Source organism: Salmo trutta, chromosome 26 (assembly GCF_901001165.1).
Source record: "Salmo trutta chromosome 26, fSalTru1.1, whole genome shotgun sequence".
Taxonomy (NCBI): Eukaryota; Metazoa; Chordata; class Actinopteri; order Salmoniformes; family Salmonidae; genus Salmo; species Salmo trutta.
Genome location: NC_042982.1, coordinates 26,349,237 through 26,402,172, shown reverse-complemented (window position 1 = coordinate 26,402,172; position 52,936 = coordinate 26,349,237). Strand labels below are relative to the sequence as shown.

At 44.1% G+C, this 52,936-nt stretch overlaps 1 protein-coding gene across 8 annotated transcripts; it reads right to left on the bottom strand.

Annotated features, from left to right (window-relative positions):
• Positions 1-2,080: 2,080 nt before the first annotated feature.
• LOC115163538 (Friend leukemia integration 1 transcription factor) lies at positions 2,081-34,123 on the bottom strand. 8 transcript variants are annotated; one of them, XM_029715524.1, is made up of 10 exons: positions 33,907-34,123; positions 31,271-31,359; positions 23,167-23,378; positions 22,672-22,829; positions 21,725-21,928; positions 14,561-14,629; positions 5,926-5,985; positions 5,164-5,223; positions 4,971-5,018; positions 2,081-4,698 (listed from the first exon to the last, which is right to left on the bottom strand). In XM_029715524.1, the coding sequence occupies exons 2-10, from the start codon at positions 31,307-31,309 to the stop codon at positions 4,172-4,174; spliced, it is 1,377 nt and encodes a 458-aa protein (XP_029571384.1). In that variant the 5' UTR covers positions 31,310-31,359; positions 33,907-34,123; the 3' UTR covers positions 2,081-4,171. The 8 variants fall into 8 exon arrangements, with proteins under 8 accessions (XP_029571384.1, XP_029571385.1, XP_029571382.1 ...); XM_029715525.1 differs by lacking the exon at positions 33,907-34,123 and having other exon boundaries at positions 22,672-22,826; positions 31,271-31,309; XM_029715522.1 differs by lacking the exons at positions 31,271-31,359; positions 33,907-34,123 and adding an exon at positions 27,003-27,162 and having other exon boundaries at positions 23,167-23,417.
• Between the last annotated feature and the right edge of the window lie 18,813 nt (positions 34,124-52,936).

Below are 52,936 nucleotides of genomic sequence, written 5' to 3'. Positions count from 1 at the left end.
TCAGTACAAGGTAAGCGTTTCCTTAAAAAAAATGGTTAGTATTGAGCTTGGGCGAGTTCCACAAAACCTGGTTTCTGCTCCATTCCGTTGGTGTTCATCAGAAACTTCCTTCACCATGGAATAAAGTTTAGTCAGCTAGCATTAGCATTGTCTTTACATTATGATGGAAACTAAGTGAAAAACATCTCTTTCTAAACAATACCTCGCTGTTGTATAGGCTACGGAGTAGCAACCTGTGACTTCATTTAAAAACAACAAAATTATTGTTATTTTTCAACCAACCTGAAATGTCAACACAGTGACAGCATTTTGAGACACAAGACTCGAATGCTTTCCCGCCAAATTGTCTACTGAACTTGAATACAATGCTGCCCATTGCTAAATGGTCCTTGCTATCTGGGATCCTTGAGACGTGCCTACCTCATTGAAGTTGAAATGTAAAATTGTAAGGGTTAAGGTTAGGTTCAGGTAAGGGTTATGGTTAAGGTTAGGGTTAGGGTAATAGTTAAGGTTAGAGTTAGGGTTTAGGATAGGGTCATCCCAAGGATCCACACTAGCACTGACAAAACAAAAAAATATTTTTTGTATGTTTATATGAATATTGCTAGCAACAAAAGAATAAGCTAATTTGAAATTACCTACAGCAGAAAATAAAATATATTTTTTCTAATGATGTCAACTTTATTTCTCAACTCCTAATATTGAGCAAATTACACTCATTGGCGCTCATTACACTCACTGGAGTGTCTGACATAGCTTTTGAAAAAGCTGCTGGCTGCTGCTAAGCTTTCTTGGCTTGGACATACATTTTTGCCAACACATGGCTCACCTTTGTTTAACCAGCTAAACAGCTGCTTTTAGCTAAATGTGTTTGGAGTTTCTTTTTTTTCTACCAAATATATACATTTTAAAATGTTGGTTACTTCTAACTGCCAATATAATTCACCTGATGATCAGACAGGACATGTGGAAAAAATAACATTTGCTAACATATGATGGAGGTCCCTGTGTCACCGGTTTGTCACGGCGCAGGTCCCTGGGCAAGAAAAGGTTGAAGACCTCTGATCTAAGGCTGTTTACACGGTGAAGTCATCCCCCGCATTGGCCAATACTAGCCACACGGTGGCGACAGTGAAGCGCTTTTTTCCCTGGTGATGTGCATGACTGCCATTGTTGATTTTAAAGGTGGTATGGGATGGATGTGATGGGTGTGACCTTCTCTGTTTAATGGCATACAATCCCTTTTTTATCACGCCCAGGCTATTTCACAACCTTTTAAATCCATGCAGAAAATCAAAGCTTTCAATGGACATCATGTTAAACATTTCATATGAAACGTACTGCCTGATGAGACCTGCGTTGCTTAACTGACCCTACATGATACATCGATAGATTAAATTGATAGTATAGGATAGGAAAGTGTTTTCTCCCCTCTCTCTCTCTCACACACGCAGGCGCACACACACCGACAACACATGCTATTATTTTGTACGACTCCATTGTGCATAGGCTAATGGCAGTAAACTGAATACATTACTGTAAATAACGCAGTTATCATAAACATAGACCTGACATCATCTATGATAACAAGAGGACAAAGGCCCCACCTCCCATCCTTGTACCTCTCAAGTTGGGAAGGAATCTCAATATACCCTTCTGATGCTCTTACATAACACTTCTAACAACCCCCCCCAAAAAAACTGTAGTCATTTCAAATTGTTAGCACAGGTACTGTAGGAAAATGGGTTGATGGTTGGTGTCATTATTCTAAACATCAGAGAAACCTATAAAGTATTTCCTGTTACAATCTCTTCTCCAGAGGAAATGTTTTTTCTCCTCAAATAATTTTGTTTAACACAGAAATTCTAAAAATGAATGAAATTGGGTTACAGTCCGGTTGAAATGGCTAGTAATGATGATTAAGTATTGATTGAAACAGGGCTACACATCAACTAGATTTCTTATAGTGATGCAGATAAAAGGAATAATATGAAAATTATGGATTTCATGTTGTAACTTTGCCTAGTAGCTAAAGAGCACTATTCTACTTTCTGGCAGAAAATGGACCAAGAGAAGTAAATATGTTCAGAAGTAAAAACTTTTATTTTGTCCAAATAAAATTCCTATTTCAAAAGGTATTACTTAATACATGGCAGGAATTACAACAATAATAAAATGGTTAATTGCAAAATTACATAATATTTATATATTTAATATCCAAAATACATTGCATATATGAAGTAACAGTTCCCTTTCATTGGACATTACTATTTATGAGAGGTGGACGTAAAGGGTACTTTTTGATTATTACCTTCATGTTAAATTTAACAAATTCCCTTTAGTTCAAACCTCTAAACCAATGGAGCTTCAAGAGATGCTTCCTGTGAATATCAGGGGTGTCTGCGCTCATTTGCATAATATACCTGGCCAATTTAAAGGCACAGACAAAAGCTGCCAATTTCTGGGCGGTTGGCTTAATGGTATGAGATATGGAAAGTGTTGTTGGCCTATTTTAGAATTAAAAGCAACCATAATCATGGTATATACAGAATAACAGATTGACTATAGGTATAGGATTATGATTCAAGCAGGCATTTGTGGTTTTGATAATAACTAGAACAAATCTTGTGTTCACAAATAAAATAAAAAAATAATAAAAAAATGTAAAAATGTATTGCCCAAATGTACAGATATAAAACGTTTAAAAATGTTGAACATACTACATATCAGTAACGGACTTTTAAAAAATTGCATTTTTGACCGAGGTCAACTCGTATTAATTCTCTGACTTTTTAAAACTGTGTCACATATGAAAATAACTCTGCATAATTTATACAGTAAGTTGCTTTAATGCCTAGTTGACCGATGTTCACAAAATAATAAAAAATATGTCTGACGAACGCACAGCGTTCGCGAATCTGAGGATTTCTCTGTTTTCATCCTTTCTTACTTTACTGGTTTTGTTCTTTATTTAGTAAACCATTTATTTTCAAGAAGTACTGAGACAAAAGTCCAGATTCAGCTGTTTAAATACACTTGTTTCTATCATAAAACAAACTTTAACCATCTGAAAATGCACGTTTTAAAATGGCAGTGCTGTATGAATGCACAGACACAGATAGGTGAGGGTTGACATGACATGACATAGTGCTATGGTAAGTCACTCTGTGTCGACACTTGACTGGCCTGGACAGAAGAGGGAGAGACCACCGTGAGACACGGAGCTCTTCTAGAAACAACTGTGATTGTCCAATTGATGATGTGTTCCATGGACCAGAGGGCATTCACATTAATAATGACTTGGTCCAACAAAATATCCGGGAATGGAAAGAACCAATGGCTGAAGAGGACAAACATAGTTACTGTAACAACAGCCAACTGGTGTGTGGCCCCCTGAAAACATAGCTACAGCGCTTCACATCCAACTCTGGTCTCCAACTCGCCTACTTCCAGTTTGGAGGATAAGTTAAGTGTGAATCAATGGCATATTCCAGTTGCCAACATTTCATTTTCATTCAGTGCTGAGAAGTCCTTTTCTTTGGAGCTCTACCTCCACAGTTCCAGATGATGCTCCGCATACATAAAGGGTTGCAGATGGATTGACAAACTGATAACAGAACTTCAGACAGACAGACATGATGTGGATCTGAGACCCCAGAGACTGAAACGAGGAACAAGGCAGGAGCTTCACTGTATGAGGAAAATGTAGATTGAGGCCCATAGAGAATGGGTCCATGTCTGTGATCAGGCACACAGTAGGTATGAGAGCCTCTATGGTCTCTTGATAAGGTTGCGTCTGTGTGGGTAACCGTGTCCAGATTTTGGGGGCACTCTGATCTGGCCCATGGGTGCAGCTTTCAGGGGACAGAAAGGCAGAAAAAACATAGACGCACTGTTACGCACATCAACAAAAGAAAACAAACATGGAAACAGTATTGTCTTGTAAATAAGTAGTACTCCATTTGGATCACAGCATCCAGTTTTTTTTATCCTTCAGTTAGCATCCTTCATTTTGCCAGTTAAGAGCAGACTTTGGGTGGAGGCGGAGAATCCCCCTTTCTCTCGGTCTTAGTTGATTTAATTTCATTGCGAGACTGCAGGTCAGCACTGGTGGGTTTGGTTTTGGGGAGAGGAGGGGAGGTTGGGGGAAGACGTCACGGTGCAGTGGGGCTTAGTAGTAACTGCCCAGGTGGGAGGGCACGTGGGAGTTGGGGTGGCGGGGGACGCTGTGGTTGGGGTAGATGCCCCCTGGAGAGCTCCAGTATGGAGCGGTGGGTCCAAAGAAGTTAGAAGAGGTGACGGGCATGGGGGGAGGGTGTGGGGACACGAAGTTGACCTTCTGCTGGTGGGCATGGTAGGAGGGCACGTATGCCAGGTCCGAGGGGTATTTGTACATGGAGGACTCGGTGGGGTGGGGCTGCAGAGCCTGGGCGATGCCGTGGAAGTCAAACTTGTAGGCGTAGCGCTTGCCGTGCACCTTGGTCATGATGTTCTTGTCGTAGTAGTAGCGCAGGGCGCGGCTCAGCTTGTCGTAGTTCATGTTGGGCTTGCTCTTCCTCTCGCCCCAGCGCCTCGCCACCTCGTCAGGGTCAGTCATCTTGAACTCCCCGTTGGTGCCCTCCCAGGTGATGCAGCCGGCATTGGCGCTGTCTGACAGGAGCTCCAGCAGGAACTGCCACAGCTGGATCTGTCCAGAACCTGACCAGGACACACACAGGTCAAATCAACAGCTGTTCTATAACTGAACACCTAAAAGCCAGTTGATCAAAGACCCATAACTCATTATGTACTTCCTGAATACTGCAATAAAGTAGAATGCCAATTCTAAAGTAGAATTCCAACAATTCTCAGCAGATAAAAATGTCAATTTTTAAAGAGCAATACACCGGGGCCATAATGAAGCAATGTATGTTGGGAAATGTAGTTTACATCTAATATATGATTGGTCTCATACATTCTCTCGTACCTACCTGGGTTGGCCAGTCGACTGCTGGTGGGCCCCAGGATCTGGTAAGGATCTGTGGAGAGAGAAAGAGGTCTGTTAGTCTGTATCTATCACTATACATTAGGTTGATACTCATCCCAGTGAGATGGGTGTAATCCACTGTCTTAGGTGGAGTGCACACACATGATGGAAGGAATGAGCAGGGTGAAATGCATTACCTGGCTGAGGTCTGGGCTGTTCAGTGGACTTGGACACACTCTGTGTGACCACCGGCGAGCCTGAAGTGGGAGGGGTTGGGAGGGGAAAGAAACAGGAGGAAAGAAAGCCAGTTGGGCAGTCATGGATAAACCACGGTACACATCTTAACGGCACGTCAGCCCCGTTCCAAAGAAAACAGGGCAGTAACTGGTGGCTAGGGTAAGTGCTTAAAGTTCCCAGATTTCAGGGTTTGACGACTGAGGATTTACTCATTGGTGGTCTGCCTTGCGTGCTTGGGTTGAGAGTCGGCTCTCACAAATCGCTCTATGATGCTTTGAGCTTTGGGGTGGCAGGTAGCCTAGTGGGGCGGCGGGTAGCCTAGTGGGGCGGCGGGTAGCCTAGTGGGGCGGCGGGTAGCCTAGTGGGGCGGCGGGTAGCCTAGTGGGACGGCGGGTAGCCTAGTGGGGCGGCGGGTAGCCTAGTGGGGCAGCGGGTATCCTAGTGGGGCAGCGGGTATCCTAGTGGTTAGAGTATTGGGCCAGTAACCGAGAGGTTGGTGGATCGAATCCCCAAGCTGCCAAGGTCAAAATCTGTCATTCTGCCCCTGAACAAGGCAGTTCACCCAGGCTGTTAACCCAGGCTGTCATTGTTAATAAAAATGTGTTCTTAACTGACTTGCCTAGTTAAAAAAAAAGAATATAATGCATGATGGGTAGGACTATATAGTAATTCCTTGTGTGGTTAGTCTTTCTGCGACTCAGTAAAGTAAAGAGTATGTTTACCTTTTCCACTGTGCATGTTGTTCGACCATCCAGTCCGCCGTACAGCATCATATGATGGGTCTGAGAAGCAGAGAGAGAGAGAGATTTGTCAACATTAAATACTATACTGCCCTTCCTAACATTTAATATTGGAGTATTTAATTTACTTCTCCTATAGACGGGTTGGCTGACATCGTCATGAAAATGATGCACACGCATCGATGAGGCAGAAGGCCGTGTGGTGTTATGATTCTGAACCTTCAGATAGCTAGCAACAATTACAAGAAGCTGCCATGTATTTATGTTTCCAATAAACATTGGAGGTGAAAATAGTTTACATGTTGTCAAAAATCTAAACCAACCCCGACTGTTTTGCACCATAGTTGCGCACACGTCGGTTTTGTTGCTAAACAACCAAGCAGCCTAAACACGAGTGGGAAATAAACTGATTCTAACTCGACAACATGAACCCTCCACCTCATCTCATAATATACGCTATTCCTGAATTAAAAGGGGTAGTGGCTCTTTTTGATATGTGGCTGTGTATGTTCTTGACTGTGCTCTCTACCTCCCCATCTGCAAGCAAACCCATCTCAGGGACACAACTTGGCTTTATACGAGCAACGAGATTGTCACAGAAATAAGGCAGGGAAATGATGCCAAGAGCCAGCTATAAAAAGGTTTTCCTGCCTATCCAAGCCTGTCCAAGAAACCATGTGCGGCAGGATATCTGGCCCAGGTAATGTGGGTTCATCTGGCATACAACTATGTCTCAAAAATAGAGGAACCAACAAGATGTCTTCGATAAAATGACAGTTTCATGAGCAGGTTGCACCATGGTGACCACAAACTGGAGGGGAAAATACACACATACAGACACAAAACAGACAGATAGACATCCTAGAAATGGATGATTGTAAAATGCTGCAACAGTAACTGAGTTGGAAAGAATTGCCCCACGTTTGCGAGGTTCACAACTGACTGAATGTGGTCTGGGAAGCTGGATTGCTACCAGTTGTAATCAGTCTCCTTGACATGTGCAGATAAAAAAGAGGATGTATATTTTCTCCATGCAGTACTGCACATTCTAAATTGAAAGTAGAAACAATTTCATCTTCATTTGGCTGGCAATGACTGTAGCACCCCTGACAGTTAGCTTTGTTACCGGCTAAGACTGTACCACATGCAGAGTCACTAGATAGGAGGACATATAACAGCCAGTGAAGCAAGACACACATGTAACCGACGTAATGTCCTACTAATATGACATAGCTGATATAATGTCTTACTAATATAACATATAGCTGATATAATGTCCTACTAATATTACATGTAGCTGATATAATGTCCTACTAATATAACATATAGCTGATATAATGTCCTACTAATATAACATATAGCTGATATAATATCTTACTAATATTACATATAGCTGATATAATGTCCTACTAATATAACATATAGCTGATATAATATCTTACTAATATAACATATAGCTGATATAATGTCCTACTAATATTACATGTAGCTGATATAATGTCCTACTAATATTACATGTAGCTGATATAATGTCCTACTAATATTACATATAGCTGATATAATATCCTACTAATATTACATATAGCTGATATAATGTCCTACTAATATTACATGTAGCTGATATAATATCTTACTAATATTACATATAGCTGATATAATGTCCTACTAATATAACATATAGCTGATATAATATCTTACTAATATAACATATAGCTGATATAATGTCCTACTAATATTACATGTAGCTGATATAATGTCCTACTAATATTACATGTAGCTGATATAATGTCTTACTAATATTACATATAGCTGATATAATGTCCTACTAATATAACATATAGCTGATATAATGTCCTACTAATATTACATATAGCTGATATAATGTCCTACTAATATTACATGTAGCTGATATAATGTCCTACAAATATTACATATAGCTGATATAATGTCCTACTAATATTACATATAGCTGATATAATGTCCTACTAATATTACATATAGCTGATATAATGTCCTACTAATATTACATATAGCTGATATAATGTCCTACTAATATTACATATAACCAATGTAATGTCCTACTAATATTACATATAGCTGATATAATATCCTACTAATATTACATATAGCTGATATAATGTCCTACTAATATAACATATAGCTGATATAATATCCTACTAATATTACATATAGCTGATATAATATCCTTCTAATATTACATATAGCTGATATAATGTCCTACTAATATTACATATAGCTGATATAATGTCCTACTAATATTACATATAGCTGATATAATGTCCTACTAATATTACATATAGCTGATATAATGTCCTACTAATATTACATATAGCTGATATAATGTCCTACTAATATTACATGTAGCTGATATAATGTCCTACTAATATTACATGTAGCTGATATAATGTCCTACTAATATTACATGTAGCTGATATAATGTCCTACTAATATTACATATAGCTGATATAATGTCCTACTAATATTACATATAGCTGATATAATGTCCTACTAATATTACATGTAGCTGATATAATGTCCTACTAATATTACATATAGCTGATGTAATGTCCTACTAATATTACATATAGCTGATATAATATCCTACTAATATTACATATAGCTGATATAATGTCCTACTAATATTACATATAGCTGATATAATGTCCTACAAATATTACATATAGCTGATATAATGTCCTACTAATATTACATGTAGCTGATATAATGTCCTACTAATATTACATATAACCAATGTAATGTCATGTCACCAGTGTTTTTACACTTGGTTACATAAGTGGTGATCATATAAGCCCCTGCTGAAGTCAACATCAGCAATTAAGAGACACAGCAGGTGTCTAACGTGAGGACGTAAGATTCTAAATCGTAGTGTATGGGTGTGTGTGTGTGTGTGTCACGTTACATATACAGCCAATGTGACAGCTAGAACATAACATGCTTCACAGTGGTGATGCAGACACCCGTCTTTTAATCAACCCCAGCTTCCAATTGGCTCATTCATCCCCCTCCTATCCCCTGAAACTATTCCCCAGGTCGTTGCTGTAAATGAGAATGTGTTCTCAGTCAACTTACCTGGTAAAATAACGGTAAAATAAAAATAAAATAAAAAACAGGAGGTCTTGACACAACTAACCTTCCAACACCCCATATTGTGTCTCCCTCTGACTCATCAGTGACCTCAGTGACCTCAGCGTCTAGAACTGGTTGAGATCCATGTCATGGCTTCTCTAAACATTATCCAACACTGCCCTCTTGTGGTCAGAAGCATGCTAATCTTATATAACAAACATTTGGAGATGCAGACCTTCCACTGGTTTACTTCAACCAACATTGAATAAATCAAAATGCACATCCACTTTAGTGTTGAGTACTTCTCAACCACAAACCTGATTCAAAGCTGTTTTAGAAAAAAACACTGGCTTTCTAGAAGGCAATATCGCTAGAAAGTGTTTTATTGTCTCTCATAAATTATAAATCTACAATGAAAATTGGAAAACATTTCGCATTCAATCACATCTCGGAACACTTTCACAGGATGTTATTTAAATTTCCTTTTACTCATGTTTTTGTGCTTTATAAAAGTATTGGATGAAATACCACAGTGTGCCATCACAGCAGCAAGATGTGTGACCTGTTGCCACAAGAAAAGGGCAACCAGTGAAGAACAAACACCATTGTAAAAACAACCCATATTTATGTTTATTTATTTTCCCTTTTGTAATTGAATTATTTGCACATAATATGACATTTGTGGAACTTTTGTGAGTGAAATGTTTACTGTTAATTTTTATTGTTTATTTAACTTTTGTTTATTATCTAGTTCACTTGCTTTGGCAATGTTACCATATGCTTCCCATGCCAATAAAGCCCTTAATTGAATTGAGAGAGAGAGAGAATAACAGTCGGGGTCTCAGCAGAGGCGGTCAGGTTCATGCTGCAGTGGGCTGGTGGGATAGTCTAGGAGCAACGACTGGAGGAGAGTCCTAAGAGAGTTGTGTTTCCTGCCTGCCTCGCCTGCAGACAACCTCTCTTTGTTTTACTGCCCCCCCCCCCCTCCTCTGTGAAAAAAAACCATACAGGGGCTACCTCCTTCCAAAATAAGTGTCACAAACAGAAGGGGGAGAGAGAGAGAGAGAGAGAGAGAGAGAGAGAGAGAGAGAGAGAGAGAGAGAGAGAGAGAGAGCGAGAGAGAGAGTGAGAGAGAGAGAGAACCAAGAGACCCAGGCAGACGAAACACAACATTGGAATGTGAAAAGAAAACAATGGCGTTGTATCCCGCCACTGTCTGATAGAGTGGAGGAGGTGGTTGGATAGACTACGCTCGGCTCCACTACGTAGCCTTTTGACATGAGAGAGGGTCACATCCCTGCAATATCCTCATATTAAGGGTTCACCACTATAGACAGTGGGGAAGTTCCTATACCTGATTCGATTAGGGTCTGAGTCAGACCAGAGGGGCAGGGGTGGACATGAGACGTAAGTGGGGCATCATTCAGCAGAGGAGACGAGAGGTCAGGAGAGATGAGGAGCCAAGAGGAGACGAGAGGAGAGGTGGGGAGAGGAGAGGGGGCAGCCAAGCAGACAGACTGGGAAGGACGACCAGAGTCCAGATGAGCACAGCAGGTCAGGAACACAGTCAGCCATGTAAACTCAACAGACACCCCAAAAGTATGGCACGTCGGAGTCCCTCTCCCTCTTTTTCCAGGTTCTCTCTGAGTCGAGCCAGTTTCCACTCTGGGCTGGGGTGTGGTGCAACGCTCACTCGTCCTGGGAGACTTGACTGCAGACCAGCTATTCAAAACAAGGGCTGAGAACCAGCGAGAGAGAAGTCTAGTCATGGACCGCTTTTAACCCACAGTCTCAGCCAAAGACACAGACTCAGACAGAGCATCGCTTTATATACTGAATACAGGTGCTTTAAAAGCCATCTGTGTGTGAAAAGAAAATAGGTATTTGAGGAAGAGGCAGATGCCAATCTTTAGCATACACAATGGACATACAATGGCTAGAGTACTGTATGTATGCCTGGCTATACAACAAATGTAAATCAGCAGTCCTCCACTTGGGAGGCCATAGAGGGAAAGATAAAAGACAAAGAATAGCCCATCAATCTTTAAAACGTCCCTCTCTGTGAACACTGAGGAGCCATGTGGTAAATCACTGAATCTCCAAACTATCTCCCTGTACCCTTTAGCTCAACACACATGCAAGCAAGCACATGAACACACACACACACACTTCATGGCTGCTGCATTCCATGTTTTATTTGCTAACTTTTATTCATAACCTAGCTTTTTACATCAGACAGTCTGGAAAAGATTTGGAGGTCTCCTGCTGAATAATGGTGCTTACTATACCCTGAGAGAGCTGAGATGGTATGTGACCCTTTTCTACAGGCAATATGACTGTGAACATCTGGCGATAGAAAGTTGATAAAAGTCTCAATGCTGGCATTTCTTGAAGCAAAAGGAGCACTGTTATTATGGAGCCTATAATAGAAATCAATTCTGTGTGTTGGGGAAATGGTGTTGAGGGGAGTTCACCTGCTGGGTCTGCCATTCAGAATACCTGCCACTGAGAACCAGGAAGAATCGGGCAGAGGTGACACTGCAGAATCTTATTGAGCATGTCTATTGTTTTTTGTCTATGTCTATTGTCTAAAACTCCCAAAATAAAATCATTAAAAAAAATGATTCTTATCGAGCATGCCCATTGGCCTGATGGTATGAATCAGGGTGAGAACAGTGTAGCTCAGCAGTGGAATAGAACAGTGTAGCTCAGCGATTTAACAGAACAATTTAGCTTAGCGGTGGAATAGAACAGTGAAGCTCAGCGGTGGAATAGAACAGTGAAGCTCAGTGGTGGAATAGAACAGCGTAGCTCAGTGGTGGAATAGAACAGTGTAGCTCAGCGGTAGAATAGATCAGTGAAGCTCAGTGGTGGAATAGAACAGCGTAGCTCAGTGGTGGAATAGAACAGTGTAGCTCAGTGGTGGAATAGAACAGTGAAGCTCAGTGGTGGAATAGAACAGTGAAGCTCAGTGGTGGAATAGATCAGTGAAGCTCAGTGGTGGAATAGAACAGCGTAGCTCAGTGGTGGAATAGAACAGTGTAGCTCAGCGGTAGAATATAGGGAACAGAACATTGTAGCTCAGCGGTGGACTAGAGGGAATAGAAGAGTGTAGCTCTGCGGTGGACTAGAGGGAATAGAAGAGTGTAGCTCTGCGGTGGACTAGAGGGAATAGAAGAGTGTAGCTCTGCGGTGGACTAGAGGGAATAGAAGAGTGTAGCTCTGCGGTGGACTAGAGGGAATAGAAGAGTGTAGCTCAGCGGTGGACTAGAGGGAATAGAGGAGTGTAGCTCTGCGGTGGACTAGAGGGAATAGAAGAGTGTAGCTCAGCGGTGGACTAGAGGGAATAGAAGAGTGTAGCTCTGCGGTGGACTAGAGGGAATAGAAGAGTGTAGCTCAGCGGTGGACTAGAGGGAATAGAAGAGTGTAGCTCTGCGGTGGACTAGAGGGAATAGAAGAGTGTAGCTCTGCGGTGGACTAGAGGGAACAGAACAGTGCAGCTCAGGGGTGTACTAGAGGGAACAGAACTGTGTAGCTCAGCGGTGGACTAGAGGGAACAGAACAGTGTAGCTCAGCAGTGGACTGGAGGGAAAAGAACAGTGTAGCTCAGCGGTGGACTGGAGGGAAAAGAACAGTGTAGCTCAGGGGGGGACTAGAGGGAACAGAACAGTGTAGCTCAGCGGTGGACTGGAGGGAAAAGAACAGTGTAGCTCAGGGGGGGACTAGAGGGAACAGAACAGTGTAGCTCAGCGGTGGACTGGAGGGAAAAGAACAGTGTAGCTCAGCGGTGGACTAGAGGGGTGTGTTAAACATTTATTAGTCTCTTCCTCTCTCCCTACCTAGATACACCCTTTTCCTGTGAGCCAGGATATCACTGTTATTGCAGCCTGTTCTCATGTACTGTATGTGGTGGTGACTTCACAGTCCACATGTAAAGGATATGTACCTCATTTCACAGACACTAATATAGGCTTAGGCGGGTCTGACTCACCGAGTCTGGAACCAACAGGACCCTGAACAGCTTCTACCCCCAAACCATAAGACAGCTAAATTGTTCATTAAATAGTTCACCAAATAGCTACCTGGACTACCTGCATTGACCCTTTTTGCACTAACTTTTTTGACTCATTACATAGTCTGCTGCTACTGTTGACTATCTGTCACTTTATTCCTAGTTATACAGTATGTACATATCTGCTTCAATTACCTCACACCCCTGCACATCGACTCGGTACTGGTTCCCTGTGTATATAGCCAAGTTATCCTTACCCATTATGACTCTCACGAACACCTACAGTACATGTCGATTGTTTTGCTCTAGTACGTCCACAGGCCTCACAAAACTCATCTGAAGGTCCCCCGGTGCCAGTTGAAAAAATGTATGGAAGTCTATATGGAGACTGTTTAGTTCCCAGAATCAGGGGTTATATCTCTCAGATATTGGACACACACTTCAGAACAAACTTCCTTTAGATTTTTATTTTGGGACTGTCTGTTGTGAATCTGTTTTTTTTATACTTCAAGGGGTATTCCAATTCAAAATCAAATAGCCACATGGTCCTTGGTATGACCTTCTTAAAACAATTCCATATAGCTTAGTAGAACCCCCCCTCCCCCAGACATGGGTTAGACTGTTATGGGTTTTTGAAATAGATTCAGAGGTTTTTAGGGACCATAAGTTCACATTTTAGCTGTCTGCAAAAAAAACTGTCTCCAGCAACCTGATCGGAAAGAATCAACAAGCCTCATAAACACCAAACACAGAATGCTAATCTACACATTAAAACACTGAACAGTGGCCTACACCACTCCCAAACCTGCACAAATACAAATCCCCCCTAAAACCTTTCCTCCCCACCACCACATGTTCCCTCCTTGATTGAGTCAAAGTTGTGAAAACAAAAACAACTAATCTCCCTTTCTGTCTCCTTCTCTCTGTTTGCATTGTGGCTGAACCACCTGTCCTTTAAATACACCCATCCACAAAAATGACCTTAAACGTTCTATCTCCCTGAGCCCCCCACCCTATCCTGCTTTATCTCCTCCTGTGGATAGTGAGGTTAGCCACGGTGTGCCTTTTGTCTTGCTAATTCCCTTCCATTCTGAGGTGGCACTCACTTTCCCCCATGTGCAGGTAGGCCATGAATAGCACAGACTGGGGTAGCGCTGCCTGGTATTATTCCCCTGTACAAAAGATTCACCTGTTATTAATAACTGCGTCTCTGCCTGGTGCTGCCAGGACCTGGGTCTCGGTGCAGCTGCTGCCTCTGTGGCAGCAGACAGAGAGGAACATGCCGCAGCTCTATTGTTTTGGCTAAATGATCATGCTAAATGAGAACACTCTTTCTGTCCTCTCTCTCATTCTCTCTCTCTCTCACTCTCTCTCAACATATACCTGGCTCTCTTCGATACAGGAAACATAGTCCCCTATAAAAACACCTCTGAAATAGAAAGAAGTTGCCCATATTTAACGTTAGCAGTAAGGTTTTGGAAGATAATGATGTCCTACCTTCTTTGGCAGCCAGGCTTGGAGACTGATCCATGTGAGATGGAGTGTTGTAGGATAATGATGAGCTACCTGCAACATGCCAGATAGACACAACGTCAGAGCTGTAGGATTTTAAAGTTTACAGTTATCTGTGCATAGGGCATGATTAATAAAAAATTATGGCTAATAGGTTATACAGTATAGTATACTAATTCAAGTAATTCATTTTAATGATTCATTATTCATTATACACTGAGTGTACAAAACATTAGGAACACATGCTTTTTCCATGACATAGACTAACCAGGTGAATCCAGGTGAAAGTTATGATCCCTTATTGATGTCACCTGTTAAATCCACTTCAATCAATGTATGAAGGGAAGGAGACAGGTTAAAGGATGATTTTTAAGCCTTGAGACATTTGAGACATGGATTGTGTACATGTGTCATTCAGAGGGTGAATGGGAATGAAAAAATATTTGAGTGCCTTTGAACAGGGTATGGTAGTGGGTTCCAGGCGCACCGGTTTGAGTGTGTCAAGAACGTCAATGCTGCTGGGGTTTTCATGCTCAACAGTTTCCAAGAAGGGTATATCAAGAAGGGTCCACCACCCAAAGGACACCAAGCCAACTTTACACAAATGTGGGAAGCATTGGATTCAACTCAATATTAGGAATATGTTCCTAATGTTTTGTACACTCAGTGTACAACGGTTAGCTGTGAGTAGGAACACTGGCCAATACCCAGAGGGTGGCAGTAAGAAGATCATTGATTTCTGTAAGTAGATCTAAATTTCCTTTCATTTGAGATGCCTCTTAAAATTATACTTAAAAATTGCCCATGGTACATTGTAAACAATCAATCCATTCTACCTAATAAAGAATCGACCCAGCAATATTTTAATATGTAAACCTTTAAATTCGGAACGCTGTGCTGATTCAACAATTCCACCACAAACCTCCTGACTATTAAAGTCCAGAAACCAAGACTACAGTATGTATAATAGCATGATTGCTTTTCATTTCACCTTATAGAGCAGAACTGCTCTGCATTCCTCTGCTGACACAAGCAGCACCAAAACGCTCTCTTAATTTTAGCTGCCCCGAGGCACAAATCAGAGAGGAAAAACAGACCAAAAATGCACTGGGAAAACACCAGTGCTACTACTGCTATGGAGAGTGTAAGATTGAATACAAAGACTACTACTATGGGGAGTTGCTAGTTAGGAAGGAACTCTAGGAGGTTTTCTGAATGGGCAGGAGGAGATGGAGAGATGAATAACAGTATAGGCTACAGCTTGGGAAGCCTTGGAGTGGCGTGCCTTAGCTCATTTTGGAGGGTGTAGGGGAATGAGAGGGCCCACAGCAAGGCAGATCTGTGGGCTGTTTTTTGGGGGGCTGGTGGAGGGAGACGGGGTAGGGGGGCTCTACACACAAATTCTAACCCCCACCCCATTCTCGCTCCACCCCAGCCCACCCCACCCAAGGCTCTGGTCCTGATTTGGACCTGGGGCCGCTGAACAGGGGAAGCATTGTGTGAGATAGGGTCCCTGCACAGCAATCAAACGCAGCTCCCCATACAAACATTATTCCACACTCTCAGTGTAAGCGCACGGGGCAGGCACGGCACCGACTCATCCTCAGGGAGAGTAAGAGAAGTAGAGAGAGAGAGAGGGAGAGGGAGAGGGAGAGGGAGAGAGAGAGGGAGAGGGTGAGAGTGTGAGACAGAGAGAGAGAGAGAGAGAGAGAGAGAGAGAGAAAAGGGGGTAGGGTAAACCCCTCCCCTACTGCGTTCCACATGGGGGCCGCCCCAGAGAAAACAGATCCAAAAGAGAACACTGGGACCGCTATTATAAGGAAGAGAGAGAGAGAGAGTAAGAGAGAGAGAGAGAGAGAAAGAGAGAGCGAAATGGGGAACGCCAACACTGACACTTTAGGCGAGGGAGGCTTGGCTACACCGCCTATTTATTTGGACGCGCTCTTCACCCTCGAAAAACAAACACTTCCCAGTAATCTGACTGCACAGTGGGATGACTGGTTAATGTTCAGCCTCCTCCAACCGAGCAACATCTGCCCAGAGTCTGTTCCTCTATTACATAATAATAGCATTGTTTTATTTTCTTTCTTTTCAATGAATGATGACTCTTTAAAATTCCCCCTGCCCTCCGTCTTGACACACCATAATATTGACAGACATCCCTGTGAGATGGTTAGACGTCATTGGCCTTTGCTAAGCCCTGGCTTGTTGTTGATCCTACCAAGCTAAAATCTATACTACCCCCTCAAACATGTACATACCCTTCTCTCCATCAACAAACTGAGGGGCACCCACGTGGGCGGTGAGACCAGTGCCCCTTAAAAGGAGGCCTAGGAGACCCCATTCACTAGACTACATTAGCCCAGTTCCCTGTCCAATCCAAACCAACCAGAGGTGCTGTGTAATGGTACCTAACAGCTAACAACAGAGGCAGGCAGACAGGCCTCTGAGCCCCTACACTGGAGTGCTAATCTGCCAATAGAAAGAACTAATGCAGGGATACCTCCATAAAAACCTAAAGAGAGAGAAAGAGAGAGCGACTGGCTGCAAAATAGAGCACTCCAGACCACCTTTTCCTCTGCAGCCCTCAGCCCAGATGTTTATGGTCTGCATAAACTATTGAGGGCTTGAGAATTTCCCCACTCTGGAGTGGGCTGCACCAGCAGCAGCAGTAGGATCAGGAGCAGAGGCAGCCCGGGAGGCTGGAGGCTGGATCAGGAGCATAGGCAGCCTGGGAGGCTGGATCAGGAGCAGAGACAGCCTGGGATGCTGGAGGCTGGACAGGAGCAGAGGCAGCCTGGGTGGCTGGAGGCTGGATCAGGAGCAGAGGCAGCCCGGGAGGCTGGAGGCTGGATCAGGAGCAGAGGCAGCCTGGGTGGCTGGAGGCTGGATCAGGAGCAGAGGCAGCCCGGGAGGCTGGATCAGGAGCAGAGGCAGCCCGGGAGGCTGGAGGCTGGATCAGGAGCAGAGGCAGCCTGGGTGGCTGGATGCTGGATCAGGAGCAGAGGCAGCCCGGGAGGCTGGATCAGGAGCAGAGACAGCCTGGGATGCTGGAGGCTGGACAGGAGCAGAGGCAGCCTGGGTGGCTGGAGGCTGGATCAGGAGCAGAGGCAGCCCGGGAGGCTGGATCAGGAGCAGAGGCAGCTCGGGAGGCTGGAGGCTGGATCAGGAGCAGAGGCAGCCTGGGAGGCTGGGAGCCCAGACTTATCACTTTCTCCACTCCCTCCTGTAAATCCATCCAGCCACAGTCAGCCACACAGAGCAGACCAGACCAGAGCAGGGACAGCTGGGAAAGAAAGCAATGCAGCTATTCTCCTATGGCACTCAATCAAAGCCACTTCAGGCCATTTCCACACACTTCAATAAAAACTCCCACTCTTTCTTTCTCTCTTTTTCTCTCTCTCCCCCCTTTCTCCTGTCTCTGTGTCTGAGGATACAGTCTCTCCTTGATGCAGGTTTCACCGTTCTGTGCTTGGTTTGTTCCAGCACATGTGGTATCAAACCGACCTACATGGGTGCAATAAAGCAAACAGTCCGCAGTCCCTCCCTGACAGACTAATTTGAACAAATTCTCAAATTGCGCCCCAAATTGAAAGCACATTGCAGAAAGGGTGGCCATCGCGTATAAAAATCTGGATAAGTGACCAACTATGGGGCCAAAATAATGCACAGGCAACCACCCTTATTACTGTTCGCAGCTGGAGACAGAGATTCAGATATGTGCAGAATGTCTTGCTGGCATGTGCATTTATTATATTATTCCCTGTGTATGACTAAGAGTAATCAGACAGGTGTGTGATGTTACTGTTAGCTTATAGCCGCAGGGAGGGGAAATGTCCATGCCCTTCTCTGGCCTACAGTGAACAAGCTTAATGACACTGAAGAATGTTAATCAGAGTTTCAATAAACCGACCCAAAAGTAACACACATGGTGTACACAGATGTGTATGAAATGATTCCAGCTCGTCGAGCACGGACCGTCGTCGGGTTAGGAAGAGAGTGGAGGGGGGAGGATGGGAGAGGGTGAGGCATCAGACTGCCTGTAATCACTAAAAACGTCCAGGGCCTGCCTCTCCCTCTCCTTTTCCCTCTCCTTGTATATGTGTGTCTGAGTCTGAACCGAGAGCTCGGCTCCGCTCCAGCTCTCCTCGTGAGTGAAGCCAGTGGTCTGCATTCTGGATGGGCTAGCTCCTTGTCTGTGATTGTGTTTGTTTGTGCTGCAGGGGGAAAGAGATCGGCTTCAGTTTCCAGGATAAATCCTGGAAGCTCTCCACCCTCTTCCGACGTCGTGCCTTTACTAACACAGTTCCTCCCACCTCAACCCGAGCCCCACTCCCAATATATGCCCTAGTGCTGCTCATTTCTCAAAAGGCCTGCCACTGGTCAGCCAGACACGGGACGAGGAGAGAGCATTTGTCTCATGGCTTGGGAAGGGGTCCAAAGCAATTTCAATGGCCGAGCGGAGGATTCCGAAACATCTCTTCTGTTTCCAAAACACACAACAACTAAATCAGAAGAATTGTGGTGGGGGGAGGAGACGCAGTGCAGCACGCCTAAGCCAGGCTAAGTCCCGCAGCAACCGTTCCTAATGAAAACTGCTCTGCAGAGAGGGCGCGGTGGTGGTCCATCAGACACACAGAGCCTCCAGTCCATGCTGCATTGTAACACAATGGGGCTGTTATACTCACGGCAGACATCCCCATTCCCTGGACCCAGACGCCACGCACAGCACAGAGAAAACTGTTGACACCCACGGAATAAATTTCCCATTACATTACAGCAAGACCCATCACAATTTTGAAGAGAAATGTTTAACCATTAGCAAACCATTTGGGGCTCCACCCAAATGGTGGAGTTTTGCAGCCGCAGCTGCTATTCTTGCAGTACAGTGCAAACAGCAGAGGATAACCGTCATACATACAGTAGAGGGTGAGATATATTTACTGGTTTACTGAAATAACTGATTTTATGGATGGCCTCCAACATTATGGCTTAGTATGTTTTGTGATGGCCATCCATCAACTCCATACAATGCAGTGGATGTCTATAAAACCTGAATTATACAGCAGAGCACAGAATGGTACACAGGCAAGATGACCTGTACGCGATGCCAAATGCTGCCTGTCCTCCTGATATCTTGCTTATAGATGGCATTTGCATTATGGTGCAGAGAAACCTTGTTTCTTTACAACCATGTCTCGCTGCCAAAACATGCGAGGCCGTAATGTACAAAAGGTCTTCCAATTAATCAGCAAAGCTGCCTCCATTGTATATTACAGATACACTTCCTATGCTCTGCTGAACACATAGACCTCACTTTCTCGTGTGATTCCTGAGGCAATGCACATGGGCTTCATCTTACTGTGGCATATGTGGAGTAAGGCACTCCTAAGTGGAGGGAGAACGGGTTACAGTCCAGAGATGATGGTTATATACAGGGAAAAAACTCTTAAGTCCTCATGGCTGCAATGACTGTATGTGCCAAGGCCTGCGGGGTGACCATTTTGGAGAAATGGGGTCCAGGTTTCCAGTAAGGCTGTATCATTGTCTGGCGACTGTAAAACGATGACTATGGTGACAAAACACAGTGAGTCATCTTATTCCCCTTGGTTTGGCATTCTTACCCTCAGTTGACATCCAAAAACAGGGGCGATGGGCTGAGAAACACACTAAAAAGTCTGTGCTATTAAAGCCTCCTCTACTCTATATGAAAAACTAATCCAGGCAAAATACCAATGTAAAAAATGACAAACGGGTAAACCGCATTTTCTGGCATTCTCACATACCCGGGTGAGCAAGACTGGATGTACAGTATGTTAATGTGAGACTGTAGTACAAACTGGCTAATGGAAGAGACAGAGAACTTCTGTTTTGTCATCTTATCACTGTTTGTTACCACATTGAGAACAAAGATCACTAACAAACTACAGTTCTACACCTCTATGATCCATCAGACACATACTGAACAAAGATATAAACACAACATGCAACAATTTCAAAGAGTTTACTGAATTACAGTTCATATAAGGAAATCAGTTAATTTAATCTATGGATTTCATATGACTGGGAATGCAGGTATGCATCTGTTGGTCACAGATAGATACCTCAAAAAAAGGTAGGGGGTGTGGATCAGAAAACCAGTCAGTATCTGGTGTGACCACCTTATGCCTTATGCCTTATGCAGCACGACACATCTCCTTCGCATAGAGTTGATCAGGCTGTTGATTGTGGCCTGTGAAATGTTGTCCAACTCCTATTCAATGGCTGTGTAAAGTTGCGGGATATTGGCGGGAACTGGAACACGCTGTCGTACATGTCAATCCAGAGCATCCCAAATATGCTCAATGGGTGACATGTCTGGTGAGTATGCAGGCCAAGGAATAACTGGGACATCAGCTTTCAGAAATTGTATACAGATTCTTGCGACATGGGGCCGTCCATTATCATGGTGAAACATGAGTTGATGGCAGAGGACGAATGGCACGACAATGGCCCTCAAGATCTCATCACGGTATCTCTGTGCAGTCAAATTGCTATCGATAAAATTAATTGTCCATAGCTTAAGCCTGCCCATAGCATAATCCCACCGCCACCATCGGGCACTCTGTTCACAACGTTGACATCAGCAAATCCCTCGCCCACACAACGCCATACACGTGGACTGTGGTTGTGAGGCTGGTTGAACATCCTGCAAAATTCTCTAAAACGACATTGGAGGCGGCTTATGGTAGAGAAATTAACATTACATTCTCTGGCAACAGCTCTGGTGGACATTCCTGCAGTCAGCACGCCAAATGCACGCTCACTCAAAACTTGAGACATCTATGGCATTGTGTTGTGTGACAAAACTGCAAATTTTAGAGTGGCCTTTTATTGTCCACAGCATAAGGTGCACCTGTGTAATGATCATGCTGTTTAATCATCTTCTTGATATGCCACACCTGTCAGGTGGATGGATTATCTTGGCAAAGAAGAAGTGCTCACTAACAGGGATGTAAACAAATTTGAGCACAACATTTTGTAGAAATAAGGTTTTTGTGCATATGGAACATTTCTGTGATCTTTTATTTTAGCTGGGACCAACACTTTACATGTTGCATTTATATTTTTGTTCAGTTTAGATCAACTAAAATGGCTGCCAGAACTTACTTTCCCTGAGATAATTGAGATGAGAGAGCAGGACTTCAGCGTTGTACATGGTGGTGAGTCGGAGGAAGTCGTCCTTGCTCATCTTACACAGTTCCTTGCCGTCTGTGTTTTGGAGCATGGCCGTGTCCATCTCCAGCAGGCCGTACTCCTTGATGGCCCACTCTAGCCACTGGCGGACATGATCCTGAGACCACAGCGACGGATCTGGTGGAAGACAAGGGGACAGGGGTAATGTAAACACCACTTGACAATCTACTCTTTTCACAGTGATTGAGAATGCAATTCAAGTTTTAGTCTCATAATTACTTCAAAATGATGGCTAATGTATCCATCTGTTATTGTCACTTGTTTATTTATCTAGTTATTCATTCATCTATCTTTCAATTCATTTATGTGACCCATCCTTTCCCAGATTGTGTAGCCTATGTAATCATACACCTGCATCTATTCTACAGTATATCTGATGTACCATAAATCTCTTCCAAAACTGCCAGAGAGAGAATGTTTCCCAAAGAATGTATCCCTCATAAATAACACTGTAATATGTGAATCAATTAGCTAATGTAAAGAGCTCTTTGACTGAACAGACCTCTGTTGCCTCTATGTGTTTAGTCATGCTCCCATGAGTAAGCTAAAACATTACTAACAAAAGCATCAAAGATCCTTCACCCATGACCCAGCTAAATAGATCTGGGGCTAATAAAAACATTTCTACGACATCAGAAAATGAATGCCAATTGAGAGCCTGTTTACACGCCCTCCATCTGACTATGATGAAAAACTACTGAGAAATAAACATTTCTCATAGCCTGGAATGGAGAGTCATATAACTTGTAGGTCTAGTTTATGAACAATTAATAACACGAGAAATAAAATAAAAACAATATGTAATTTTTGTTCATTATAAAGAAATACCACATGGTTTGTATCATAGAAGTCATTGTTACCTGCGGGGACGATCACTCTCCTCTCATTGGTAGTCATGTTGGGGGGCGGAGCATTCTTCTCATCCATGTAGCTTCCGTAACTCATCTGAGATGTGTCGTTGCCCCCCACCAGCTTATTGCATTTACCCCCCACACTGCAGTCCACTGGGGACTCCCTGCTGCACACACACACAGTGTCAGTGTCAGGGAGAGACAAGAGATCTTTATATTGTCTCAAAGCGTGTATTAAAGGGCGATGAAAATGTTTTGAAATATAGACAACCACTGGGCCAATGGAGTGGAGCTCGAGAGCCCAATGGAATGTAAGTGTCACTTTCTGCAGGTGGCCAAAAATCATATCTAACTGTGCACAAGCAATTGTTATGATCAACTGTCCTTTTGAATCTAGACTAATCTAGAGAACATCAACTCTAATCAGCAGAGATTAAGACATACAGGGACAAGACATAAAACCTGGAGTCTAGTGCAATGGACTTTGCATACTGCCGAACATACCTGGATCCATTGATGTGGTCATACTCTCTCTTGACATTGACTCGGACTGGCTGGTTAATCCACTCTTGCTGAGGGGGTAATGAGTTGATTTTGTGGGGCTGGACGTAGTCCTGTGTGCCAGATGCAGTCATGTCTGTCTTGGGTAGAGGGGCAGCAGCAGTGTAAGGAGGCTCGAACAGGGACTGGTCTTCACTCACCACTGACAGTGCCTCCTGCAGGCCAGAGGACCAACAGGTTATAGTGGGGCTCCTCTAGAACAACAGAGAGAACCTGTGATCTCACAACTTCAATCTCTCACTTGTTGTAGACACATTTTGTTTAGAGTAATTATGTGCAGTTATGTCTCATATCACAATCTGGCATCCTAAGTGGTTTGTGTATAGAGCAATTGGGCCTATTTAGCAACTACAGCTTCCTGTTGATGTTACCATGACTTCAAACATGACTACAATTCGGATGACTACTACACACAACAAGATCTAGTCTGAGTTGTCCTTCCACAGAGAAGGAACGGCAGCTGAAGACTCAACAGAATCAGCGATGGGGTCAGCTCTACATTGACCCTAGTGCAGTGGCTCTGCTGGAGCAATGTACGCTTATTAAAGAAAACAAACGTCTCCACTGGAACACTCTGTCTGTGTCCACGTGTTCCGTCTCATGCCTGGTAACTGATGCATGGAATACATATCAGATCTATCATTGTCAGAGATGTATATGGGCTAATGGGAATACAATACTTGCTATTCCAATGATGTGACATACAATAACCTATACACAGAGCCAAAGAGATGTAGAGTATGTATGAGATATACAGGTAAATGGCTCTGGCTGTATAGACTGGGGCAGCCTCTTAGCTAAATCAGTTTTAAACCCTCTGTTTACTATTAAATAAGGAGTTGGTGAAGCCTGCCTTTCCTCAGCTTGTCAATTAATCATTTTAATGAAACAAAGCAGTAGCAATAGAGACAAACTGATCTAGAGTCATTAAAGTTAAGCCATTTCAAGGATTATGCTCACGTCTGACACACATCTGATCTGATAGCATCTGATGTCACCAATTAGACAGAGATAATCCTGAGGGATTAAAGATATGTTCAAAGATAACATACTAGATCAAGACAATAATGTGCCATTAACACACAGTTCTTCCCCTGGCGAACAACAAAGTATGTACGCATCAAAACACGTCTGACTTTGTTCATGAAATAGCAAACATGGATAAAAAAGGCGAGTTTTGCTACATTTCAATGAGTCCTAACAAGTGAAAAAGTGAAGCAGAGTTTGCCCGGGGATTGAAGTTCCAGTGATACATACAGTGGCCAGTCTGCTGTTTACAGCCTGTGTACTCATTTCCTGAGGTGTCTATCTTGGGACGGGGATTTCTATCTTCACCGCTAATCAGAAGAATACACATATTATATTCATGTACAGTACGTTTCAGCAAACTAATGCTACAAAGTACATTCACTAACACTGACTGTATGTGTCTGTGATGTGCCAAAGGTTCCTAACTGACCATGGTGACAGCTTTTGAGGCCATTCATTGTGAGTCATCAGTCAAACCATCATACTGTAGCTGGACACTGGCAGTCTGGCAGCCATATACCCTATCAGAGTGGTTTATACGGCAGCTGGCCAGGGCAGTGGATTATATGTTGAGAGCAGTGAGGGAATGTGCAGCTCTGCTATTATGGCTGTTGCACATTACATTTACACTGACATATCAGCCCCTGCCATGTAATCCATGATTGGCAAGTGGCATGTGCCGATCAAGATTACAGGTTTTAAAAATACTGTGAATGTATGCACTTCCAAACAGTCTAACACACCACTCTGAGTCTATTTGGTATGTGTGTTCTGTATCAGTGTGGAACACACACACCGCCTATGGTATGGGTGGGATGGAGATACAGTTAATTGATCTACATTTGTCTCTTCTGAACATCTTGTGCCAACAACCCTTCCCATGTACGCTATTCAAGTAGCCTACCATTTTTTTCTCAGGGAACAATGATAACCTCACTCCAAGTCTTGCTTTCTCTAAATTATTTACTGTACATATCCATCATTAAATGGTACATATAGTGCCATTATCATCTCAAAATAGTGTAATGTTGTTCACCACCCTCATTCATAAACTAACAGATCTTTCTAAACTCTTCTTGGGAAACTGACAGTGGAAGCTGCCACGTGCCTGGGCCACCACAGATGCTTTACAGTCAAACAGCCTGCCTGCAAATGCATCACGTGTTTTTTTTAAAGGGTAGCGCACTGTGCGCCAGTGCACAGTGCGCTACTTCCAGACTGCACGGGTCTATTTTGTTGTCCACACACCCATCAGCATCGTTGCGATTCAGGGTGCATTCCTGTCCTTTGTTTGAGGAGGAAAGGGAAACCTGTCAGGAAACCAGATTGTGTAGAACAGGAAGCTCCCCCCCCCTTTTTTTTGATGACTAAAGTCTGAATACAGTTAGTAGTCAATCAAATATACACACAGAGACATACACAGTCCTGATACATGTATAATAATGAGTTATTATTGTTGTTATAGTATTGTCATCATTACATGATAATTTAGGATAATATAAACAATCATTTCACAAGGCATACATTTTTCTATTTTGCATGTTTGAGTATTAAACAATCACAAACCAGTCGGGTGAGAATGATTTAATATAAATTAAACTTTTCTGTGCAGTCAACGCTTATACTGTTCAAAAACGTATACCACACCCAGCCGCCACTTCAACCACACAAACCAGCTTCTTTCAACCAGCAAAGAAAACACACTGACAGACAATATGTTTACATGGCTATTATAATACTCCAGTTCGTTGGAAATAGGAGCAGAATAACTCGGTCTACAGGACAATCGGCCATGTCTACTCAAACTCAAGACACAATACCGTGGTGCGAAATGCAGGGACCTAACCATCAAACATCTGCATAGCAATGCATCTGGAATTTCAATACCGGAGGCTGCATGGCTAACCGAAGACCGCGCTTGAATACCCGTCCCTTAAAAGTAAAATATGCACTCTCCCAACAATGAATTACTTTTGTGTTCAATATAAGCATAAATGCCCAGGTAAGCATGTGAGCCTTTTGCTAATAGTGAATTACAAGGAGATGCGCAGTTTTCGCTTCTCAATCACCCCGTGATATTTCCAAATTACATTTTGGCCAATGACAAGGCTACTAAAAATGGCAAATGTTCCACACTCTTTTTACAACCGAAAATATGCGTATAAAATATATGGTTTTACGCACGGATTGTACTTCCTTGTATATCCTGCATAATAAACGACATGAACCACCAAAACACCATTATTAACGTTTTGAACCATGAACTGTGAGAGGATCCCCGTCATCCTGCTCCACTATTGCGCAGCCACTTCTTTGACACATCATACATTACTTGACAAAGAACGCACGTTCATTTAACAGTACAGCCATATATCGCCTACATATTGCTTAATCCCGCCTCATCACTATATCAACTGGAGAAATATAATTTCCCTACATTTTGTTATATAAATACATACTTTTCACTGAATAAAATAAGCACTTTGTTTAATTCCAGACGTGAGTCTACGCGCTCGTATCCAACCAAATCTTCTTTTCACTTTCAGAGTTTCCTAAAGGAAAGGGAAACTTCGGGATAAAGAGGAAAATAGAAGGACATCTGGTTACCGATTTCGGATCAAAATAAAAAGCCGTTCATTGCCCAACATTGTAGGCTACTACTCACAGACATAGCAACTCATGCTAAAAGGAGGCGCAACTCCGAAAAGCAAAGCTCTCACAAACTCGTACACCCCGTGCTCCACCCTTACCTTAATAGTTCCGTCCATTTTGCGCAATTTTCAGCGGACCCCAACAATATTCCAAACATGACACGCTCCTGAATTAATTCCAGCCCCCGATATATCTCAGAGCGAAAGAGACAGTTAACCGGATGTTTTTTTCCCTCTACATTTGGGAAGGGAAGTCACCGCTTTTGAGAAGGAAGCTATGTGTGTCACTGCAAGCCCTGCCTTCATTGCAGTTCCAAAAAGCAGGATACTTGTCACAAAGAGATAAGCAGGGAAAACAATTGCGTGTTCCCCCTTGTTAATGTTTTTACTCGGAAACTTTTTCTGAATGGTTGCCAGCGTTATGCATATGTTGTTGTAGGCTACATTTGTGTATTTTTGTTAAATTTACTTGCCAATGAAAAAGTTATAATTTAAACCGCTTATAGGCTGTTATGTGATTGCATTATGTTTTATAATCTCCGTATGTATTGCTTTAATGCAATGCGTGAAAAAATGTTCCACAATTCTGATTTTACTGTAGCCCAAATCATTCCCAACTGTATTAACTTCTTATATTCACGTTTCCACTGCGAGATAGATATATAAAATAGAGTTTCACTTTCAAAGCAGACAGATGTTTTCCTCGAGAGTGCTGATGAAATGAACTGTAAATCAAACCAAGAGGAATACGAACTTGAACTACCTGTGCCAAGGGTTGTTGCGATCTAGGCTACTCTTTGTTATAGCCTTCCAAGCCTCTGTGAAGTTTTCCTAATAAATCCCAAGCACGCAGCGCCCCAGAGGCATAATATCAAGGTCTGCTCTACACGTGTGAGTCTGCATCAAACACAGGACGGAATGATAATGGATTGTATATTTCCAAATATTGCTAAGGGGATCCCCGTATCTTAATATGTTTGGAGTTTAGTTAATGAGTAAATGTGTATGGTTTTCGTTAAAGTAATGATGAAGTGTACCTACTCCCATGTTATGTTATTACATTGTTATTATATTATTATAGGCTTCTATTGTTATTTTGATTGTTGTTGTTATTATTATTAGTATTAGAATTATTATTATTAGACGTAGGCTATAGTTGAACTACTTTCTTAGGCTACTGGACCCATGGACAAAAATCCCCAGTCCCCATCACAAACCATTTTTCCTCTACATTTGGAAATTGTCCTTGTCAATTCATACACAATTTCAGCGCAGATGCTAGACATGGAGCCAGCCCTGAACGTGACCAGACCAATAGGGCTCTGCCTGGGCGAGCGGCCAGGCCACAGAGCGGCCAAACGGAGCCTGCGACGCTGCGACTGACAGACTGGCCGGCCTGTCTGCTCTCGACTTGGGGGTCTGTTGGGGGAGAGGCCCCCTCTATACCACCACATCTGGATCCTGCTTGGGGTCAAGGCTTCTCCTGCCTGAGGCCAGTTCAGCCTCGTGTAATTAAGGGAGACACCTTGTTTAACTATTTAGTGGCCGTTACATTTTCTTATTCAACATTCCTGTTTTGGTTTTGAATTGGATTTAGGCCGAATGAATGTCATGGTATACTATTCATTATAAACTGGGTTGGTTCGAGGACTGAATGGTGATTGGCTGACAGCCGTGGTATATCAGACCGTATATCACGGGTATGACAAAACATTTACTTGTACTGCTCTAATTACGTTGGTAACCAGTTTATAATAGCAATAATGCACCTCGGAGGTTTGTGGTATATGGCCAATATACCACGGCTAAAAAGGTCTGTATCCAGGCACTCCGCAATACCACACCCCCTCGTGCGTTATTGCGTAATTATAGATTCCAACCATTTTAGGCCCGTTTGCAATAGCAGAGGGCATTGGTATGGCTTAGCGTTTTGAAAATAATAAATGTTTATTATTTGTGATAGCCTGTTGACTAGTAGGCCTAATAGTGAATGACTGTCATTTTATGGGCCATATAAGTAGGCCTATTTCAAATATGCCTAATACCCAGTAAAATGCAAACAAAATATTATGTGATTCGTTGACACCTGAGGTTACTTCAGGTATAATGTGACCAAATTCTGAAATCACTTAGCACTATTGATTGATTTGGTCACAGAGCCACAGTAACCGAGGCAAATCGCTAACAAACTAAAGACTAAGTCAGAGCAGGCTATAGCTAATCAAATGATTCACTCCATTACGCACGGAACATGCATGCTTATGCAAAGAGAGTGGTAACAAATATTTTCGGAGGCCAATAAACAGATACAAGTTGGTTTTTACAGCGAACCACAGAACATCTGACTTGACGCTGAAATCGGACAGCCAGGCATTTCCTACCACGAGCTGTGGGAAGCCATAGCACCTCCATTGGACAATACAATAAGTGGGTGGACAGCACTTGGGTTAGTTTCAGTTTATGCTCATCGTGAATTTATAGCACTTCACAACTTCACATGCTTACAAATGTTCAATAATAGCCGATATAGGCCTAAACGTCTCCATTATGTTACCAAATGATCCAAGGCTAAATTATGACGGTGATCATTATGTCGGTATTATTATAGGTTTTCATTTTAATTATTAGGCAAGATTATTAGCCTACTGAAAGAGGCCTATGTTTATTTTATTCGTGAACAAATATGCATTCATAAAAGACAAAAGAAATGACATTAGGCCTAGGCCTACAGGTAGTCTGTTGTGACTTCTATAAATTCATTTATGTGACAAACGTTTTAGGCGGCCTATTATTCTAACCACTACATAGACATAGATATGGATCGGCCATTTAAGATTGTTCATTAGACTTGAGAGTTCTGGTAAGCCCCTTCTCTTTCTCGGGCAAAAATAAAGCCCAAGTAAAAATACTCAGCACACAAGAACGAACGTTCTGGTCCCTTGCTCCGGGCCATAATTAATTTGAGATGTATTTTTATTGGAGAGCACGAGTCTCGCCTGGCCTTAATCAAACAAAACCAATGCTAGACCATGAAGCAGAATATTTCTTACAAATTTGTCTTGAGGCGTGCCTGGTTCACATTCTGAACAATCAATATCTTCCCCCAAATGCAAAATAATTCAGTGAAGGTTTAGATTAAAACGAGGGCAATGTGATATTCATTGACCTGACGAACTTTGTGTTCAATATGGGTTGTTTAAGCAATCGTAAGCATTCAATGGTTAACCAAAGAACACTTTACACAGGTTCCTGGATTTGTTTCCCCGTCATTGACTTGTTGTCTTATTTAGGGAGCAGAAAGGCTCATTTCAAAGCATATTTTCTCCTCAAACATTCCTTGCTGTTCAAGTCTCCCAAAACAAATCGGTAATTGTTCAGAGAACTCAAGCAGTGTGGCCAGTGAAACTTTCTGCAGAGCGCTACAAACGGTATGGATGTATGAAAAGTGCCCTTATATGCAAAGGGAAATAAGTCGACAAAGCATAACAAGTCACTCTTGGAATATTTTGAGTATAAAGATATTATGAACTGCTTGACTAAGCACAAATGTTCATGTTCTTAACCATACAGGCTCCGCCTATATGCAATTGGTCTTCGACCAATGATCTATAACAGAAAGACATGACATCACATTTCCTATAATATTTTATAACAGCCAGATTCCCATAATAGCCTACGGAAATGTTGATGCGTTATGGTGAACACTCAATGACAAGTAGGCATACATTCCCATAATACATGGCGACTGCACTTACACTGATCGTTTCTTAAACTTAGGTTATGGCATGTCGTGGATTGTGCAGTTTAATATAGACTATAAGATAACAATGGGAATGCATATTTCGTTCCCACAAATCGTCCCAAGGCCTATAAATTGTCAGGTTGCAGGAATTCCACGCTGTACCACGTGATTCAATGCACAGAGTTTTAAACGTGAAAACCAGATGTCCACTATTTGCTTTGTTTACATTCTTTGAGACTGTGGCGGAGAGAGGAAAAAACTGCATGATGTCAAATATAACAATGTGCTATAACGGTCCCGCACTGAAGGCAAAGACATTAAATGAATCGTGATGTCCAGACAAATGAACAGAACCACATTATACAGGAGGCTATCATAAAATGTTTGAATGCAGGCCTATTCTGCATAACGGTTATAACAGGGTAACAACAACCGAACAGAGAGAGACAATTGTGACAAGATTTAATATACCTATCATATTAGGCCTAGGGTATGCTTACCGATAGCTATTTAAAGAATGACAAGAAGATGCTAATTATTCACAAAGGATCATCATGAATAGAAATCAGGGAGGACCCAGACCGTCCAGCAAAATGACCTGCTCGAAGAGAAGAGGTTGTCTTACCTTGACGTAAGACGAAGTGTCAGGCACGGTCTGAAACATATTCACAGAACCGAGAGGGTCGAGAGGTCTTCAACAGTGTTCCACGGGCCCTGGGGAGAGGAGAGGAATATTAGCACAAAAAAGGGGAAAAACTGAATAAGAGCAATATATCCTAAAATAATAAGGCAATAAAAGAAATATAAAAACACAAATAAATATAATAGTAAAACATAGTAATCATATGCTAATAATGTACACAATAATTATATTAGTTGGCTAATGTGCCCAATAATACTATTTCTAATAATTATGGGCATATTGATCATCAATTGTGGTTCAATGCAGACGAAAATAATCAATAATGTAATAACAATGTAATGACAAATAAAGCTTATAGTGTGGGGAATAATAAATATTATGTCATGGAAATATGTCATATCTAAATAGTTATGATAGCTATGTCTGTCTGATTGGTGGAAGAATGACTCAGCTTCCTATTGGTAAAGAGCTATAGTATAGGCTAGACGTAACACTGGAATCACAAACTCTCCCGCCCACTCCTTCAGTAATGCATTTGACCATCAACAACCTTTCTTCATAATGCACTAATATCCACACATCCGGTATTCAAGCTTCATTCATCCATTAACTCATACTTCATTGATTCTTTTGCTAGCTCATTTTTTTATGTTAAATTAAATAACTTGTATTTTCAGGGCCCCATGCAAACTTTTGTGAATTTTCAATGGCAGTGATACCTCCTGAAATTCTTCTCCTCAGGCTAATAGTTCCGTTTTCTGCACTCTGGTTGTTATCACATTAGTTTTGTTTTGATCTTTTTTCTATTCGCCCTCAAGTTAAATTAATTATTTATGTATAGGCCTAGCCTCAGGCCACACATTAAATTAAATAAACAATTTGAAAACCTTTTTACTTTCGGAAGCATTTTGCTATTGTTCATGTTGATGTGATATCAGGGTAAGTTATTGACAAAGTTATCAAAAACCAACACAGCTCGAGATCTCCGGAGCGCGCCAAGGAGCGCCTTGCGGTTTTATGAATTGCGTTCTATTCTGTGAAAGCACTTCCACCAAAATATATAGTAGGTTCAGATTTGGTTCATAGGCCCACTGTAAATTACTGGACTCAGACTTGGTTCATTCAGCCGTATGGCCGTCCGTGCACTGTTGTTTTCTTCACATATTTAGTGGCACATTGATAATCTAATAACCAGTCACATATTCGCATCCATAATACCACTGTTCATGATGACCGGAAACACTACCATGGTAGAATGACTTTACCTTGCTCGATAGACAACTCCGGTGGAGAGAGCAGGGCAGCAGATCCCAACCTTCACTACGTTTCTCCCTAAAGCTTACCACATATTGAAACACTTTTCTCTTTAATAAGTGCAGCTTACAGTCTAGGGTGAAAGGGCAGCTCGATGTCTTTGGCCGTTCCCTCAGTGTGGAATTATTGCAACATTTAACATTCCTAACATCAAGCAAATTACACTGAGACAAACACTGGTCTCCAAAAACAGAACGAGTGAATAATGACAACTTTTTACTTGATGTCAATGCAAAGATTGCAGCCATAGACTAATTAATTTCGACTCATCCGTTGACAGGAGACACTCACTGTCACTGTGAAAACTGGGAATAACGAAAGGTAAGGTAGCACTCGTCAATATAGGCCTACAATACATGGCGCAGGGCCCCTAAAACAACAGCGGCATTATGTTAAAAATCACCACATAGCAAAATTACGATGAAAACAGATGGACCACTAGACATCCAGAATTCATGTTATAGCAATCTCTAAATAAGTAAATATGAAACACACGAACTGACTAGTGTGTGATCAGATATTTTATAGCCCACACTCACATATTTTATGGAATACTTTCAAGTTTGGCTGAAATGATTTGGTTATTGAATTTCTGCCGCATCACCTCGGCTACTGATATATTATCTAAGGGGCTTATGATCGTGGCACTATTCATAATTGTTGGTGACCACTATTTTTTTATTTTCAGCTTCTGCAGGCAAACGTTAGGCTCGCCTCATAAAGTTTCCCAAATGCATCCAATTTCTAAACGGTAAAAGAGCATAGAATTATGCATCTGTAGCCAATTAGGCGACTCACGTCTCAGGAGGACTGTTGAATAACTGCAGTGGCTTTCCTCCGAGACAGCCCGTGGGCTGAAAGCCTCTAGTGTTACATTTTAAGCATCTTACCTTGCACAAGCGCGTGCTGTCATCCATCATACATGAGAACGAACTGATTTTCCCTAATCTATGCACTTTTTCTAACCACAGTTCTCACTCATCTAGAAACCTTGAAAGCGAGTTATATTAGGGCAAACCAAAACACATTTCGAAAACAAACTTGTAAACGAAAAAAAAGAAGTCCTTTTTATCGGATGATAGCCCGAAAAGCATTTATTTAAGCTAAATGAAACCAGATCCGAAGACTGCCATGGAATCTTGATAAATTAGATAGTTTTATGAAAAGGCAGGCTACATGAATCTAGAATTAGTAACACAACAGTGAATTGATTTATGGTCACCAAACATTCTGCATGCACAGGTTTGTGGATGGTTAGAAAAGACAACGAGTCGCAATCTTACAAATGGAATTTCCTCACCCACCTGTCGTTATGTTGTCAGTCGTCTATTCTTTCAGTTGAATTATTCCCCAATTGAAATGATTTGCACCGTCTATTCAAAGTCGGTACCATGGATGACAGTAAGTTATTTTTAGAAGGCGTACGCAGGGTGTATGAATGAGAACCTTAACCTTAAGAGAGCCGCCAGTCGGCAACCAATTGGAAGAGAGCGAAAAACTTCTCGTTGCGTTTAGTGTGAGAGGGAGCCGGAGTTGCAAGTCAACTGAACCATGAAATAAGGGTAATCTAGAAGACAGAGGAACAGCACCATAAAAAAAGCAGGTCCTTTGAAATTTGAAAAAGACTACGGCTTAATGTTCTTCCGCCCTCCTTTCGTAAGCTATTGATTAAATAGTGGCATTTTTACACACCTGTCCATGCAGGCTATGTGTATGTTATGGATAGAACAGGAAATCGAATATACTTTTTTACAAAAGTTAAATAAAATGCTTTATAAAAAAAATATCATGCCAACTTTGAAACCACAAATTATATTTTATTGATATCATCCCTATGAAACAGTTTATGTTGTTTAACATCATGTTATTTCACAAACAAAAAGTGCTAACATCATGTCTGATGGAATACGTTTTCCTCCTCTTCACGCATTTACAACAGTGCAGGCCCATTTAATTAAATGCCAATCCATTAGGAAAACATATCAGAATTTCTCAGATTTTACTTTGGAATGTATCTCCAGCAAAGCAGATATTCCTTGGGGCATATATTTTTTCATGCTCCATCGCCCCCTCCTGTGATAGTTCCCGCCCAGCAGGAATAACTGCAGCAATAGCAGGATCCACTCTTCACGGCCTCGTGACAGAAACACGCATCTCCAGTGAGAGTCTTTCCTGTTCAGTTGACCCCACTCAGTTCACCAACTTCCTTTCCTACACAGTGCACTTATCCTCCACCCAATAGTCACTAATAGGATGTTGGGCAATTCACAGTGAAAAAAGTTGCCCAAGCACTGGATTTTACAGCTTCTTCAAGGTCGCAGCACCACCCCAACATTAACATGTGTGAAAATGGCACGTTTCTATATTTTTTAGTAAAAAATAGTGAGGAAGATAAGTGTTTGCAATGACATCATCTGTGTGCAACTCATTATGTGATTTTAACCAATTATGAGTAGGCATTGCCTACTAATTAGTTGATGATGTCACTGGAAACGCTTAACTTCCTCTATCTTTTTTTACTGCAAAACATTGAAACGTGCATTTTCACATACTGAGTATACAAAACATTAAGAACACTTGCTCTTTCCATAACATAGACTGACCAGCAATGTTCCCTCTAAACTGCATGCGTGGCACACACTAGATTGAACTTCACTCAACTTCCTAGAGTTTTCCCCTTTAGTTAACACTATCAATGTTTCGCTCAACTGTGAGAATTGTGCTTGAATCAACGTAATATTAGCCACTTTCAATGTAACATACCGAAACAAAATGAACTATGCAAGACTTAGTATGGAAAACTAACTGTGGGAGAGCTACAGTAGGCGATATGCAAATAGCCATTGCCATAAATGGATCTGTGCAATTCACTTTGAATTGCTGTGTTTATAGACCTTTTTCCAGTACACAACACACTGACATATTAGCGGCAGTAAGAAAGCCATCGCCATCAGAAACCCATTCAACATAGCCTAGATTTACATTTTCATTAGATAAAAACTACTTTTTGGGTTCTCATATGCTTACAATTATGTTTTGATTCTTGCTTGAACAGTCACAAAGATTATATTTGGTTGTGATCTTTGCAAAATAACTATTTTGAATGCAGCAGTTGTTAGCTGAATGCTAATGCTCATTGATATAGGCTGTAGCAAAAGATAGCCAAAGAGCCATTTTACTGGTTGAAGTTTAAGTATTTTTTAAGTATAATGCAATTGATTTGCAAGGATGACAAACACATTTGTATTAAGCAGGACATTCATACGAGCCTTAAAATCCAATTATAATCCAAAAGTAGTGTGAAATGCACTCATAAGCAACATGTAAATATAGTATTTTTTTTGCTGCCGTTCTATAAGAACTACCCTTTGTTCTGCCACCAACTTGCACATCGCCCATCGCCCTTTGCAAAGACATAAATGGGTCTATATCATCAACAACAAAAAGTAACGATTGATGGCCAGAGAACTGCTTGAGTGGGGCATTCGCGAGTAGATGCGCTTCTTTTGTTATCAAAGTGAGAGCTGCATGTACATTTACATTACATTACATTTAAGTCATTTAGCAGACGCTCTTATCCATGTACACACCTGTGCACATTTGTTCATATTCTTTGCTAGTTATTGAGTTATTAGCCCAACCATTGCTAATTTCTAGGCAACAATGGGGGGAGTGGTTGCTTCCTATAAAGAGCCCACATTTTGTAAAAATGTTTTTCCCTTTAATGTCTATTCTGGTCTGTAGCTGAATGAAAACACATTTAAGGTTTGGTTGTCTGGGTTGATTGCTGCCAAAATACTTGTTCAATGTTGGTTACCACCACATGACCTTCATATAAGGATGGTTGGTATACTTTCAGGATGTGGTTATGTTGGAGTTATCCACTGCCCAGGTGAATAAAGCCAAACATACTACTCTGGAAATGTGGGAAGTAGCTGCTTCAGAAATCTCTCATTTGCTGGAGAATGTGCAGGTGTGGGATAAAATGGCTTTCTTGATGTTGTTATACTGGTCATAAATCTAACTTTTTATTTCATTGTACTGTTGTATTTTATATATATATATATATTTGAATATATGTTATGTGTTGACCCAGGTTGGGGATGGGGAGGGGCCACCAGGGGTATGTTTGGGATGGGAGGTAGGGTTATTAAAAAAGGGGGGCCATTTTACTGTCTTGTATTGATTGCATTGCCTTTGTGACACAATAAAAACAATTGTTCACAAAAAAGAAAAACCATAGTAATGCTAATCTGATGCTAAATCAGAGAGATGCCATCCAATCTGCCTTCCAATCTAACTTCAGAAAGTTTCCAAGAAACTTCAGAAAGTTTCCAAGAAAAACAACCAGTTTCCAAGAAAAACAATCAGTTACCATTGATTAGATTTGGATTCAATTGTAAGCTAGTTGTGCACCTGAGGATGGTCATTGTGGTGTTACAGTTACATGATCTGCATATTTTCAATTGTTACAGTAGCTAGGCTTTAGCTTTCTCTTTGTATCTCTTGGCTCTAGCCATTCACTCTGTCTTGCTCTGCAAGAAACATGTCTTCAATCAGGTCTGTGCCACATCTCCATTCCACTGGCAGGCCATGGCCCCCTGACTGGTGTTAACATCATGGGTTGTTCCAGAGTTCTACACCCTCTCCTGGGATTTCACCAGAACAGTTGTGTTTAGGACTTTGTGGCAGCAATGTCGTACAGACAGCTCTGTTTACATCGGCTGGAGTAAATGAAGCCCCTTACTAACTCTGAACTGTAATTGGGTATTTATTTAGTTGGAGGAGCTACCAGGAGAGATCATCTGGAGATGGAGATAGCTCCCATTGCAGCCCTGTTTTTAACTCCTCAGGGGCAGAGAAAATGTGAGTGTGGCACCAGGCAAGGCAAGGCAGGGCGGAATATGACATATTTTCACGGTAGCTCCCGTCAAGCCCAGATGCAGCGCAGTTAAATCCAAAGACCCGTGACTTCTGGGGAAGGGAGTTCTGGTCCTAGGAGAGGGGTAAGGAGGGAGTGGGTGGGGGTGGAGGGGGGCTTATGGACTATGAGTAGAGAAGACTATAGTCTCATCATTCGTCTTTTCATAAAAGACTGTTACAGTTGAATGTCTAGAAGAAGAATCCTCCAGATTCATGGTATGTAATATAAATTCATAGACGACGAGAGGAAAATGCCTCCATCAATCCCACCCTGTGTAAACAGAGGCATGCTAACGTGTGTCATATTCATTTGCAGGGGGAAGTATTAAATTAAAGCGCAGCAGTCTTTTCATGAGGCAACCGTTTATGAAGGTAATGGCATCCCTATAAATTAACGGGCCACCTGATGTGTTGCCACACATCACACTTGGAGAATATCAATAATACACCCTCTTTGACCTCATGGAGGCACAAGCAGTCCCTTATATGACGGCCTCGCTGGCTTCAGCTGGTGGGTTATCTTTCAGACAGCACTTTGGGAGAGGACCTATGATGCTTTAGATCAAAATTTGGCGTGGAGACAAAATACATGCTCTCATTATAAACAACATGTTCTGCTATCAGTTTAATCAAAATCCCTGAAAGGATGTGTGTGTGTGGTGAATACATGCCTTACCATTGTTTCACCACACCTTCAACGTGTATCCCCCTTGTAATCAAATAGTATTTATCCTGTGTGTTTATGTTTCTCTGTTTGAGTACAAAAGTGCAAAGAATGCTGACATTCTTCCTTACTGCATATGGGAACCAAGGTGCTGCTTACTTTACACACTTACTAAAAATATAAAAACTCAAGGAGATTTATCCCTGTATAAACTACATGGGAATGAAATAAAGCCTTCAAAAGGCATATACTCCATGAAAAAAAGAGGGAGCGAGCAGTAGAGAGTACTACCACTTAGAAAGCCTAAATCATCCCTGGAATATAAATCTACTGACCGCTCATCATTCTACAGCATTTTAAAAAGCACTTAAAGAAAAACACAGGCTGAAATGAATATGCTGTCACCTCTCATTTTGGTCTAACTGCGTTGCTCCTTAAGAAGTGTGTTGTTCCCTGGAAGGCGGTTGAAGGCGGTAGGGCTCTCAGGTTTACCGTGCCATGCATTCTCAGGGATTTACTTTGAGGCCCCCGTCCCCCCCAGACATGTCTGACAGCCTGAACTCTCTCGATGTGGGCTGTTTACCAGACTACAAAAATCATTCATCTGTGCTTTCAGACGGTCAAATCTGGATCTAATAAACAAACCCACTACTGATCTCCCTCTTTTAGGAGTTATTACAACCTCAGACCACTAGAGGGCTCTCTGGTCCAAGCTAGAGCAACTCACCTAGCTTAGTGTTGTAACCATTTTACAAAGCATTTTGAAGAGAAGAAGCAGTCCTAAGACGTGCAATTATAGATGTGAACAATATGTTCAGTTTCATTGGCAGATCTGCACGAGACTTGACAAGAAATTAGTATATCCTACTACGCCTTTATCCTTTCACTTATTATACCCCAAAATACAGACATCTGCTATACTTTAGTGAAGTATTCTAAAACTAAAACAAGTCAAGTGCTGAAATTAGGTATCTGACTCAACTTCAACATGAAAAGAAAGTGTATTTGTTTCCTATCTGACATCTTTAGAAGGTTGAGCTGTTAATGAACCAAAAGATAACAATGGTACAAAGCAGAGCTTCCCACCTCTCTCTCTCGCTCTCTCTCTCTCTTCCCCCAGTTCGCCTGCAGTACTAACAAATGTGTGAAATGGTAAACAGATGCTGCAGTTTACTGATGCCAAGCCAGCCAGACAGCCAGGCCACAACAACAACACACATTCTACCAGAAGACAAGACTTCAAAGAGGAGATAGAGAAAGAGAGAGAGAGAAATACAAATTCCATCTAGACACCGTTGACCTAGGGCACACAAAAAACGATACCTACCTCGGCCTTAACATCAGCACCACAGGTAACGTCCACAAAGTTGTGAACGATCTGAGAGACAAGGCAAGTAGGGCTTTCTAGGCCATCAAAGGAACATAAAATTCGACATACCAATTAGGATCTGGCAAAAAATCCTTGAATAAGTTATAGAACCCATTGCCCTTTACGGTTGTGAGGACTGGGGTCCACTCACCAATCAAGAATTCACAAAATGGGACAAACACCAAATTGAGACTCTGCATGCAGAATTCTGCAAAAATATCCTCAGTGTACAATGTAAAACACCAAATAATGCATGCAGAGCAGAATTAGGCCGATACCCGCTAATTATGAAAATCCAGAAAAGAGACAACCACCTAAAAGGAAGCGTTCCCAAACCATCCAAAACAAAGCCATCACCTACAAAGCAATTAACCTGGAGAAGTGCCCCCTAAGCAAGCTGGTCCTGGGGCTCTGTTCAGAAACACAAACAGACCCCACAGAGCTTCAGGACAGCAAAACAATTAGACCCAACCAAATCATGAGAAAACAAAAAGATAATTACTTGACACATTGGAAAGAATTAACAAAAAACAAAGCAAACTAGAATGCTATTTGTCCCTAAGCAGAGAGTACACAGTGGCAGAATGCCTGACCACTGTGACTGACCTAAACTTAAGGAAAGCTTTGACTATGTACAGACTCAATGAGCATAGCCTTGCTATTGAGATAGGCCGCCGTAGGAAGACCTGGCTTTCAAGAGAAGCCAGTCTACGTGCACACTGCCCTCAAAATGAGGTGGAATCTGAGCTGCACTTCCTAACCTCCTGCCAAATGTATGACCATATTAGAGGCACATATTTCCCTCAGATTACCCAGATACACAAACAATTCGAAAACAAACCCAATTTTGATCAACTCCCATATTTACATGTAACATTTACATTTAAGTCATTTAGCAGACGCTCTTATCCAGAGGGACTTACAAATTGGTGCATTCACCTTATGATATCCAGTGGAACAACCACTTTACAATAGTGCATCTAAATCTTTTAAGGGGGGGGGGTTAGAAGGATTACTTTATCCTATCCCAGGTATTCCTTAAAGAGGTGGGGTTTCAGGTGTCTCCGGAAGGTGGTGATTGACTCCGCTGTCCTGGCGTCGTGAGGGAGCTTGTTCCACCATTGGGGTGCCAGAGCAGCGAACAGTTTTGACTGGGCTGAGCGGGAACTGTGCTTCCTCAGAGGTAGGGAGGCGAGCAGGCCAGAGGTGGATGAACGCAGTGCCCTTGTTTGGGTGTAGGGCCTGATCAGAGCCTGAAGGTACGGAGGTGCCGTTCCCCTCACAGCTCCGTAGGCAAGCACCATGGTCTTGTAGCGGATGCGAGCTTCAACTGGAAGCCAGTGGAGAGAGCGGAGGAGCGGGGTGACATGAGAGAACTTGGGAAGGTTGAACACCAGACGGGCTGCGGCGTTCTGGATGAGTTGTAGGGGTTTAATGGCACAGGCAGGGAGCCCAGCCAACAGCGAGTTGCAGTAATCCAGACGGGAGATGACAAGTGCCTGGATTAGGACCTGCGCCGCTTCCTGTGTCAGGCAGGGTCGTACTCTGCGAATGTTGTAGAGCATGAACCTACAGGATCGGGTCACCGCCTTGATGTTAGTGGAGAACGACAGGGTGTTGTCCAGGATCACGCCAAGGTTCTTAGCACTCTGGGAGGAGGACACAAGGGAGTTGTCAACCGTGATGGCGAGATCATGGAACGGGCAGTCCTTCCCCGGGAGGAAGAGCAGCTCCGTCTTGCCGAGGTTCAGCTTGAGGTGGTGATCCGTCATCCACACTGATATGTCTGCCAGACATGCAGAGATGCGATTCGCCACCTGGTTATCAGAAGGGGGAAAGGAGAAGATTAATTGTGTGTCATCTGCATAGCAATGATAGGAGAGACCATGTGAGGATATGACAGAGCCAAGTGACTTGGTGTATAGCGAGAATAGGAGAGGGCCTAGAACAGAGCCCTGGGGGACACCAGTGGTGAGAGCACGTGGTGCGGAGACAGATTCTCGCCATGCCACCTGGTAGGAGCGACCTGTCAGGTAGGACGCAATCCAAGCGTGGGCCGCGCCGGAGATGCCCAACTCGGAGAGGGTGGAGAGGAGGATCTGATGGTTCACAGTATCAAAGGCAGCAGATAGGTCTAGAAGGATGAGAGCAGAGGAGAGAGAGTTAGCTTTAGCAGTGCGGAGAGCCTCCGTGACACAGAGAAGAGCAGTGTCAGTTGAATGCCCAGTCTTGAAACCTGACTGAATAGGATCAAGAAGGTCATTCTGAGAGAGATAGCAGGAGAGCTGGCCAAGGACGGCACGTTCAAGAGTTTTGGAGAGAAAAGAAAGAAGGGATACTGGTCTGTAGTTGTTGACATCGGAGGGATCGAGTGTAGGTTTTTTCAGAAGGGGTGCAACTCTCGCTCTCTTGAAGACGGAAGGGACGTAGCCAGCGGTCAAGGATGAGTTGATGAGCGAGGTGAGGTAGGGGAGAAGGTCTCCGGAAATGGTCTGGAGAAGAGAGGAGGGGAAAGGGTCAAGTGGGCAGGTTGTTGGGCGGCCGGCCGTCACAAGACGCGAGATTTCATCTGGAGAGAGAGGGGAGAAAGAGGTCAAAGCACAGGGTAGGGCAGTGTGAGCAGGACCAGCGGTGTCGTTTGACTTAGCAAACGAGGATCGGATATCATCACCCTTCTTTTCAAAATGGTTGACGAAGTCATCCGCAGAGAGGGAGGAGGGGGAGGAGGATTCAGGAGGGAGGAGAAGGTAGCAAAGAGTTTCCTAGGGTTAGAGGCAGATGCTTGGAATTTAGAGTGGTAGAAAGTGGCTTTAGCAGCAGAGACAGAAGAGGAGAATGTAGAGAGGAGGGAGTGAAAGGATGCCAGGTCCGCAGGGAGGCGAGTTTTCCTCCATTTCCGCTCGGCTGCCCGGAGCCCTGTTCTGTGAGCTCGCAGTGAGTCGTCGAGCCACGGAGCAGGAGGGGAGGACCGAGCCTGCCTGGAGGATAGGGGACAGAGAAAATCAAAGGATGCAGAAAGGGAGGAGAGGAGGGTTGAGGAGGCAGAATCAGGAGATAGGTTGGAGAAGGTTTGAGCAGAGGGAAGAGATGATAGGATGGAAGAGGAGAGAGTAGCGGGAGAGAGAGAGCGAAGGTTGGGACGGCGCAATACCATCCGAGTAGGGGCAGAGTGAGAAGTGTTGGATGAGAGCGAGAGGGAAAAGGATACAAGGTAGTGGTCGGAGACTTGGAGGGGAGTTGCAATGAGATTAGTGGAAGAACAGCATCTAGTAAAGATGAGGTCAAGCGTATTGCCTGCCTTGTGAGTAGGGGGGAAGGTGAGAGGGTGAGGTCAAAAGAGGAGAGGAGTGGAAAGAAGGAGGCAGAGAGGAATGAGTCAAAGGTAGACGTGGGGAGGTTAAAGTCACCCAGAACTGTGAGAGGTGAGCCATCCTCAGGAAAGGAACTTATCAAGGCGTCAAGCTCATTGATGAACTCTCCAAGGGAACCTGGAGGGCGATAAATGATAAGGATGTTAAGCTTGAAAGGGCTGGTAACTGTGACAGCATGGAATTCAAATGAGGAGATAGACAGATGGGTCAGGGGAGAAAGAGAGAATGTCCACTTGGGAGAGATGAGGATTCCAGTGCCACCACCCCGCTGGCTCGATGCTCTAGGGGTATGCGAGAACACGTGGGAAGACGAGGAGAGAGCAGTAGGAGTAGTAGTGTTATCTGTGGTAATCCATGTTTCCGTCAGCGCCAGGAAGTCTAGGGACTGGAGGGTAGCATAGGCTGAGATGAACTCAGCCTTGTTGGCCGCAGACCGGCAGTTCCAGAGGCTGCCGGAGACCTGGAACTCCACGTGGGTCGTGCGCGCTGGGACCACCAGGTTAGAGTGGCAGCGGCCACGCGGTGTGAAGCGTTTGTATGGCCTGTGCAGAGGGGAGAGAACAGGGATAGACAGACACATAGTTGACAAGCTACAGAAGAGGCTACGCTAATGCAAAGGAGATTGGAATGACAAGTGGACTACACGTCTCGAATGTTCAGAAAGTTAAGCTTATATCTATTGGGTGAAATACCACAGTGTGCCATCACAGCAGCAAGATTTGTGACCTTTTGCCACAAGAAAAGGGCAATCAGTGAAGAACAAACACCATTGTACTGTAAATACAACCCATATTTATGTTGATTGTTTCTCCCTTTTGTACTATTTGCACATAATATGACATTTTTGATGTCTTTATTATTTTGGAACCTTTGTGAGTGTAATGTATACTGTACATTTTTATTGTTTATTTCACTTTTGTTTATTATCTAGTTCACTTGCTTTGGCAGTGTTAACATATGTGTCCCATGCCTATAAAGCCCTTAAATTGAATTGAATTGAGAGAGAGAGAGGTTGCGTTTGTGTGCAATTGTGAGGGAAGTGCCCCAAACGCCTGGGCAAAACCACTGTGTTCATGGCTGCCTCTTATAGAGACAGTGTCAGTGTCATCATATCTGGTGAATAAAGTGTTAACATATGGTGCTGTTCTCTGGGTCTGACTGTAAGACAAGTTGAAGCCAGCAGGTGGCCATACTAGTTCTTATAATGGGCTTTGTGTACATAAAGACAATGTATTCAGCACTGTGTCTGATCATAGCCACTTTAGTCATTTGGTGTAAAAAAAACAAAATCCTATATTAAATTGTTTTTGGGAAAGATAAATAGACTCAAATGTGGGAAATGCCTGAATCCAAGTAATTATTTCAGCTTGATCAGGTCTCATGAAAAACATGTTTATCCAAAGGTAATCTGCCACTTGAAACAGTACTGCACTTCTTCACTTTGTCATGCTACTGAGAGGACCGGCTGAGAAATGGCCGTAGTGTGGCGTTCCACTGATAGAGGGCACAGTTGAGCTTTGGAACAAACTGAGAACCTCATGTAAGTCTATTCACCATTAGTATGCTAGTAACCAGAGGAGAGTAACCAGAGTAACAAGAGTAACCATTTTAAGTAATAAAGAAATTGACTGCAAATGAATTGGAACAAACATACTATGGACCAACTTCCAAAACATTTAGACTTTGAATAATTTGTGCAGGGTGACAACTGATATGATTGACATGAGAGAAGAATCCAATCTTACTGGGTCTGTTCAGTTTACAATAGCAGAGACATAGGGTTAGAGTTGAGGACCAAACATGCCCAGAGATCAGAGTTCAGAGTTTGGTCACAGGTGTTCTTGATAGTCAGTGTTATGACATACTGTATGGAAATGGCGACCTCCTGCATATACATGCAGTTGCAAATATAGCATTTAGAAGACTAAGTAAGACTCAACAAGGTAATCACCTACAATATACAGGTCACTGTCAAAATAATGGAAACACTTGAGTAAACGACAGATACAAAGTATACTGAAAGCAGGTGCTTCTACACAGGTGTGGTTCCTGAGTTAATTAAGCAATTAACATCCCATCAGGCTTAGGGTCATGTATAAAAATGCTGGGCAGGCCCTTATTTTAGCTACCATGGCTATGCCTCCATAGGATGACAATACCGCCATCCACAGGGCAAGAGTAGTCACTAAATTGTTTGATGAGCATGAAAACGATGTAAACGATATGCCATTGCCGTCTCAGTTACCAGATCACAACTCAATTGAACACAGAAATGTCCTTCTGGAGTGGCGCCTGAGACAGCGTTTTACACCACAATCAACAAAACACCAATTCACCAAAACACCAACATTCTTTCTCTTGAAAGAATGGTGTCGCATCCCTTCGATTGAGTTTCAGACACTTGTTGAATCTATGCCAAGGTGCATTAAAGCTGTTCTGGCTTGTGGTGGTCCAAAGCCCTATTAAGACACTTTCTGTTGGTATTTCCTTTATTTTGTCAGTTACCTGTATGTTCACAAACATAAAACAGTTAACATGTACAGAATAAAGGTACATGATGTACCTAGTGGTGTGCTGACAGTAACTGTTGGGCCCCCTTGGCCCCCACAGACAGTTCTGGTGGTGAGGGTGAGCAGGCAGAATTATGAGAGGCCTAGATTAAACATAGACAGAGAACAAACCACAATGACACCAACACTGATAACAACACTCTGAGTCTTCACAATCAGCAACAGGGCAGGAGAGATAAAAAGTAATGGCCCATACCTAAACCACACAAAAACAGCATGGGACACTATGGAACACAAACATTTTACTATCTCATCCTGGAATATATAAGGTCTGAGGTCATCTGCCTTTGGCCTAAAATTCAGAAATACAGACATTGCCATCCTGCAAGAAACATGGTCCAGAGGAGATGGACCCACTGGTTGCCCTCTTTGGTTACAGAGAGCTGGTAGTCCCATCCACCAAACTACCAGGTGTTACACAGGGATGAGACTCAGGGGGTATGCTAATTTGGTATAGATCAGACTTAACCCATTCCATTAAATTAATCAAAACAAGAACAGTTTACATTTGGCTAGAAATGAAAATGGAAATAATCTCAACAGAGAAAAATTTCCTTCTGTGTGCTACCTATATCCCCCCACTAGAAACCCCATACTTTATGAAGATAGCTTCTCCATCCTAGAGGAGGAGCTTAACTGTTTCTAGGCCCAGGGACATGTACAAGTCTGTGGTCACCTAAACACCAGAACTGGACAAGAACCTAACACCCTCAGCACACAGGGGCACAAGCACCTACCTGGAGGTGACACCATTCCCTCCCAAATATGCCCCTCTAGACACAACTACGACAAAACAACCAATAAACATGGGTCACAACTCTTGCAGCTCTGTTGCATGCTGGGTCAGTAAATAGTCAATGGTAGGCTTTGAGGGGACTCTTACGGTAGGTACACCTACAACTCATCCCTTGGCAGTAGTGTTGTAAATTACTTTATCACTGACCTCAATCCAGAGTCTCTCAGAGTGTTCACGGTCAGCCAACTAACACCCCTATCAGACCACAGCAAAATCACAATCTACTTGAAAAGATCAATACTCAACCATGAGGCATTGAAGACGAACAAACTGCAAGTTATTAAAAAATGCAATAGATGGAAGGAGGGTAGTGTAGACAACCGACCAAAAAACAGTTGGCCAACAAATACAATCGATCCTAGATAACTTCCTGGACAAAATATATTCCTGCAATAGTGAAGGTGTAAACTTAGCAGTAGAAAGCCTGAGTCAGTTGTCACAGTATCCACAGAAAATGGTGCCCCTCCTCGGCCGGGCGGCGCTCGGCGTCGCCGGTCTACTAGCTGCCACCGATCTATGTTCTGTGTTCGTTGTGTTTTGTCTGTTTAAGTCCGCACCTGTTTCCGTTTCTGTAATTAGTGGGGGGGTATTTAGTTTGTTCCTTGTGGTTTGTGTTTTGTGCGGGACTGTTTATTCGTCAGCGGGCAGGTCTGTGAACGTTTGTGTTTTTTGCACATTTTTCCCCAGCGGCTTCTCGCTAGAGGAATATTATATTTGCCGGGCTGCGCCCCGTGCGTATCTTTGTTTTCTCGGGGTTAACTGTGTTCCCGGGTGGTCTCTGGGCACACCCTATGCCCTTATGTTACGCCGAGTGTTTTTTTTCCGGTGAAATAAATATACCGTTCTACGGCACAACTGGACTACGTCTCCTGCGTTTGACTCTGCCTTTTCCTCCTGCCTTACGGAACCATGACAGAATCCCGCACCAAAATAAATATGGAGTCAGCAGGAGCGGAAGCACCGTCAGTGACCGAACAGGTGTCACAGCACTCCAACCTCCTCCACCGCCTGGGCTCGGCGATGGACCAAGTGCTGGCCAGATTGGAGAACTGGGAGAGAGGGGCTTCAATCACCAGACCAGCTCCGGTTCCTTAGCTGGCGCCTCTACAAACCCCACCTGAAGCGGGCGCGAGCGGCATCCGGATTACGCCACCGAGGGAGTTTGACGGGACAGCTACGGGACGTAAGGGGTTTTTACTACAGATTGAACTCTACCTGGCGACCGTTCGCCCCTCTCCCTCCGACGAAGAAAAGGTGAGCGCCCTCGTCTCTTGTCTTACGGGTAGAGCCCTGGAATGGGCCAACGCGGTTTGGGATGGCCCAGACTCGGCTCGGGGAGACTACCCGGAGTTCACCCGCCGCTTCCGGGCGGTATTCGATCATCCCCGGAGGGCAGGGTGGCGGGTGAGCGATTGTTTCACTTAAGACAGGGGACAAGGAGCGCTCAGTACTTCGCTCTGGAGTTCAGGACTCTCGCCGCGGGGTCGGGGTGGAATGAGCGGGCCCTGATGGATTCTTATCGCTGCAGACTCCGAGAGGATGTCCGCCGGGAGCTGGCCTGCAGGGACCACGCCATCACACTGGACCAGCTGGTGGATTTATCCATCAGACTGGACAACCTGCTGGCTGCCCGGGGACGTTCCAGTCGGGGCCTGTTCGTTCCACCTCCCAGCCCTCCTGCTCCACAGCCCATGGAGATAGGAGGAGCTGCATCAAGGAGGACTGGGGGGAGGGGCCTCTCCTGCACCCACTGCGGGCGCAGAGGACACACTGCGGACCGGTGCTGGAGGGACCCCCCCGGGAGTTCGGATGGCAGGCAGAGCACTTCATCGACCCCCCAGGTGAGTCAGCACCAGCCACACTCAGAGCCCCCTGTCGACCATCTGTAAATTTCAGTTTGTTTTCCTGATTTTTCCCCTCACTTCCAGTATAAGGCACTAGTCGATTCAGGTGCAGCTGGGAGTTTTATGGACCGTGGGGTTGCTAAAAGGTTAGGGATTCCCCTGGTTCAGCTGGACCACCCCTTCCCTGTGCACGCCTTAGACAGTCGACCACTAGGGTCCGGCCAAGTGGGGGAGGCTACTGTACCACTGGTTATGGCGACGTGGGGGGGTCTTGTGGAACGTATCAGCCTCTTCCTCATTGACTCCCCGGCGTTTCCAGTGGTACTGGGTATCCCCTGGCTAGCCACTCACAACCCTCAGATTTCGTGGGGACAGAGGGCTCTTAAGGGGTGGTCGAGGGAGTGCTCAGGTAGATGTATAGGAGTTTCCATCGGTGCAACCACGGTGGAGAGTCCAGACCAAGTCTCTACTGTGCACATTCCCTCTGAATATGCCGATTTGGCTGTCGCCTTCAGTAAGACGAAGGCGACCCAATTACCACCCCATCGACAGGGGGATTGTGCGATAAACCTCCAGGCTGACGCGGTCCTTCCTAAAAGCCACGTGTATCCTCTGTCTCAGGAGGAGACAGTGGCTATGGAAACATATGTCGCTGAGTCCTTGAGACAGGGATACATTCGGCCATCTAAATCCCCTGTCTCCTCAAGCTTTTTTTGTGAAGAAGAAGGAGGGAGGTCTGCGCCCGTGCATTGACTATAGAGGTCTAAATGCGATCACAGTGGGGTTCAGTTACCCGCTACCTCTCATTGCTACGGCGGTGGAGTCATTTCACGGGGCGTGCTTCTTCACCAAACTAGATCTCAGGAGCGCGTATAACCTGGTGCATATCCGAGGGGGAGACGAGGGGAAAACCGCATTTAGTACCACATCTGGCCATTATGAGTACCTCGTCATGCCGTATGGGTTGAAAAATGCTCCTGCTGTCTTCCAATCCTTTGTGGACGAGGTTCTCAGAGACATGCTCGGACAGGGTGTGGTGGTGTACATCGATGACATTCTGATCTACTCCGCCACACGCGCCGCGCATGTGGCTCTGGTCCGCAAAGTGCTTGGGCGGCCGCTGCAGCATAACCTATACGTCAAGGCTGAGAAATGTGAGTTCTCCAAACGAGCCGTCTCTTTCCTAGGATATCGCATTTCCACCACAGGGGTGGTGATGGAATGTGATCGCGTTACGGCCGTGCGTAATTGGCCGACCCCTACCACGGTGAAGGAGGTGCAGCGGTTCTTGGGGTTCGCCAATTATTACCGGAGGTTTATCCGGGGTTTTGGTCAGGTGGCAGCTCCCATTACCTCACTGATGAAGGGGGGTCCGGTGCGACTGCGTTGGTCGGCAGAGGCGGACAGAGCCTTCCGTCGTCTGAAGGTTCTGTTTACCGACGCTCCGGTGCTGGCGCATCCGGATCCCTCTTTGCCATTCATAGTAGAGGTGGACGCGTCCGAGGCTGGGGACGGAGCAGTGCTGTCGCAGCGCTCGGGCGCTCCTCCGAAGCTCCGCCCCTGTGCATTCTTTTCTAAGAAGCTGAGTCCGGCGGAGCGCAACTATGACGTGGGGGACAGGGAGTTGTTGGCCGTGGTCAAAGCTTTGACAGTGTGGAGACATTGGCTTGAGGGGGCACGTCACCCTTTTCTCATCTGGACCAACCACCGTAACCTGGAGTACATCCGAGCAGTGAGGAGACTTAATCCTCGTCAGGCCAGGTGGGCCATGTTCTTTACGAGGTTCCAATTCACCCTTTCCTACATTCCGGGGTCTTGGAACCGGAAGGCCGATGCACTGTCGCGTCTCTACGACTCCGAGGAGCGGACCATCGATCCGACTCCCATACTCCCGGCATCCTGTCTAGTGGCACCGTTGGTATGGGAGGTGGATGCGGACATCGAGCGGGCGGTTCAGGCGGAACCCACTCCCCCTCAATGTCCCGCGGGTCTGAAGTTCGTTCCGCTTGGTGTTCGCGATCACCTGATCCGATGGGCTCACACTCTACCCTCCTCGGGTCATCCTGGAGTGGAACGGACAGTGTGAGGCCTGAAAGGAAAGTACTGGTGGCCCACCTTGGCTGAGGATGTAAGACACTATGTCTCTTCCTGTTCGGTGTGCGCCCAGCGCAAGGCTCCTAGGCACCTGCCTCGGGGGAAATTACAGCCCCTCCCCGTTCCACAACGACCTTGGTCTCACCTCTCGGTGGATTTCCTTACGGATCTCCCGCCATCTCAGGGGAACACTACCATCCTGGTTGTTGTGGATCGGTTCTCGAAGTCCTGCCGTCTGCTCCCATTACCCGGTCTTCCTACGGCCTTACAGACCGCGGAGGCCCTATTCACCCATGTCTTCCGGCACTACGGGGTGCCCGAGGACATCGTATCTGATCGGGGTCCCCAGTTTACTTCCAGGGTGTGGAGGTCGTTTATGGAGAGGCTGGGGGTCTCGGTCAGCCTGACCTCGGGTTTTCACCCCGAGAGTAATGGGCAGGTTGAGCGCATTAACCAGGATGTGGGCAGGTTCCTGCGGTCGTATTGCCAGGACCGGCCAGGGGAGTGGGCGAGGTTCGTGCCATGGGCCGAGATGGCCCAGAACTCTCAGCGCTACTCCTCTACTAACCTGTCACCTTTCCAGGTAGTGTTAGGTTATCAGCCGGTCCTGGTGCCCTGGCAGCAGAGCCAGACAGAGGCTCCTGCAGTGGAGGAATGGGTACAGCGCTCTCAAGAGACCTGGAATGCTGTCCAGGAATGCCTGAGGCGAGCGATAGGTCGACAGAAAGAGAGCGCTGACCGCCACCGCAGTGAGGCTCCCGTTTATAATCCGGGGGACAGAGTCTGGCTCTCGACCCGGAACCTGCCCCTCCGCCTGCCCTGCCGGAAGCTGGGTCCGCGATTTGTGGGGCCGTTCAAAGTCCTGAGGAGAATAAACGAGGTGTGTTATAGGTTGCAACTCCCATCATACTACCGTATTAACCCCTCGTTTCATGTGTCTCTCCTCAGGCCGGTGGTAGCTGGTCCACTAAAGGACGCTGAGGTGCGGGAGTTCCCTCCGCCCCCCCTGGACATCGGGGGGGCCCCGGCGTACACAGTCCGGGCCATCCTGGACTCCCGGCGTCGGGTAGGGGGCCTGCAGTACCTCGTGGACTGGGAGGGGTACGGTCCGGAGGAGAGGTGCTGGGTTCCGGTGAGGGACATTTTGGATCCCACTATGCTCCAGGAGTTCCATCGTCTCCGTCCGGACCGGCCGGCTCCTCGCCCTCCGGGCCATCCCCGAGGCCGGCGTCGGCGCGCTGCGGGAGCCGCGCGTCAGGGGAGGGGCACTGTCACAGTATCCACAGAAAATGGTGCCCCTCCTCGGCCGGGCGGCGCTCGGCGGTTGTCGTCGCCGGTCTACTAGCTGCCACCGATCTATGTTCTGTGTTCGTTGTGTTTTGTCTGTTTAAGTCCGCACCTGTTTCCGTTTCTGTAATTAGTGGGGGGGTATTTAGTTTGTTCCTTGTGGTTTGTGTTTTGTGCGGGATTGTTTATTCGTCAGCGGGCAGGTCTGTGAATGTTTGTGTTGCACATTTTTTCCTAGTGGCTTCTCGCTCGAGGAATGTTATATTTGTCGGGCTGTGCCCCGTGCGTATCTTTGTTTTCTCGGGGTTAACTGTGTTCCCGGGTGGTCTCTGGGCACACCTTATGCCCTTATGTTACGCCGAGTGGTTTTTTTCCGGTGAAATAAATATACCGTTCTACGGCACAACTGGACTACGTCTCCTGCGTTTGACTCTGCCTTTTCCTCCTGCCTTACGGAACCGTGACAGCAGTTTATTTGACCTATCAGCTAATATATCAAATAAATACAATTCTAGCAGGAAACCTAAGAAAACTAACAATGAGAAATGGTTTGATGAAGAATGCAAAAACCTAGAAAGAAATTCAGAAACCTATCGAACCAAAAACACAGAGACCCAAAAAAACAGAACCTGTGCCTTCACTATGGGAAAACACTAAAACAGCACAGAAATACACTAAGAAAAGAAGAAGGAACAACATTTCAGAAAACAGCTCAATGTGATTGAAGAATACATGGAATCAAATCACTTCTGGGAAAATTTAAACACACTAAAAAAACAACAACACGAAGAGCTATCTATCCAAAATTGGGATGTATGGATAAACCACTTCTCCAACTTTTTCGGCCATATACAGTTGAAGTTGGAAGTTTACATACACTTAGGTTAGAGTCATTAAAACTTGTTTTTCAACCACTCCACAAATGTCTTGTTAACAAACTATAGTTTTGTCAAGTCGGTTAGGACATCGACTTTGTGCATGACACAATTAATTCTTCCAACAATTGATTACAGATTATTTCACTTATAATTCACTGTATCACAATTCCTGTGGGTCAGAAGTTTACATACACTAAGTTGACTGTGCCTTTAAACAGCTTGGAAAATTCCAGAAAATTATGTCATGGCTTTAGAAGCTTCTGATAGGCTAATTGACATCATTTGAGTCAATTGGAGATGTACCTGTGGATGTATTTCAAGGCCTACTTACTCAGTGCCTCTTTGATTGACATCATGGGAAATCAAAAGAAATCAGCCAAGACCTCAGAAAAAAAATTGCAGACCTCCATAAGTCTGGTTCATCCCTGGGAGCAATTCCCAAATGCCTGAAGGTGCCACGTTCATCTGTACAAACAATAGTACACAAGTATAAACACCATGGGACCACGCAGCCGCCGTACCGCTCAGGAAGGAGACG

Excerpts from the sequence above, each read along its gene's own strand:
- LOC115163538 (XM_029715522.1), bottom strand. Across the intron at positions 5,986-14,560 it reads AAGCCTGGCTGCCAAAGAAG|ACCCATCATATGATGCTGTA; the intron begins GTAGGACATCAT and ends TCTGCTTCTCAG. Across the intron at positions 5,224-5,925 it reads CAACATGCACAGTGGAAAAG|GCTCGCCGGTGGTCACACAG; the intron begins GTAAACATACTC and ends CTCCCACTTCAG.